The sequence below is a fragment of the Strongylocentrotus purpuratus genome, unplaced genomic scaffold (assembly GCF_000002235.5).
Source record: "Strongylocentrotus purpuratus isolate Spur 01 unplaced genomic scaffold, Spur_5.0 spur5_scaffold_2, whole genome shotgun sequence".
Taxonomy (NCBI): domain Eukaryota; kingdom Metazoa; phylum Echinodermata; class Echinoidea; order Camarodonta; family Strongylocentrotidae; genus Strongylocentrotus; species Strongylocentrotus purpuratus.
The window spans coordinates 18786215-18858303 of record NW_022145605.1 but is presented as its reverse complement, the minus strand read 5'-3'; the positions used below and the strand labels follow the sequence as shown (position 1 = coordinate 18858303).

Below are 72089 nucleotides of genomic sequence, written 5' to 3'. Positions count from 1 at the left end.
CTAGTGACGTTCAAGTCAACCTATGAATTACTCTGAGAGTGCTAACCAAATCAAAAACTTAGAATAGTGTCAGTGTCATTGTATTAAGCGCTATGTAAAAGTTAAATAGTAGATCCAGGAGGCCCGGCGGGAGAAGGTATACCCCTAAATTGCAATGCCTAATAAATCGGGCTTATCGGGCCTACACGTAATGGATAATGAACCCCCCCCCCCCCCCCCCGAAGTTTGGCCCCGGCAGATATTCCAGTCAGCAAAACTAAGTTCTGAACAGTGATGATAACTTTTCCCTATTTTCCCGGACGGATTTCTGACTTGTGCACCCCCCCCCCCCCCCCCCCCGACTCGCGAGAATCTTCCTCGGTAACTACATATAAGGTTGAAGAAAAGAAAAAAAAATTATGGTTGAAAACCGAATGACTAAAAATTAATGCGGATGAGGATAACATTAATAAAAACATTATATCACTACAGAAAACCAAGTTGGGAGATTAGTTTGTATCATAATTTGCTAAAACTATGAACTTCTATCAAAAGTCTGTTGTCGAGTAGATATCATTTCATCCTCACTTGCGATTAATTTTCCGTATATGCTTTTTAAAGTATATTTTATAAAGCATGCCAGTTTGCAATTTTTGAAGGTTCAATAAATCAACCTGAACACAAATGGGCAACCCTGTGACGTATCTTGCGAGGTCCCCACTCCCCTCCTATTTTCCCTGTACTAAAAAAACTTCAAAAATCTCAAATACATATTTTACCTCCCAAGTAAGACAATTTTTAGTCATATATTCACCCTAGATAAAATTATTGCAAATAAAGTTCTTATAAATAAATCTCCAGTATAAAACAAATTTGTTTCTGTCATCAATAACTCTAATAAGTTTATGATTTTTTTTTTTCTGTACAGAGCGAAATGGAGAGGAGCCCGCAAAATACGTCATAGGTTTGCAAATTCATAAATTTCCTACTTTTAATCGGATATTGCTCAAACTTTCAGTTACTTGTTTTTCTCATTTTTCTGCTTTTATTAAACTCAAATTAATATCAGGGTGGACTTCCTCTTTAATCATACTAAAACAATAAATGTGATACCATACACACACACGACTCGTTATAATTTGTTTGAATTTGGCGTGTATATAATTTTGAAATACATTTAGTATTTGGCTCAAGTTTAATTATATTGATGCCATCATTTCGAAATAAGCTGTATTAATGATTTCCGGACGAAGGTTCATTATAGCCTATCAAGCCTATCGCTACTTTACATATTTGTTTTTTGTTATATATCATAATTGTATATTATGTATGCATATAGGAAATAGGATAAAATCAAGCAAAACGGGCGGGTGCAGATGAGCCTTGTCAATGGTATCAACTTAAAACGTTAAGACGATGTTATTATCAGAATATTCAAGGTAAATGTTTGCGTCAACTCTTCAGTCTTTATCATAATGTCATCTCTTCTTTCATTCGAATCATTATCATCATCGTCATCATCATCATCATCATCATCATCAACTGCATTGTCAATATCACCATCATCAAAATTTGTATTTTCAATTACCTATCCGTTTCTGCTTCATAAATATGTTAATCTATTTCTGACATGAGTTTTGTCTGGGGCTTTCGTATTTTTGTATTATCAAGCAATCTGTTTACAATGACAGTCCTTCTTCCGCAAATTTGTTAATAATGTTATATAATGTTTGAGGAAATTTAGTATTTATGGCAGTTTATCATTTCGTTTTTGAAAATAACAAATTATATTTGCTCATTTATGATTCATTGTCAGATAAATACTTTACATTGTTATTGTTATCGAAAAACTGTGTACTTACATGAATGCAGAAGAAAATCAAATCAAATCAAAATTAAATCAAAATTAAATTTGTCTGGGCCTTCGAGCAAGGGGTGGGGCACCGCCTCTGGGTCATCCCATGAATCTCCCATCCCCAAAATACATTATCTGAATTTGCCAAACAGAAATATGTGTGTGTGTGGGGGTGGGTGGGGGTGGTAGATAGTTGAACCATAATGTAGCCCCATTGTCAATGGTATCGATTATTATCCTAGGTTAAAAAAGTTTAAAAGATCATTCCAATATAGGCTAACATGAAAGCGAAAAGATGAGGCGAGGGGATAAGCAGGGGGGGGGGGAGGGGGAGGGGGGGGGGCTAGATATGAGAAGTTGAGCCCAATGTGCTGTAAACTTATTCCCAATGGTGTTTATAATTTTCTTGGGTCTACAAGCAATTGGGGGATCGAGGGAGGGGGATCCTGCCTCTGGGACATCCCCTTATACCGACAGTCCACGAGGCCTACTGCATCATGGTCACCCTAACAAATGGAATTCCTCCCAAGAGATCGAAACCCCACTAGACCGACAGCACCAGGCGCGGATCCAGGGGGGGGGGGGGGAGGGGGTGGTCGAACGGGGCTTGGCCCCCCCACCCAAAAAAAGGGGAAAAAATGTGACCAGAAAATACCCTTTTTTTCTCAGGGGGGGGGGGGGCACTGGGCGAAATATCTGCCGGCGCGATTTTCTCAGGGGGGAGGGGGGCACTGGGCGAAATATCTGCCGGCGCGATTTTCAAATTTCCGGAAGCTAAAAAGAAAAAGAAAAATTAGTGTTCACTACCCCCCCCCCCCGACGCGTTTTCCAAATATCCGGAGGCAAAAAACTGGTGCACACTAGCCCCCCCCCTCCCCCCCCCACCTTGAAATTTTCAAATTTCAGCACACTAAATTTCAAATTGATTTCGAATTTGGGCCTCCCCCCCCCCCTAAGAAATCCTGGATCCGCGCCTGGGCAGCACACGCAACTAACAATGTCACTTCGTGGTTTTCTCGTTACTTTTCAGAAGGCCAACATGACCATTGGACCACGAGACCAGGGGCGTACGCAGGATTTTTTCAAGGGGGGGGGGGGGGAGGGTTTTAAAATCTGGCCCAAAATATTTTGCACCCGGAAATTTGAAAATCGCGCCGGCCGAAAAGTCGCTCAGTGGGGGGGGGGGGGGGGGGGGGGGGGGGGGGGGGGGGGGGGGGGTAAGAGGACACTTTTTTTTCTTTTTTTTGGTATCAAAATTTCAAAATTTGACATTTTGCTCCGTTGGGGGGGGGGGGGATAAGGTCATCTTTTTGAGGTCGGCCATGGGAATTTTTTTTTTTTTTTTTTTTTTTTTTTTTATTAAAAAAAAAAATTCCAAAAGGGGGGGTTTTAGGGAAATTTAGGGGGGGTTTACACACAAAAATTTACCAAAGGGGGGGGGGGTTAACCTCCCCCCCCCCCCCCCCCTGTGTACGCGCCTGCACGAGACCGACCATTATCGTTCTTCATTATTTCCTTCGTTTTGTTGGTGTCGTGGACCTTCGGGAACTTTCTTCTTTTATATAATTTCTTATGTATTCATTTGTCAGTCTCATTGAGTGTCGAAAGATTTACAAATCGGTCTCAAAGCTGTCTTTGTTTGGCCCTCGGCCTCTCGAACCCAATTAGATAACTTTACAGAAGCCCCAAAGCAACATAGTTTGCCCGGCTGGCTGTCGGTCTCGTTTGCTGTCGGTCATATAGATGATGCTTAAAAGGCTTTACCCTCTCTACGTCACTAACTAAAGTATTTCTGGCGGGAAATAAATTCAATGTTATTGTTTTTGTTAATCCTGCTGCTTTTATATGCTTTCACCTTGGACTGATTTACGTCATTCCTATTAATCAAAACTTATTTTGTAAAACATCCTTTTTTTTAATAATGAAACCCTAACATTTCAGAGAAATGAGTCATTTGAATACAAGTAGGCGGTATAAAATCCATAAAAACAGGGATTAGAAGAGATAATAATAACATTAAAAACATATGTAAACATCTAAATATATCCGGAATTTCCTTTCTAATTAAATCTTATCTAGGGTGTAGTGTTTCTGAAGAAGTATAAGGTGCGATTATTCCAGCATTTCAAAATACATGTAAACACCTCCTTTTTTTAAAACAAGGGAATTTTCTTACAATAGGGCCATTTATTTCGCGCAAAAAAGTAGATTGTCCAACATTCCCCCCTTATAAAACAAAGAAACTGATATTAAAGACAGGCGCAGATCTAAAGGGGCCGAGCGGGCCTTGCCCCCCCCCCCCAAAAAAAAAAAAAGAAAAGACGGGCGCCCACTATGCCCCCCCCCTCCACTGAGCGAAATATCGGCCGGCGCGAATTTCCGATTTTTGGAGCCAAAATAGAAACAAAAATGAGTACTCACTACTCCACCCCCCCCCCCCCCCCCCCCCCCCTCACCGAGCGAAATATCGGCCGGCACGTTTTTCAAATTTCAGCACATTAAATTTCAAATTGATTTCAAATTTGGGCCCCACTCCCTAAGAAATCCTGGATCCGCGCCTGATTAAAGATATAGACCGGTCCGGTAGTGGTAAAATTGCAGTTCAAGGGTTTTGGGTGCAAAATATCCATTCAATATTGTTTAAATATTGCCTTCAGAGGTTTAGATGGCAATACTTTAAAGGTAATACAAAGTTTTGGTATGGGGTCCTGAATTTGGTTCAAATTAACACATTGGAAGCATATACGATCCGACAATATTCAGTGATCGTCGTCGCGGTTGAAATCGAGTCTAAAGTTATGAAATTGAAAATAATAACTCTTTATGTCGTATAGCCCCCTCTCAAGGTCAAGATATCAATTAAGCTAAAAAAAAAAAATCTTGACTAAAATCGACCGATAAACTATTCCCATTTGGAAATTACAAATTCTGAGATTTTCATAGTCGCAGTTACCATTAAACGACCGTAGGCGCTATTTGAAATTCATCAAAATTTACCGGGAGCACCGGTAAATGTTTATATTCAATTTTTCTCGAAAACAGAAGGGTTTAAGGGGCTAAATTTTCTAGTGCTTATAATACATCCACAGGGACATTCACATATATTAAAATTGTAAAGAATCACTATCAACCCAGTTTTCGAAATTTCCCAAAACTTTGTATTACCTTTAACCTAAATTCGCAAAAAGCAGAAATATGTCCAAATGTTCAATGTTGAAGTGCATTTGCGATACGTGCCGGATCGATATGATAATTTACCAAATATATTGTGTATCATCACGTATTAGTCAAAACATATTCTTTCACATGATTGGTAATAAGAGCTTCCATTTCATTTTTTGAGAGGGGGGCGTTTCCAAAACTGGTCTATCTTTAAAGTACAATGTACATGGAAACAACGGTTGGATACATACTAAAATACTCGGAGGATTCGCGGACACATGCTCACACATTATAATATAATATATAAATATAATATGTGCTTTACTTTACTTTACTGAAATCACACCAAACGTGCATAATCCCAATAATGGCATAGACTTTGCAAAAGATTTGCTAAATCACTAATAAATTCACCTCAGTTCAGGGACTGGTTGCCACGCCCACGCCAGAATAGATATTCTCAATCTCTGAGGAGGGTTGCTCCTTATCCTGCAATCAGATGCAGAACTGACAGATACAAAAGAAGCCCAATTCCATTCTTGGTCGACCTATTGAATGATATGTAACTATAATCATCAGACATAGCTACACTTTTCGCTTTTCACCCCTTATTATATTTGAATTTATTCCAGTTTGTTACATGATATTAACTTTAATGAATTATATCCAGTTAATTGACAAATCATTGCTGTATCAATCGTAACTGCTAAACTTATTTTCCTCTTCCATTCTCTCCCCCGTTTCTAGCACTCTTTCTCCCCTCTCTCTCTCTCTCTCTGTCTGTCTCTCTCTCTCCCCTCTCTCTTTGTCTCTCTCCTATTCTCTCTCTTTCTTCTCTCCTTTTCATTCCCCTTCTCTCCTATTGTATCCGTCACCCTGTATGTTTCTCTATTGTAACGATTTGGAATAGCTGGCCCCGTTCACAAACCGATCAGCACAGGATACGCTTTGAACCTATTAACATTAAAGTATATCTATTTTTTGCCTTTGTAAATCTTAACTTATTTTCTGTCAAAAGTAAATTTCCAATATATCACTGCATTTTACTGAGCTTTTTAATCTGTTAAAATCACGCAATTATTCACTTTTAAAATCTATTGCAACTATTGTTACAAACAAACACGACCCGTTTAAAATCAATGAATATCGGAGTGGAAATATTATTGCATGTTCACATTTATATATAACTTTATATTTTATATTTTTACTATGAACTTGAACGAATTTTGAATTTATATCTTGTAATGTCTGATTTCACATGTATTTATTGTAATGTAATTTTTTTATCAATTTGTAAAAAGTCACACAATTCAGCCTTCGGGCTGCGAGATGATTTTCAATAAAACAAACCATTCATTTATTTTAGATTTCTAGAAATTGTACACACGACTAATTCTACATGATCACGATTCATTGTATGTCCGCAAAATGTCAGCGGAGGACTTCCTCTCTCTCTCTCTCTTTCTTTCTCTGTCTCTCACTCCTCTCTCTCTCTCTCTCTCTCTCTCTCCCTCTCTCCGTCTATCTATCTATCTCTGTCTCTCTCTGTCTCTGTCTCTGTCTCTGTCTCTCTCTCTCTCTCTCTCCCATAGCTAATTTTCTGTATTTGTTGGACAACAGACCAACTGTTTGCAAACATAACCTGATCGCAAATACTTTCGAACAATCAATCAATCCATCTCCGTTTGAAATGTGCAATCATGAAAGTGATGTCTAATGCAATCCGAACATTATTTCTACAGTATCTCCAATGCAGGTGATGGAAATGTCCTTGGGTTAATTTCTTGAAAACCTTTGCGATTGCATTTCATTGTATCATGGACTTGGTAAGTCCATGATTGTATATGCATTTACTCGTAAAATTATTGTTCTCACAAACAGCTCCCTCTATTGTAAAATACAACACAACCTGAAGCTCAGTATCCGCCATAGAATGTTTCGCACAGTATAAAATGGGCTACGCTAACTATTAAAGAGACAGTAGACGAAAAAGAGAGCCAGATACTGAGATTAAAATAAAGGAGCAATGTGACAATGAGCGTTCTTGATTCTGTAGTGCATTTAGAAAAATAATGGGCATGTTCAAGATCGCCGAAAATGAATAAATATCAGATTTTAATGAGTACACTGCATATGGCAATGCAGAAACTATGAACAATTTTGTTATTTCATTACATTTTTGTTTTCTCCACATTAAAGCAACTAATCAATATCGCTTTCCTTTTTTACAATTTCAAACAACTCTGAAACCTCACATTAGGCGGTGTAAACACAGAGGCCAAAAATCCGGATTTTAGTTATCCTCTTAATTGCTGTCTGTCATCAAATATCCCATTAAAAATCCTCTAACGAAGCAAGAAAATTCTCCCTTGAAAGGATTTTTCAAGGGATTTTTTAAGGGATTTTTCTGTGTGGCACCCGCCTATCGTAGGCTGATCAAAATATCTGCGATGTGGATGACATTCTGGTGTTGTATATGACAGGATGAAATTGACGAGATACCTGTCACGAGAAATTCCCACCTGTCAGATTCGTTTCTTAGGTGAAACTTACTTTTCTGCAATGCTGCCTTTGTAAATTACAGGATGAAATTGACGACATTGCAAATGCGGAATACCGATGGCTGTTGCTAGGGTGAAATTTGTACCGGATATTGATTTTAAGAACACTGCATATTCACTCACACATTTCTGTCTCATTCTCTTTCTCTCCCTTCTCCGTCTCTCTTCCCCCCTAATACGTTTACCAATTCTTCCCCCCTAATACGTTTACCAATTCTTCCCCCTAATACGTTTACCAATTCTTCCAACCGCTACTATACACATCATCATGCAAACTATAAATAAGAGTTTTACAAAGAGAAATTGTATTTTAAGCTTTATTTTGCATTATCATGCTAAAAAATAAATCCATCTGTTATGAAGCATAAATAAATCAATCTTAAATGATGATGATATCCACATTTACACAAAACATTTACAATAAAAATAAAAATGATTTACATAACTGAATATAAAATTTATGGTACACCTGTACATGTGTGTACTACACATGCTGTGCACTGTAAGTGACCATAGGGCAAACAAAAATATACTATACGTAATGACAAATCAATACAAGCAATATATTCATCAAGTGATATATTTCTATGCTATTTCTGCTAACTGAATATTTTTTCCTAACATCTTCCTTCCTGTTTCATTTTCACTCATCATAATAATAATGACAGATGGAGGGGGGGGGGGGGTATGAGAATGGATGTAAGAGTTTAAACAATTTTTTTAAAACCTCAGTGTGTTGCCTAAAGGGTCAGAGTGTGTTTCCATTTCAAAAGTAACTCACAATTTCAACTTTTATTGATTTACACAATCTAGCTAAAATAGTGAGGAAACAATTAATTTATCAATGACCATTATGTTATCTCACATAATGGCTTTTTAATACTCTGTTGATAGGATATGTAATTACAATATATTTAGCTTTTTATTACCAATTAACTATAATAACTTCTTTACTTATTGAACAATTCTCTATAACCTGCTTTTAAAGATAGCTTCATACATAAGGGATTTCCTTTCTTCTAAGTACATAAACCTAGCAAAACCACACACACACAAAATTTGAATGTTGTTTTCGATGAAGCACAACACAGGTATATATATATGATCAGAATTAAAGAGATTGCATGAGTTAAAATAGGACAGATGGATAACAATTATAATCCACAAAGTTATATGCAGGTGAAAGGAGTAATGAGATAGTTCTTTTGCTAACAAATAACATTTCATCCGATACATAAAAAGGCAGTATACAACATTTATATGTGCAATGACTGTTCAAAACTTGAGCAATAAAGATCTACATTCAAATCACCACATGGTCTCTTGCATGACTGTATCTGGAATAACTGAGGAGAAAGCAACAAAACCTGCTTTATTGACAACCTGTATAGAAAGACCACCTGTATACAGAGACCACACTTTCTGTTTCCCTTAAATATTAATATTTGTCATTGAAACAAGTACTAAAGGAACCTGTAAATAAAGACGACCTGCTCATTCAGAAAGCTTTTCTTTCTCCCCTGGAAGTCTCTATATACAGGTTTCACTGTGTATGCAATGTTAACACATACAATAAAGGAAGTTAAAACAATCAATTACAGTTCCTGAATCTCATACTAAAACAACCATACCCGCATTCCAATACTACCAGAAACGTCATACCTCTTTAATAATACTTCATTTCATCAAAGTTATTCAGGTATTTTAAAACTTACCACAAAACTTGGTCTATAACTTAAAAACAACAACAACCACAATTCTGTAATATAAGTTTTTTCTTATCTTTCCCAAACCTAATAGACTTTGTACACCATTCCACAGCACAGGAGGAAAAAGACAAATGAAAAAAGAAGGAAAAAAAACTTGTGTCATGCACACTGCACTATCATACATGCAAGGAAGTGGGCTTAAAAGGTTGTGATACGTTTATACACCAAACAGAATTTTCAAAGTACCTTGAAGGCTACCAGAATTACACAAGAGTTCAGACACACACAGACCAATGTAAATGGATACGTTACAAAGTCGAGAATTAGTAAACGAGTGCTTTGTAAGTCGCAAAGAAGTGTACATGCTTGTACTGGTACACATAAAGTCAGACTATACACCAACTATTTAACTTCTGAAAATACATGTGTAGAAAGCAGTCCAAAGTGTAATGGGAAAATATATGTATGGTGAGTGACAATGACATTAAATTCCTTTAAAATTATTCCTCTAATTATGATAAGAAATATTCTGTGATTATTTATCCTGTGGTACAGTTGGAATTTTGGCTACCAGTATTCTTATTGACCACAAAAATTGCCATTCATAAAATTATTATCTTTTGTCAATTCATTTTCATAATTTCTACGACGTTACCATATTATCTAATCCTATATACTACAATAATTCAAATGCAGGGAAAAGGTAGGAATACTATCATCCAGTACTATTGACTAAATCGCAGTAAAATTCTACGATGTGACATACAGGTATGCATAAATAAGACAATTATTTACAATTTTAAAAAATTCAGATGTAGGTATGCAACTAATTGATATTGGAAACTCTCAAAATTGAATATAAATTATCTGATAAATTGATATTCCCTTACCTTTCATACCTCAAATAAGATATGCAAAAGTGAAAATGGAAATATACATTTATAGGGATATTTTCATAATATAGTCAATTTAATCTATAAAATAGCAATACAAATAATGTGTATTATGATATAATTACCTACTATAACTGTTTCTTATTTATGATAAGATGTATATTCTCCATTTGTAAAAACTTTTGTTTTACCTTCTTAATAAGCACTATCATACTTGATTTGGGTATAGTGTACATTAATTTTCTGGATTTCTAGATCATCAATTTCCAATATTCTCTGTTAGGATATGTCAGCAGTAATATATGCACTTAGCTGGGAAACTTAAACATATATGTAGGTAGCAATGCTATGTCTAGAGTATTTGCAAGGTTAGTAGTACAGAATTACTTTCATCCACCTTGGATAAGGCTCAAGATTAGCCATTGTCCAGGTGCCATCGACAATACAAAGTACTTTCTGGCACCCTAAAAATCTCAAAAACGAAAACAAACACAAACATACATGGTTGTACGTTTTAACCTGTATCAAATGACCACACAAAGTTGAACTGGGCAACCTGGGCATCTCTTTAAGTTTCAAAGTTGAGAAAGAAAATAGAAAGTTAAAGAGAGCCTTGTAGATTCTAATAGTACTTCTATATCTATATGCACATCTATGTGAATCTTTTCTATAAAAAGCAAGCACTTTTTTAATACTTTGAAAGTACATGTAGGGATTTACAGAAAGTATTGAAAAAGAGATATTAAACATCTAGTGATTACCTACTGTACATCTAAACATGAATATTCTTATCACATATCTTGTATTCAACAAACACTTTGACATATTTGGTGCAATGTCGTACAAGCCTTGGGCAATGGCGTACATCAAGAGAAATTTCTACAACAGTTGGTACATTTGACTTGGTCAACAGAAATTACTTGTTATAAATGAACATGAACACTTAACATTGCAATAGTAGCACCATATAATTTTACCGTTGTTTAATATTCACAGCTTATAGAGATACACACATATACAATGAGTTGTATTGCATATTTTAGATCACAAGAAATCACAAAACAACATTCACATCCATGCATTGCACAATCATTATCGGTCTTGTGAACTCTAGGATCAATTTTCAAAAGGCCTACAAGAAAAACATTGTTGGTCTCCTGAGCTCCGAGAACCTCACTGCACTACTTGTAGCTACTTGCGGCCTCTATACAGCCAACGATGCCTATTAAAGCAGTACCCGTCGATCCTCCATGATGCACTTTTTCTTATGTTAATTGAGAGCTGATTTGATGAGATAACAACCTGTCCAGTGACCTTACAGGGGGGTCTAATCCCTCCATGCCAAACTAGTGCAGATGTGCTTTAATCGAAATTGGTATCCCTTTGCTTGAGTCCACATCACGGACAAAAGTAAACATAGGCACCATATCTCTTTTTATACCAGAACATGTCTTCGATGCTCACCAATAAACTTACCATGAAATTAATACATGCCCCCAAATTCTCATCTCAAAAATATTTCAGTAGAAATACATTTTAGAAAAGTAATAATCCATGAAAAATTACCGGTAAAGAAATTATAGAAGAAAAAAAACTAGCAAAAATATATGACAATATTAAAGCTGCAACATGAAAGTACTATGTATATCTTAGAGCTTATTATAGTTGTCTATATACATGTTGTAGTCTGCTTATATTGCTACAATGAATTAAATTCAATAACTGAAAAGTTAATCCGACCTAAATATCTTCTGAGCTGTATTAAATAACTTGTTGATGTATTTACAGATTAAGAATATCCTTATATTGGTTGAATATGATTCTTTACTTCAGACTCTTGTGTCATTAGATACATTTATACATGAATAAAAAGACTATGAAATGATTATACCATTTCTTAAATAGAGCTTGGATATTAAAGAACACACATTATTTCCTATTAACGGATATTGGCAATGTTTCACATAGTAGTGCAATTGAGCTAGATTAAAATCAAGAATCTACAAATAATCTTTATGTAGCATTGCATCAAGGGGGTAAGCTTTCTTATACATATACATCATCATAAATGTTACCATTATCTGTTTGCTACTAAATGTATAGCATATTAAGAGGCAGTTTAGTTCAGTATATGGTACCATGTACACAAATAGAATTTGGTTAATTCACTGAGAAAAGAGAACACTAGCAAGGTTGATCATTAACTACTTGGGGCAGCATCCATGTACTAAATTAAACAAACCATGAACTGCAATGGTCTAATTTTAAATTCATTGACGGACTCTGCAAATAAAAGACAATTTCAGGACTCGTTGAGCGTAAATGAGAAATAGGAAGATGTTTTTAAAAGAAAATAAGACAGAGAGAAGCAGCATGTACGTTCTAGACAAGTACCGAGGTATAGCAGACCTACGAATTGGCAAATGTATTTCCTGGTCTTGTACTAGTGCTGTACAGGTGAATACTAATATACTTCAATCACAACATCTCTGTGATATAGCACAGAATATGACAATATTTTCCTTTTTTTTATGCATTTAGAATCTTACATTCCAACAGAATGTCACACAAACAGAACTTTTCTCAATTACTGTATACTGTCATCACTATTTGACAAATCATCTTTCATCATAAACACATAAAACAAAACGTATTTCAGAAATGTTTTCAGGATTACATTTTCCTACAGCCTGAGGTCATTTGTAAATAAACTTTTGCTTCTGAGGTGAGTCCTGTTCCGTTAAACGATCTACACTCTGATTACAGAAATTGATTGACATTTTCTCACAAGAGCTTTTCTAATAAATAAATAATAGGCTATTTGAATACCCATTTCATTGGCTGCTCAGAAAGAAAACACAATAAAATACCTGCTATACATGAAGTCAGTTCTGCTAGCAACCACCTATTTATAGTGACTATAATGTCTGTTTCGCTAGATAGCTTTCCTCATTGAAACCTGTACTAAAACAAACTTTGACTTAAAGACAACCTGCCTATAAGGACCACCTTCCTCGTAACTCATGTCTTTATGTACAGGTTTCGATGTAAATTGCAATAAATACATTTCTACTCACTGCACATTCTAGTGCAGTGAGCATTGTTATTCATAACCACGATTCCATAATCAGTCTGGTTGTGTTTTTTTTAAAGTCAGTACTAGACAGAGTTTAATTTTCTTGAACAAAATAGATGACAAATGGAAAATCAAATCACAAGCCAAAATCTCTAGCATATGGTCTTCTTCTAAGGATCCTTTTTTCAAAAAACTTTTTTTCAAAAACTGTCATTTGTCACTGATGACAAGTTTTGTGAAATGGGGCCTTGGACAGCCAATGGTCTATTGAAAAGCCTTTTGTACCCACATGAATACTTTCTAGAAGTCCTAACCTTTCTAGAAGTTAACCTAATTTCATAACTCATCTCCAAGAATATCATCATCATCATCGTCTTCCTCCTCATCATGCCCCTCCACTCTGTTGATACTTGGCTCGCCCTTAGTTGGCGTGTGGTGATTTGAGGTCAAGGTCGGCTCGGGCCTCCCTAGAAACGGATTCACCCTCGCAGGCATGGCAGTGGCGGTGGACGGTTGGACGAGGGGCGAGCCCGTGGGCGTGGGCCCATCGTCGTCGGTCGGGGTGGTGGCGGTGGAGTCGCCTAGCTCGGTGAGGAGGGTGTTTCGGCTCATCTGACGGACAAAGTTCTGGAGATCTTCGTGGTGCTCTCTGTCGGCTTCCTTGATCCATTCCTGTGATCAGGTGGGATAGTGAGAGTAACAAGAAAAGGGTTTTAGTGAGAGTGAAAAAAAAAGAGTTTTAGAGTTTTAGAATTCCACACGAACCAAGGTGCAAAGCGTTTGAGTTAGGCGCTCAAGCAAGTCATGAAAAAACGGCACCTCACCCCCCTAATTTTAAACAGGATTCACATCGATCTCAGGACTCAGGGACTATCCTTTTTTTTAGAAAAAAAATCATGATGAAAATAAACCCCCCCCCCCCCTCAAAAAAAAAAAAAAAATCAGGACGAAAATTGAGAAACCAATTTAAATTGGCAAATTATCAGGCTTGTATTACAAACAAAGTAACTATGTATTTTTAAGCAATATACATTCAAATGTGTAGTCGTATTTATTATCTTTGTTGATACCCTTGTCAGGAGAGAGTTTGCTCTTGGTATTCTTTTTAGAAAATTCCTAATGCCTGATACCATAGGTGTCACAAATGCTTCGATGAGGACCTTGTTTGTCATTACTACACACCTTTCTAAATATCCTTTTTTAACAAACTGATTTTGGTATAAGTATCTTTTATTCAACTTAAAGCCTATCTGCACTAGTTTGGCCAGGAGGGATGAGACCACCCTGCTGGTCACTGACAGGTGGTTATCTCATCAAATCATCTCACAATTAACATAAGGAAAAAGGGGACCATGGGGGACCAATGGTCACCGCTTAGGCATTGTTTGCTATATAGAGGGTGCAAGTAATAAGTAGTGCAGTGGGGCTTAAATATGTGATTGATTTGAAAATACCTTGACTTCTTCAGCATACATAGTCTTGCTCAGGTCAGCTTTGGTCCTTTGCCTCGTCCCTCTGTATGCTATTATACCCTAGTCATTCAAAGAAGAGAGAACAAGAATGTACAATCAGTTTATGGATCAAATGATACATGTGCATTAGAGAGTTAGACTGGCACCTAAGAAATGATATAGCTTCCATAAGGCCTTCAAAAAAAAGATGTTGTATTGCCCTTTGGCTTGCGACCGACCCAAAAATCTTGAAATCTATGGTTGGCTTTTTATTGTTATCATTTTTTAGAGAAAAAATATTAAAGCATTCAAAACCGAAAAATATCAGTCAAAAGAGGAAGAAAAAAAAGAAGAATCAGTTTTTTGACCGACTGACCCATGTTTTGGCACCTAAAGGGCAACATCAATACAACATCTTTTTTTTTAAGGCCTAATGATGTCATGTCCAAAGTGAGGTAGACAGTTAATTCAATGACTTTTTATTTCTTCATTCAGTATTTTTATTTTTGCTCTGCATGAGTTGAGTTACATTTTGGTATCAGCATTGAATACTCCTAGCTTCTGTACATATAAAAAAGTACAGTAAAAATATAGAAAAGTGTGATTTTCATGGAGTAATACAAGACTTTAATCAATTAATGTTAGGTAACTTTAAGAGGAATTGACTGTACAGTAAAACTCTGTGTATAAGACGCACCTTTTTGCCACCAAAAAAAATTGAAAGTAGGGGGTGCGTCTTATACACAGGTACAAAAAAAAAATAAAGTTTTGATTTATGCCCCTCCACCCGGCGCTATGCCTGGCAATGTCTCCCAGCTCAGTAATCGGTGTGTTGACTCACCACTCAGAAACTACAACAACACTCAAGTTTGTCAGTCATCTTGGTTTGAAAGTAATCTTTCTAATAGATCTCAATACCGTTATGTAGTTTATAATAATAATTCCTCAAATTTTCTTCTATTACACATAGCGTACCACAAGGTTCTATCCTAGGTACTCTACTGTTTTTAATTTACCGGTACATTAATGATCTTACACATTCTTCTAAAAACGACATTGTTACTAATATTTGTGACAAGTTCACAAGCACATATCGGGGTGTGCCTTATACACAGGTGCGTCTTATACATGGAGATTTACGGTAGCTTTGGGTGATAAATTTAAGCTACATGCATGCATGTATTTAATCAAATGAGAAATATTCATATGATACTAAAATGCCAGGAAATAAAGTAACACAAATAAAAATACAAAGAACATCAAGTAACATTAAATACTGACATATTTTAAAAACAACTCAACATGTGGGCGGCTATATGAGGCATACACAAATGAGGATATAACAGAATTTCCCCAGGTACATGTCGTGACAATGGAATCCAGGTGAAGAAAAGGGTACCACTAACAAAATAAGTTCTTGTACATAAGATAACGTGGTAATCACACATGCTATTGTGTGATGATCACAATGAACTTCTTGCCATTAATCCCTTGATCAAATAACCAACTTCCTTACAAAAGCTCTCTTAGATTTTACCACTGAATCTCCTTGTCTTGCTGTTCTATTGTATTTACACACTTCCTGTCTTTTCTTTGCTTTGAAAAGCCCTTTTAATACAAGAAGTCACATTTTGCTTGGTTAAGCGAAGGAGGATGTATTCATACACAATGGCTAAAATCTTTAAAGGGAAATCCAACCTTATAGTGAATAGTTCCGAAGAGATATCCCTCCACAAACATGATTTTCATGTCTGTGAAATGATAAGGTCACTGTGATGCAATGACAAATAACTCCCCAATCTGCTCCTACCCATGAAATGACAGAATGACATATTTCTATAAGGCCAAATAAAAAAACAAAACATGTTTAGCGACCTGCCTTTTTGAAAAATGGGAAGGAGGAGGCCCTTTTTTTTCTTTTTCAAAATGGCCGCTCAAAATAGCCACTCGGTATAATTTCCCTGACAGTCGGGCAAAGAAAAGAAAATTATAAAAAATTATTTTAAAAAAAAGGAGGCGGCCCTCCCCAAAGGAAGCGGACGGGGATGCTATACACAATTTTTTTTGTTTAATGGCCTAATGTCGATGCTGAGCAGGACTTTTTATGGAGGACGTACATTATAACAAATTTGGATCTTTAACATATCTTAAAAGCAGTGAGGGAAAGTTTCTCTGAAATGAAATTGAGATTCCTATTTCAAACAAACAGAAGAGTTTCCCCAATTCTGTTACAGCCAAATGACAGAATTTACATTACACATTAACATAGGATAGCAACCTCCAATTCAAAGCATTCTAACTTTTTGTCCTGTTTCTTTCAAACTAACATATATCTCTCTATTGCTCTCTACTTCTCGCTGTTTTTACAAAACCAAACAAGTTAGAAATGTTGGACTGCCCTTTTATGCTCTCACTTTCAAACAGTCACAACTTTCTCACAAATGAAGGGGCAATAATTTCTCTCTACAATATCCCCCCCCCCATCTTTCTTCTGTGATGGGTGAACATGATTTTAATACTGCATACTTACCCCTCTATGAAGGGTACCCAGCAGGAGGGAGAGGTTCACGTCTGCCCGAGCTCTGGGGAAGAAATCATCCACTTCGACGGCAGTCAGGCTCATGGACACCTCAACAATTGATTCAGCTGTAAGAGTAAGGGAAGAAAACAATATAAATTTGATTTTTAGCCAGAGGCAGACTAAAATGAAAACCTTCTAATAGACCAGTTTGCTGGTATTGTATGGTACAAATGACTGCAAACTGTAGTCAAACCTGATTTAGCAACCACTTGTGTAGAAAGACCATCTGTCTGTAAAGACCAATTTTTTTCCTTGAAGGTTTCTCATTGAAACCTGTACTAAAGGTACCTGTACATAAAGACCACTTTTCACGTTTTCCTTTGGTGGTCTTCATATATATGTATATATATATATATAGGTTTCACTGTACTGATTTTTTTTTTAAAGAGAAGCTCCCAATTTGTTTTAAAGCTGCCTGCACTAATGGCTTCTCTGTGTGCTCACTGATCAGTCTATTAGGCGATAGAGAAATGGGCATTACACAATTTAATTAAATTTTAAACGGTGGGTGGTTTCATTTAACCTGTTCACCATCTTACCTCTGAATGGGACTATGTGATATGATGGCCAATGATAAAACAGTCTAAAAGGTAAACCCTTACATTCCCCATCATCAGCCTGACTCTCTCCTGTTGGCTCAGGTCTTCTTTGGTGGTATCCCACCAAAATTAGATTCCCTCCATTTAGGAGATCTTATAAGGCATCTTATCCTCTTGGTATTTATACACAATCCAATGATATGATTCGTGCGTAGCGTATACATGGACATCCATAATATTTAACCTTGAACTTTTCTATATACATGTACCTAGGCTGCTCTATCCCTCATTTTCTTTGAAAAAATGTTGCTAGATTCATTTTGATTGATTGAATTGGTTGATTGATTGATCAATTGATTGTAGACTGACTAACTGACTAACTGACTGACTGATTCATTCATTCCCCCAAGTTACAGTGCATTTCAGGACAATAATTATACATTTGATAAATGGATCAACAACCAAACAACAAGGCGCTTTCGCAAAGATGGTAACATGAGTGAAAAAACAATCTGCGCATGCGCGAACCAGAATTTTCTCTGTCTTGTTGATTTTCACGACCGTATGCGGGCATGATAACGTTCATTCGCGACGGAAGAGCTGTATCGCCGTAATTCTCCCGTCGCCTTTGCTTCCGTTGTGTTTGCGAAAGCGCTCTAATCTTGAGGAACCCCCATGAAGACTTACATTCCCCATCATCGACCTGATTCTCATCTGTCTGTTCTGCTTTTCTTTGGTGGTACTGTATCCTAAAGAGGAAGGCTTCTAGGATGAATGCTACCACTATGGTGACAACCACCTGCAAGATGAAACGCATACCAAACATTAACATTGAAATGAGAAGTAAGTGAACCTTTGGCATCCACTGAGATGGAGCTGCAGAAGATCAAAATGACAGCAATATCATATGATAATAAGGCCTAAAAAAAAAATGTTGTATTGCCCTTTAGGTGCCAAAACATGAGTCTGTCGGTCAGAAATCTTTTTTTGTTTTTATACTCTTTTTTTTTCTCCCTCTTTGGGCTAACATTTCTCAGTTTTGATCGCTTTAATACATATTTTTTTTATTCATTACACATTTTTTTTTTTTAACGTTGAAAAAAAAAAGAAAAAAAAGAGAGAACATTTTAAAAGCCGATACTGATGCTCCTGATGTTTTCCATTATTACAACCCTGAGCTGAGCGGCAAAATAAGTAAGGCTCTAGTATATCAGGTACCCATTTACACCTGGGTGGAGAGTGGAAAATATGGATCAATAATGGGGGCTGAATGTTACATATGGGTATTTTTTATATATTCGCGATAGCGAGAATTGAGAATTTATATGAATATCTATTGAGAGAGCAGTTTAACTTACCATGCTAGATAGGTAGAAGAGAAAGAAGTATATTCTGCTCCATTCTGATACAGCTGATGCATATCCTCCCTGAAACAGAAGAAGAAAGAGGCTTTGATACGATTTAGCCGAGAGAGCTAATGACTATTTTTGAAAAAATCAGCCCTTCCCATGCTGAAAAAATTAGTGATTTTTTGGAAAACTGAAAAGCTCAATTGTGGGACATCATAAAGATTTATATACAGTTAGTGGCTAAATTTATCTTGACCACAGAAGCAAGACAAAATATATATATACACATAGAGTAAAATCTGAATTACTACTCACCATTATAATATGCCAGTTGTTGACAACAGTCAATTCAAATAATGTTACTGCAAGAGAAAAAGAAGGTATATCAAAATTGCCTAAAGATAAAGATTAGACGCATCATACTAGTAAATTACATTACTAACAGGTAACCATCCTAGAAGTACATACTGTAAATCATAACAAACTTCATGCATACCATCTGGCTCTTACATATTGTAAATAATGCTAATCTATCATTTATCTATCATCTCAATTCCATTATATATGTGGAGGCCAAATTTCCGTGTTTTTTAACATGGACAATAAAATTTGATTCTGAATCTGAATTATAAGTACACCAAAATTGCAAGTATTCCTCAAAATCACAAAGCGATTGCAAAAATACACATTCTACCAACTACAGGTACCAGGATTTTTATCGCTACAATTAATGCGTGTTAGAAAAGTGCACAATCAGGATTCATAGATAAGCTGTACATACATGTACATCTAGCTGTAAAGTGGTCCCAGCCAGAAATTTCACTAGTACGTTTTCAATAAATTTGCAGTCTAACTTAACCAAAGTACCAAAATAATTCCAGAAATCAAAATTCATTGGAAATTTTCTGCCAGTATGATTGCATTCAATGAAGACTTGGGATTGATCAGTATTTTCACACTGGGTTAAAGTTTTATAATACATGGCTTTGGAAAACAATTGATTGCTTACCATAACTCCTCAGTATATCATCAAAGTTATTTAGGTAGAAATAATCTTTGTATCTTGATGAGTTGCTGTAATAGTCTGCAAAAGTATCATTCCTGTAAATGCAATTGAAAATAAATTTAAGGAAAGCTAGAAAAGTAGGACATGTAATAACATACTAGAATTGCAAAGTAATGAACTTACTTGAATCTGGACCACTTGTCATGAAAGTGTCATGAATGTAAACTTACCTGGTTTTAAATTAACCTAAAGCACTAACCCTACCGTATAGTTGATGATGTAAAAGCTCAGAGGCGTACTTAGCAAAAAAAAATGGGGGGGGGGCAGAAAAAAAAATTGCATCACCACCACTCTTATATGGTACAGGTTTTCAAGTTTATTGATTCAAATCCACAAGGTCCAATTATCATCAACATTACATTAGGACAAAAACTTACATGAAGGCCCCACGAAAGACTGTTCAAAGTGAGGAAGGGGGGGGGGGTCAGGAAGAGCTTAGCAAGCGAAGTAAGTAGAGCGTAAATTGGCTTGGGGTCGAGAGGCAAAACCCCGGCAGGGTCAGCTGAGTATATTTTGATACCTTATTTGTGACACTGGCAGGTCACTAATTGGCTCTGGATCCAGGGGGCTGAGATTCATGAAGCTCAAGGGTTTTAGGCATTAAATTAGGGTCAGATTAGCATCCAGGGGCCTGCGTCAGAGCCTTTGATGGGGTCTATGCTTGTACAATGCCTAAGGGCTTTATTTATGTAGTTCCCCATTTCATTTTCTAAATTTGTTTATGAATTATTTTTGTATATTTCGCTCAATGTCATTTTTAATCGAGAATGATATAAATGCGAATTGAAATGCTCAGGGGTCTTAGGCGTTTGAATACGGTCAGATGAGCATATTTTGATACCTCATTTGTGACACTGGCAGGCAACTATTCTTCCTTTTTATTTCTCTTTAACATACTTTTAAAAAAAAGTGATGGGGGGCTCCCTGCTGTTCCATAGGCCCCTGATATGTAGGCTTTTAAATAAGCATACCTTTTGCCTCACTGTAAATTTGGTAATTTGTCATTTTCCAATAAACGCATAAAGAGTATAATTGACAAAAAATGAGAAAAAATCCCAGAAAATCATATCATTTCAGCAACATTTCTAAATCAATGGTATCGAGTTAGAAATAAATCATATTTGAATTTTATTTTGGGGGTCAATTGCCCCCTAAGCCCCCCCCCCCCCTCCCGATCAGTACACCAGTGTAAAAGTTAATAGCAATTGTTGCTATAGGACGTAAACGAAAGTATGATTAATGACAGCACTGACCTGCAGCAGTTCTCCAGTTGAGATTCAGCAAAGAACTCCATTCCAACGATAGCATAGAAGTAATATATAATGAGCAGACAGACCCCAACACTGACAGGAATAAAATGATATAAATCAAAATTAAATACTTCATGTCCAAGCAATATCACCATTTCGTCCTTGTTTTCACGAAGTGACGGTAGTGAGGAAAATCGTAACGCAAAGTGAATGCAATTTTTTTTCACTACCGTCACTTCGTGAAAACAGCGACGATTTATCAGGTCAATTGAAAGTTAACATGTCAAGTTCAATCAGCAACAGTATTAAAGCAATACTGGACTGATGAAGAGTCTGCCCTAGCATACAGTTTATTGCACAGTGCCATCTCATGGTCAACTTGCCAACAGTGCTTAACCTAATACCTAATTTTCAATATCGCAGACAGAGGACTCTATGCAAGAACCAATAGCAAGAACAATATTTCTAACTTCATTTCATTATTAATTAAATCGTACAAAATGGAGAGATACATTGCTATACGTAATGAGAAAAAAGCTGCCCATGACAGCAGGTGGCAGGGCATGGCCCAATGTCAGATAAGAAAAGAAAGACTTTTGATATGTTAATAAGCTGTATAATGTTCAATGCATTATGTAATCAAATGCTCATTATCACTGGTGTGTGAATCATTTGTCAATAATATCAATGTACCTTGAAGTGACCAAAAATAAAAAAGAACCAATAGCAGCTAGAGAGGAAGCGAGTTAAAGAGAGTCACACGTCAGTTTCCATGTGCACTGAGAAGGCCATAATTCGCTGACACCAGACTTGGTGGAAATACCATTAAGTACAAATCTGCACACAGCAAACCCGTTGGCCAGTCAAGACTCGGTGAGGGAAAAGCAAGCATTACATAAGGTCTACTGGTCATAAAACTCAAGGCTTACCCTGGTGATTGATAACACCATTTATTAGGTAAACACCCGAACAGTGTCGAATTTCCCATGAGAGCTGACTACTGAGTGTCTTTAAATGACCATACTGCTACGGCTGACCTGAGATGGCACTAGAGGAGCGCCTCTAGTATAGTATGGCTTTAAGAGTAAACAATGACAATGGGACGCAAAAGATGCTGGGGGAATGTTTCATGTAGGTGCAGTTTGTTGTTGTTGTTTGTTTTCTTATAATACTGGTTTGCTATTAAATATACAAATTACTGTCTAAAAATGAAAACCAATTAACAAATTCAAAAGCTTTGATATAGGAAGTAACAGCTACAGTAAACCACAAAAAGTCTACTCTCTTAATTTTACAATATGCCAGCTTAATACTAGTTTTAACTCTTAAGCTTTGTTATCAAAGTGTTTTATCTTTACACATGCAGACAAAGATGAATTTAATTACCTTGCCATTCGTGGTGTCAGTTCATATAGTGTCCCAAATACATCACGATATCTCTTATTAATCTTGAATATTCTATGGGGAAAAAAGAAAAAAAGAATAATCACATCAATATAATTTCATATCAGTGAAATTCTTTGATATTCATAAATTATTACACCTTTGAGTCAAATACTTCAGATGGAGTCTGATTTCTGCACAAACAAAGTGTAATACTGCCCTCTTGGGGACAACTTCATAAAGGACCCAGCGAAACAACTGTGCCTTGTCATAATTGGCACATAGAATAAATAACAGTATTTAAAATATATAAATGTTCCATTTCTAATAATACAAAAACAATATTTAGCTTTAAAATAGCGCTTACAAGGGTTAATTTTGCAAATTATGTTTGTTTTTTTACATCACAGGAGACAAAAATCAAACAATATCTACTAGAAAAATTCAATTTAAACTTATTTTTAAAAGTGCAAATCTTATTTTTTTAAAGAGAAGAGTATGGGGAAGGGGAGATGAAGTGTATTTTTCTCCTTCAAAGTATGAGGGGCTCATGCACTGTATGAAGGGTGCATCACTAATTCCAGCTCACCTTAATAACCTAATAGGTCTCAATATAATGATATACTGGAAGTTTTTGTCTGCCGCTTGTGTGACGACACCAATGAAGGCTGTGACTGTGATGATGAAGTCAAACCTACAGAAACACAATAAACATGAAGGTTAACATCAAAGATAAATAGACTGTGTATAAGCAGAATATGGTAAAGAAAATTTGCTTTTCTTATGAAGAGCTCTTTACAAATAGTTATAATTAAACATAAACATTCAAGAATCTACATCACCGACAGGTGGCATAATGGACAGAAGTGAGAAGGAAAAAACTTGGAAAATCATGTCATTTCATCAACATTTGTAAATCATGAATATCGAATTAAAAATAAACCATGTTTGAATTTTATTGGCCCCCATCAGTATGCCAGTGCTGACAAATAAATCCCAAGTTTAAAGCATCGCATACGTAACAAATGTTGGATAGTACTGAAAACTATAGCAGGTAAAAACATGTGGCATACTCTCAATAAATGAATCACACACGACCGCGTTGAAAAATCATTTTATTGGGATCTAGGTGTGAATTGTATAAAAGTATATCAATCTCTATAATTATATGCAACTTTAAAAAAAAATATTGTTGTATCATACAAACATGTAACTTACAGATTCCAGCCCAAAGTGAAGTAACCCCTCGGTCCAAAACCAAGAATCTTTAGAAAGGCCTCCATGCAATAAACTGAAAGAGAGAGAGAGAGAGAGAGAGAGAGAGGGGGGGGGGGGGGAGGCAAAAGGAACAAAATGAAACATGAATTGTAACGCGATGTCAATAATTTCCTCACAATAGATAGTTAGTCAAAGTCATTTCATCTTGATGATTCCTTAAAACACAAGATTGACAAGATCTCTAATCTTTGCTGCTACATCCTTATGTAACATCCATGTTCATCTTCTACAGAAATATTGTTAATGCTATTCTAAAACACTGACAAACTGACCATATAAGGCATGTTATTTGATACAAAACTTAAAAAGAGCTCTTTAAAAAATTAATAAATTTCACATTTTCCCCTTTTTTTCCAGCCCAATATGGCTTTTTGTACTTTCCAATTATAAATAGGACTCCATCAATACTGTCCTCTTATACTATGCTAAACTAAACTACATGTATAGATTTTTTTTCTAAAAATAAATTTGAGGGAATAAAAAAAAGACTCTTTTACTTACATCCAACAAAAAACCAGTCGTACCAAGCAACGTTATATTGTTCTGGAAATGTGTGTTCTGAAAATATAGGGGAAGAGAAATATGGTATATTGTATGAAAAGACAAAAAAGAAAAGAAAGAAAAGAAAGAAAGAAGGAGTGAGAGTGAGGGGGAGAGAGCGTGAGGAAGAGTGAGGAGATAGAGAAATAGAAAGAAGGAAGGAGATAGAGAGATGTGGAGAGGAGATAGAGAGACATAAAGAGGAAGGGAAGAGAGAGAGAGAGAGAGAGAGAGAGAGAGAGAGAGAGAGAGAGAGAGAGAGAGAAGGGAAAACAAGATGTTGAGCATATCAGTTTTCTTCACTAATTCAATTCTACTGCATTCAGCATTCTAACATTATCGCATGATTTATCAAACTGCTGTTTCTTTCTTTTCTTTCAGATGAAGAATATAGACTTACTACATACCATTCTGTGAATACACATGTACATGACTGTCCCAATTTTTTCTAATGAAAAATCATAACAGGTTGGGGTGTGATACACAATAGCAAATAAAATCAGCATTAAAGTGAATGACCATCATTATAAATTTCTCTTCCCAAACTCAAAATGGCACAGACATGGAAATTGATTGTAATGACTCCCTTTAACACCATGAATTTCCCACACTGGAAATGCAGATCGTGTTAAATGAGTTCTAATAGAGACCTTCTCGTCCATGTTCCTAATCTCCCCGCCACACTCGGGGGTTACCAAGAGGAAGTGTGAGGTCAACAGGGGTCGCAGGGATTGTTGGGATAGGATCAGCGCCCGACGACGGATGCTGGATCAAGATTCGGTCCGAAGCGGATTAGCCGACTCCCCACAGCAACGAGCTGATTGGTCGAAGCCTCAGAACAACAGCTAAAACTTAAGCTAAACTCATCTCCTTTCCTACAGTCTTATATGTTCCTTTGACAAAATTTCGCGAGATAGGATTCAAGGGGGGGGGGGGGCAGGACTTGATTTGTATGACTCCATGAAGCATTTAAGCAGCGCTTATTTTGCGGCGTCATCGAACGTGGGTTCAACAACCCCATGCCGTCGACGCTGGTGAGTTTTCCTCTCGCTTCAGAGTTTAATGTTTATTCAGTTACGGACAATTGTCACCTTCCTCCAACAAATCCCACCTTGATTGATCGCAGAGGCAGGTATCACAAAAGGCTGATGAGCGCTGACGGATTGAGTTATTACTCAAATAAGATCTTACTTTTCCACCACCATGCATAGACAGTGAGTGCAGAGAAGATTTCAGGTGTATATGTACATATAAAGAGTTTGCTGCATCATTTGGTAAGGCCATTGACTCTTACTTAGAATTACACTTAAAAACAAGAATCATCATCAACAATATAGGTCAAGGTTAATTATATGGAGTGGTAGCGAATCTCTTACCCTATATATCAAAACTAATAATGAGTCTTAAAATTTCAGAATCATCCAATTATCAACCAAATTGATCAAGTTATCATGTACCAGTACATAACATTCAAAACAACAATATGACCTACATTTGTCAGAAAGGTAAACAAACTTTGGCAACCCAACAGAGCAAAGCATACTACATCTAGCAGTTTGTTTTTAACTTGATTGCACTTTTTTCCCTCTTTTATTTTAGGTGGAGGGGAAGAAAGTGATGGGTAAAAGCTGAAATAAGGTAAGCATAAGAACCCTTTGGTATGAAATTAATTTGATATTCGCTTCTTACGAATGGTAAAATTTATATGTTAACCAATAATTGCTCAGGTAATGGAGTTTTGTTTGGTAAGTCCATTGTACATAAAACCCTTGTATAAGCTACGTAACTTGTTCTCTACCTTTGAACAAAGACCACCCAATCTTGCGATCTTCATCCAAATTAACCGCTTTAACATCCATCTAACATTCAAAACAACAATATGACCTACATTTGTTAGATAGGTAAACAAAATTTGGCAACTCCGAGTCTCCCATGTGCAAAAGCTCAAAGCAAAACTAATTAAGTTTAATCACATACCCAAATACTGAACATGTAGAATGAACACTTGTATATGTACCGTATGTTCAAATATGTCATCAGAGGACACTTTTCTTCACTAGTGCACTATTTCAAGTACCTTGATCTATATTTCAAACGTTCATCTATATTGCAGCTAATTAATTAATTCCCATTATAGCAGCACACGCAATACCACAACCCGATCAAATCTTGGTAGTATTTCAAGCCCACTACCCCCCATTCTTAAATCCGCCATGTCAGATCACAGTCCCACAATTTGTATGGATTAGGATTTACTAATCCCTTAATCCCATACCCTCCATTCAATACCAATGCGGTGGGACTAAGCAGTGTGTCTTCTCCCTGCTCTAGTTTCCGACCTGTCTTGCTTCTTGATTTCTTTAGGCGCGTCTTCATCATCTCGAGATTGCCAAATAGCCCGCTATTTCTGATTTGGAAAATAATCCCGAAGTTACAGATCGCGTCTTCATCAGCTTGAGATTCGACCTCGAAACTTAAAACTCGACCTTGAGAAATTAGCTCAAGATATTTTGCTCAGCGTTCGCGCATAGTGCAAGTCTTCGGTCTGGTGAAGACGCACCGGATAAATAGCTGGATGTTTTGCCAAATAGTGGGATATTCTGCAAACTATCCCAAGATATCTTGGGAAGACAATCCCGACCAAATATCCCGCTAATTGCAACTTCGGGCTGATGAAGACACAAATTAGCTGGAAATTTTGCGATCGGGATAGTTCAAATAGCAAGATAGTTTGCAATCTGGAGCTAGTGAAGACAGGCCTAATGTGACATTTATAGGGGAGGAATACTCAATGATTGATGTATAGTGTGCAGGCTTCGTCGCTGACATAGTGGCTTTGTACAGGGTTTTGTTTATTGATTTGTACACCAATAAACACTGCTTGGCATAGATGCGGAGAAAGAATTAGTTCCTTGAAAACAGAGTCATGTCGTGATCGAGAGCCCGTCTTTCATTCATTTCCAATACACGTATATGGAGAAAGGATAAATCGCAGGAATGGCACACAAAACTTCTTCTTGTATTGACAAATAAAAAGCATGTGCAAATCACTGTGGATCCAACTGTGGATAATTTGTATTTTGGAATTTTTTTTCATGTGTTCCAGTTTTCCCCAAAAAATTGTGCAAAATATTTGGAAAATGCATATGTAACATTTCAAGAAGAATATGAGTCATCCAGTGTGTTGAAATGTGTTTTGCTCTTTTAAATGTTGTTTTTATATCCATTTGGCAAGTGTAAAGACAATTCTAGCCCAGCTTCAAGTCGTAAGGAAAACCATCTCAAGATTTTGTTGATTTGAGTTTGGAACTTAGTAGACCGGAGGATAGTAAGGTCTAGTCTACACAGCTTCAGACTAAATCCATCCCCTTCTGTATCTGTGGGCATGATTAACCCTTTTGGTACTAAAAGCAGTTGGACCAACAGAAACTCCCCATAAATCCTTGAAATTTAAAATAGGTTCATAACTAAGGAAGATATAGTGTGTTTGTAACTTTGGTGGTATGGTAAGATCAAGAGAAGAAAATAGGGGACTGACTTACTTGATGCTATGATGGTCTTGATAATGAAGACAATACCGTTGATTGCGATGACTGTATCTGCATACGGAGAATAAAGAATTGAAAGTAGAAAATGAATACTGTAATGGAAGATAGGGCTGCATTGCTCTTTCATGCAATTCGGTTCTTTTCTAATACATGGATGCAGTTAAAATATGAAAGCTACCCGTACATTGTAATTTGATCCTCCATAAATGTATATGTACCGGACGACAAGCATTTACAAGAATACCACACTCATCAATCATTTACCGTAAATCTCTGTGTATGAGACGCACCTTTTTTCCGCTTTTTTTCGAAAGTCGGGTGTGCGTCTTATACACAGGTATAAGTGACAAGTTCACAAGCACAAATTATCGCCTTCAATTGCACCACGCAGTGAAATAAAGGTCCTTCCCCGCGTGAGTTTTTTAACACGGACCTGACTTGCTGCCTACAGAGTCGGCAAAATGAAAAAAAATAAAAAAATAAAAAAATATTATAAACAAAGATTTACGGTAATAGATATGTGATTATGACACCCAACCTTCAAGTATTACATGTTTGCATCTACTCCATGCTTTGAAAATAAAAACGCAGAAGTCAAGCCTACGATAAGATGTTTAAAAGATGCAAAGTCATCCCAGCTTGTGTATCTCAGAATGCTATCGCTATCACGTTTCAACCATCTGTTGGTTTTGCGCTCATGACATAGTAGGTGCTGATCCATAACTGTCTTGTTCTCATTCTCTTTCCCTCCATAACCTTCTTCTCTCTTTCTATGCCACCCGTCTTTGTGTCCCCTTTCTCTTTCACCTCTTTTTCCCCTCCCTCTTCCTTTCTTTGATATTTTTTGTTCCCATGGTTTCTTTCATATCTGGCGCTCCATTAACGTTCTTCTTTTCTCTTACCCCTCCCTCGTATCTCTCTCTCTCTCTCTCTCTCTCTCTCTCTCACTTTCTGTCATCTTCCCTCTTTCTATGCCACTTTTCTTGTGTCTCCTTTCTCTTTCTCCTCTTTTTCTTCCTCCCATCTCCTTTCTTTGATTTTTTTCGTTTCAGTTGTTTTTTTCACATGTAGCACTCCATTGATGTTCTTGATGTTCTTTATCTCCCTTCCCCTCCCTTCCCCTTCCCCTCCCCCTTTTTTTCTCTCTCTGTCTCTTACCCCCTCCCTCCCTTTCTCTCTCTCTCTTTCTCTCTCTCTCTCACTCTTTCTCCTTCTTTCTGTCATCTTCTCTATTTCTGTGCCACACTCTCTAACCAATGCAATACATATACCAGTACCCGTACACGCATCTTACAAATTATCAAAGTAACACTCGCATACATTCATCTATACATTTGTACAAAAAGCGATTAGAGATGGCACGCGGTATACACACATTGTTCTCGATACTGCAGTGTTAGAATTTGTCATCCCAAGCAAACATTTATCATTTCCTTCTCATGGAAGCATGATCTAGTCCTTGTCATCAGCCACTCCGGTGTAAATCTTGCTCTCATCCAAGCTGTCATCATTTCATCTTCATGTGCAAGAATCTCAGCAGGATGGTATCACACTATCACACCAACCTCCATTTTCAAATGCAATGTTCACGTCTTGTGAAGCATGTCCACAGGTAGCGATCAACCCAATTAATATTAATACTGATATTCAGATTGATAATGACTGTATACTAGATACACTGTAAGTTGACATACTCAACCGTGTATTATGAGCTTCATTATTTTTTGGTACCCTCCCTTTATAGCCACACAGTTCAATCATTCATGAAATTTCTTCCCACAATTTACCTCTCCTGGATATATGCAATGCTGGGATTCCAACCCTTGGTGTCTCAATATAGAAGTTCAGTGCTATATCTTATGTCAAGACATATCAGCATATTCTTCCAAACACCCTATGTGATACTCTCCTAAAATTTGTGTGTAGTTAGTCCGAGTCTGAAAGGTTCAATTTCTTTCTTCTTCACAATTCATCTTCATATACAAGAAAACAGTTAACAACCACAGGGGCGAATCGAGCTGTTACCTCAAAAATTTGAAAAATCACACCCCCTCCCCTTGGGCGCAAGGGGAGGGGGCCCATCTAAAAAAAAGAGGTAAAATTAACATGTTTTTACTCATTTTTTTTCACCAGGGGTGGGGGCCCGGGGGGCCCGGGCCCCCCTGGATCCGCCACTGAACAACCATGTCCACAATTTGTAACATGTTGCTTTATGCAACACCTCAGAAGTCCTTAGTACTCAGGAGACAGTCTGTAAAATATTGCCTCTACCCCATACATGGAAACAAAATATTAAAAAAAATAAAAAAAAGGACACATACAGTGTATACCCAAAGTTAGAAAAATAGTAGGAACACACATGTATAAGACCAACATTGGGTTGAAAAATGACCCTTTTCTACAAATGAAACAAAAATAGAATAAAACAATAGAACAGAATAACAACCAGGGTTTCCTGCGATCTGCACAGCTGTGGTTCAGGGGTTTCTCCCCTGGATCGTTTGAAATTTCAACCTTACCTCAGACCCGAGAGGTGAAAGTTTGTACCCCCTACCCCAGCTTTTGGCCCCAATACCACCACAAGTGGTAGAGTGTGTTTACCCTTCCAAAGTGGGAGATTAACCCCCCTGACACCCTCACTAAGGTCCCGATTCCAACTCTTACCGGGACCACTTCACACCCATAAGATAATAAAGCTATTAAGATGAGGTAGTATGAAATATGAGGGTATAATCTGGCAAATAATTTTATGCTTCTAAAATGTTTAATATTGTGTTGTGTGTGTAATTGGGTTTTTACAGAGGTCTATCAATCAGATATGATTATTTACATCTGGGGACCGACCTTTCAACATGACTCAGTTTGGTAGCCTGATCAGCCAGTTTGTAGGCAAAGACAGAGAGCTGACCAACTCATATCTCCCTAAACATTATCAGCGCATTTCAAGGAATAATCCTACAAGGTACCCATTTACTTCACCGGGGTGGAGCGTGGCAAGTGTAGATTAATGTCTTGCCAAAGGACACTAGTGCCATGGCGGGACTCGAACCGCAGACCTTATGATCCACTCGACCACGACACTGTTACAAAGCAAGCCAGACCTTTACATACTTCTGACAGATTTTACCCGATCACCTTCAGATTCTTCATTTTAGAATATGATGTGAATTGGATCTTGACAAGAGCCAAGACAGAAGTCTGTTAATCCACCATTCCAATCCAGCCACCTTAATAGTTCCCCCCTTGGTCGGCAAAGAACCAAGGGAACAAGAGTGCATCTGACACCACCATATGTTGTTCTTACTGGCCCGGCTCATGCACTCTTCATGGGTGCGTTCTCACTTCCAAGAATGCCAGCAGGGTGATGTACATTGTATGCACAGCCCTCTTGTGGATGTTGATAATTAAAGCCCCACTGCACTTCTTATAGTTACATGCGCCCTCTATATAGCAAACAATGCATAAGTGGTGACTGTTGGTCCCCCATGGTCCCCTTTTTCTTATGTTAGTTGAGAGCTTGATGAGATAACCACCTGTCAGTGACCATGCAGGGAGGTCTAATCCCTTCCGGCCAAACAGGCTTTGAAGGTATTCTGGTTTTCTTTTAGGAAAGGGCACATGGCCGGTACTTTCAGATTGGATAAAAACGTTTGCAGAAACAGTCATCATAACTGGAATATTCATTGCTTGCGGTAGGTAGTTAATCTCAAACAGCATTTATTCTCTCTTGATAATGTCAGAAGTATATATCAACAGCATGAATATTCAGCTTAACTATGGATGAGAAACTAAGCAAACGGTTATTTGCTTCTTTGTTTCTTTGTTAAACAGATCAGCTTATGTCCTTTTTTTGCAGGTACAGTACTTTGGCCATGATTCATCATCTCAATTCAATATAGACAGTCCGTCAAAATAAATGAATAACTACAGGGATTATTCAATCAGTATCCCTTCTAAACTACTAAGAAATACTGAATCTTTATAGCATCCTCAAATTTGACGCCATGAACAGACAATGGTGGTACAGAGTCCTTCCAAAATCTTGAACTGATATGTCATGTACAGTGAGGCACACCAATCAGAGTACTCGCCTCTTACAAACCACGGCCATGAAAACACACTCGCACAATTGTCCGCATCCAATACCTGCACAACTGTCTCTCTCTCCCCCCTACCCAAATAACATTCAAAACACTCATATCTATCACCATCTCAAGTCTCCCATGCCCAACCCCTCTTCCACCATCTCATATCAATTCCCTCTCCCTCTCTTTCTTCCTTCGTACCTTTCAACAAAGTGCACAAAGCAAGAAATAACACGACTAAAATCCCTCCTTTGATCGCCTCTTTGTATAAAGCGCCTACTCCTCCTATACTTCCTTCATCTTCATGCATTCATTGCTAAGTGCTGAGACATGGAAATTAAAAGCAAGATATTACAATATAAATCTCTGAATAAAGGGCGAAAAGAAGAATTGTTTGCCCATCGATTAATTTTGCTGCAGGCATTTTCTTCTTTTAGCGTACTCGGTGGTGCTGCCACCTGCCTGCGTCAGACAGACAGATCTTGCACGCTTACGCATTTGACTTGATGGTTACTTGTTGACAAGTCTTCTCCTGTCATTCATTTCATAACTACAGAGCTTAGACAGAAAAAGTGGATTGTCCTTTTGTTTTGACCCTGTTCAAATATTCCGACTCATGAGTGTTTGAGGATATACATGTATATCTGAATTCCCTATAGGAAGTCATAAGTCTTACTCATTAAGATACGCAAAATAACAGAAACATCCCTCAAAACATCTAACATAGCTGTAAGATAGCGTTTTCTATGTCAAATATGTCTGCATGATTAAAAAAAAAGAAAGATACATATTAATTCTCTTCTTCATCACATCTGACAAGATAATGATGTATGCCATTTCTAGGTCATCTATACATATTTAACTGTACTCTATTGCCCTATCTTGCTGTATTTGTATATGATTGAAGCAATGACCATTCATAAGAAAAAGAAAATAAATTATCAAGAATGAGAGGGAAGGGAGACATGACAGATTAAAACAGAGGAAAGTCAGAAAGATAAGGGTAGGTGAATTTTGGGGGTATATTGAAAAGAGAAATCTAAATGGAAAAAAGAGCAGAAATGATAGAGGATTATTAAGGAAATTGTCAGGACTGGAATACCTCTTCATTGATAGATGAATGATGCATAGCCAACCGTATATATCTATATCTCTGAAATCTTCCTAATACGTTCACTACTGACATACTCCTGAGTCATTATTTGTGAATGAACATGCATCATAGCAAAATAACGGCATATGGCCTTCATGGTGACTTTCAAATGAGAATCAGAAGATAAATGATTGTATACACATACATCTACGACAGGAAGATTCTATATTGATTGATGGAGTAATAGAGAGGAATCTCAGATGAAAAGCTCTTTGAGAAAATAAAAGTGTATTTAGAGTGTGATTGTCATTTGATAATAAGATTGTGATGCATACTGAGAACGGGGGAAAGGGAGAATCAGAGAGAAAAAGAAAAAGGGAGATACACAGTTAAATGAAGAGAGAATGAGAAGGGGAGAGATAGAGGAAATGATAGATAGAAAAAAAGTAATCCAAAGAAAATACCAGAGAGGGACAAGTACAGATACATTTAGTGAAAATATATATAAACAACAAAATAAACAACCAACATATCATAAAAAGAAAAGACTCAAAAGAAGAAATAGCCCCCTACCAAAAAAAAAAAGGTGGGGGGGGGGGGGGAGGGGTTGAAAAGAGTTGTAGAAAAATATTGATGATGACAAGGTAAATCCAAAGCTGATGATTGAGAGAATTTATAAATGACTTTAAAAAAAAATGTTGATTATGTGTTTTTTGAAAAAGTATAATTAATGTTGTGATATAAGTATGATTCATGCGTTTTTCTATGTAATCCATATAATTATGTGTTTCTTATGTATGTATTATTCAATTAATAAAAGATGGGGGAAAAAAGAAAAAAATGACTTACAAACAATTCCTTCAAATATCCTTGATGAGACCATCTTGTGTAGTAGTCTGAAGAGCTTGTCTAGGGGACTGAGTAGTGACTCGAACCACAGCCTCTCCTCTCGCTGGGACTTCCATTTCAACCTCGACACTTCAAAGATGTTATGAAATTCCTGTGAAATGGTTAGAAAATCAGAGAGCACACATAACCATGAGGTGTATTGGATTATTGTAATCCTACATGCACTTCATCCAAAAGTTATCTTGAAATAAAGAAATTATTGTCTTCTACAAACATATATACCAATGTTTTTCTACTGTTTACAAACTCTCTGTCTGGTAGGTTCTAAAAACCATATTGTATGAGTGACTGAAAGAAATACTTCAGTTAATACCATGCATTTTGCCTTAAATTGTCAAACACACTTGGTTGGTGAATTCATGACAGGTAATTCACTAGAAATATTTGAAAGTCATTTGAAAGTATTCCCATATGGTTGTACCTGTAGATCCAGCTTGCCTGATCCACTAGTGTTCAGAGACTTGAAAGTGAGCAGAACATCTCTCTTGCTCTTATTTGGAGCATAGTACTTGAGTAGCCCTTCAAAGTGAGCAAAGGTCGCTTTACCTGGATGCTGGAGTGAAAAAGAAAGAAAGACAAATGGTAAGAAATATATGCAGTTAACCCCAATGACTAATAAATTCTCTAAATTCCATAGGCTTAATACATAATCAACCCAGTTCAGGTAGGCAATTGGTTAAAGAGAGGCAAAGATTACAACATTTGGATTTCTAATGTATTGTTTCTTATAAGAATTTCTGTCACATGACCTCACATGAAGCATCCGTCAGAATGCAACATGTGTACATTTTTTCTGTTACAAACATGCATGTAAATTAAAGGCAAATAGTATGTCATTTTTGCTTTTAAAATAGTTTTTAACACTGTTGATACTCAATTTGTACAGTACTTATCTTGGTGACTCTGTAGAGGCGAGTATAACCTTTACATTTAAACTTTTTAAACCATTCCACCGCTGTGTGTCTTAGGACATATACATGTCATACAATGTCCATTGGACTACACTTAGGCAGCCTTACATCCGTGCATGCATGTTTAGACTGAGGAAGACCTCTAGCCAATGAAGGGATTACTTTTCAGCAAATATTATGGCTGTTCAGACAGGTAAAAAGCCCAAGCAAATGAAGAATCAATTTCCACTTGCTAATGCTCATCTGTTTAGACAGTGATGATCTCCTGCTAATGGGGAAGTAATGGTGCATTATACACTATGTCATGTGCCCTGCAGAAGGGTGCAAGTGGATGCTTCTACAAAGGATGTACTTTTTGAGAAAAAACAACAACATTTTTTTAATTAAAAAAAAACAAACTATTTTAACAAGACATTTTAGTCCATGCTCTAATCTTATAACGAGTTGCAATTGATTTGGATTGATTAAAAGTCCTCCAATGAAGTGCAAACTTGCAATCTTCTAGCCCATAAGTGTAGCGTTTGCTAATGATTTAATGTTATGATCAATTTGAATCAATTTTGCAACACATGAGGCCCATAAAAGTACAAGTTCATCATCTAGATTGTGAATGGTGATGTAATTCATTACTCTAGCAATAAAAAAAAAACAGTTGAGTAAATATGACTTTAAAATTGTGTTCTGGTCCTTCTGCCACACACATAACAACTTGGATCACACCTGTATAGATTCACAGGTATTAAAACCTCAAGTGCAGGGGAGAATGTATCGTGGGATTATGCGCTTAATGGCCTATGTCGAGTGAGATATGTCAGTGGGTTGTATGAGAGACAAATGCTCGATGATTACACTTTCTCATCCACTCTTCCCTCTCCTATCCCTTCTTCCCAATTTCTGTCATCAGAGTTTTGAGAGCCGCTGTCGGCAGCGTATCATTGTGCTGGTGTATCAGTGGATCGATTTGATGAAGGAATGGAGATTAACGCAGGATCTATAGCGCGTCAACTAACTTCCGTCTTTTGGTGATTGTTCCAGAATGTGAAAGTATATGAATTCTGGAAGTACTCGCTTGGACAAATTGTTCAAAAATCGAGATTTGTTTTCTCTCTTTAAACACTAAATATTCATTATTTCCCTCTGAAATTGCCTTTGAATTCCATGCAATTCAATTCCACTACCAAAGATTTGTGTGTGAAAGTGAGGTTGACAATGTGATAAGTGCAATGACCTGGGTTAGAAACCCCATATCTGCTAGCTCCAGCAACCTGTTTTTGCTCCCTTTCTCTAATAATAACTCTAGACCTGGGCCCCGTCTTACACAGAGTTGATATCAATTGCAACTTATTTGCGATTGACATCAATGGCAACTACATGTATGTACATAAGAGATAGGAGACTGCGAACTTGCGATTGATTGAAGGACTTGCAATTGATTTAGACCAATCTTTGTAAGATGGGGCCCTGCTTTAAAATTATATAGCATTGCAGGCTGAAAGAGACAGAACTCCAGAAATGGAAATTTGTGAAAATTAGCAGTTTAAAAGCAAAAACACCAAAAAACGTTTGGAGCATGATAATTTTAAATTAGCCGAATCAGCACTCTTCCACATCACGTAATGATTCCCCGAGAGAGAGTCTTTACCCATCACTCTACCGAGATCTGCCTCAGTCTACACAGGATGAGAGCTAGGATGAGCTAAACTTAGGAAATGAGATAAAGGTAACAAGAGAGGGCCTCGTCTTAATGCAATTACATCTGACGATGTACATAGGAGGACATGTGCTTTACCAAGGCTGGAATGCAGAGAGATTGCCTGCCCCCCTTCGTCAGTACTATTGATTGCTTAATGTCATATTAGCAATCTCATCTTGGTTTAATAATATGGTTAGTAACTTCTTAGAGGTAGGGTTTCGCAATGAACAGTTTAGATTGGTAAGTATTGGGTGTGAATGACAAAAGCAAGATAATTTGTCATTAATGAACTAGATAGCTCTCATCAGAAGGGTGACTCAGTGTTATCTACCCCATATGATATTTATCCATTTACTTTCATCCAAAAATTATAAAAACTTGATAAGACCGTATATCATTACTAATGGTTCTTTCCAGTATCCTGCTATTTTTAAACACATCAAGAGACTGTATCTCACTCTTGGATGAAATAAATGGATAAATTACTGCCCAGTAGCAAAAGGGAAGGGGAAAGAAATTGAAGAGAGAGACCCTACTACAGTGAAACCTGTCTATAAAGACCATAATAGGGAGACAAGAAAAGTTGTCTTTATAGGCAGGTGCTCTTGTACAGGTTCCCTAAGTACATGTATTAATGAGAAATCATTTTCAGGGGGGAAAAAATGTGGTCTCTGCAGACAGGTGGTTATTAGGCCTGAGTCATCACGGGTTTTGCCGAACCCGGGTTTGACTTGAAAATTTCGGGCGGGGACCGGGTACCCGAAATTTTCACTACTGCACTGGCACTAAAAATCGTGTGCATGCAGCGGCGGGAGTTAGACTAAGTTGCTGTTCTAATAATGCGACGGAAAAGACAGTTACTGCTTTCAAAACAATAAAATAATCAATGGAATTAAATTAAGATGCTTTAAAAATAAATGGATATCGTTTCAGTTGACGGTAGGTGTTTTTATAGCTCTAAAATTGAGGCTGCAAGAAAGGAATCACGCTTCGTGGTACCGATCGGGTGCGTTCAGAAACGGAAGTGGAAATAGATCTATGGCCCACTGAAGACAGAGCAAGAAAATGCCACACACAAGACTAAAATGTTGATCAGACTATTGCAATTAAATCGTAATACTAAAGGCATTAATTTAATTGTCAAAATATATCCACAACATAATGGTTTACCCTTGATAGTTTGATGAAGGAAAATAAATTAAAGCTCTTGAAATAACATCGAAGTGCCTTTCGTTCGTTCTAAAAATGCGTGTATAACGGCAAGCAGAAGTTACGAGTCAAGCTTGATATGCACGTTTACATCCCTATACCGTCATCCGACCTGATCGGAACAATAAGCATTAAACCAATTAAAAAACATCACGGAAGACTTTAAGGGACTCCAATTCAACAAAATTACCGTAAAATAATTATTTGCTTTGACAAATAATACTATAGATATTCATAATATCTTACAGAAATAATGATATTTCATGAGCTACGTACTCGATATCGAGTTCAGCTAGCCATCATTTTGAAATGAGACGTAGTTGTCATGCAGTAGACTGTAGAGGGCAGTATGATCACGTGATATTCACGTGACTATTACGTGATTTTTTTTCCCCCTTTAGCTGCGAGCTGCCGCATTCTGCGCTGCATGCATGACAACTACGTCTCATGTCAAAATGATGGCTAGCTGAACTCGATATCGAGTACGTAGCTCATGAAATATCATTATTTCTGTAAGATATTATGAATATCTATAGTATTATTTGTCAAAGCAAATAATTATTTTACGGTAATTTTGTTGAATTGGAGTCCCTTAAAGTCTTACGTGATGTTTTTTAATTGGTTTAATGCTTTTTGTTCCGATCAGGTCGGATGACGGTGTAGGGATTTAAACGTGCATATCAAGCTTGACTCGTAACTTCTGCTTGCCGTTATACACGCATTTTTAGAACGAACGAAAGGCACTTCGATGTTATTTCAAGAGCTCTAATTTATTTTCCTTCATCAAACTATCAAGGATAAACCATTATGTTGTGGATATATTTTGACAATTAAATTAATGCCTTTAGTATTACGATTTAATTGCGATAGTCTGATCAACATTTTAGTCTTGTGTGTGGCATTTTCTTGCTCTGTCTTCAGTGGGTCATAGATCTATTTCCACTTCCGTTTCTGAACGCACTCGATCGGTACCACGAAGCGTGATTCCTTTCTTGCAGCCTCAATTTTAGAGCTATAAAAACACCTACCGTCAACTGAAACAATATCCATTTATTTCTAAAGCATATTTATTTGATTATATTGAAATATAAGTTTGTGAATTCCATATTTTTAGTTCTATATTTCAAAATATCAGTGTGAAATTTAATTTTGAAAAACCCGAAACCCGAAAACCAAAAGCCGGGTTTCAGCTCGACGGTCGGGGCCCGGGCGGGGACCCGTTTCGACTCAGGCCTAGTGGTTATTCTATACAGGTGGTCGCTAAAGCAGGTTTGACTGTATCTTTATACCACTTTCATGTACACTTTTAAGTATTGGGAAACTGGTTTGAAAAGAATATTTACATGTGAAAATTTGATCTCTTTCCAGGATACATCAAAACAAAATCTACTTCTGTTTCTTTCTAAAGTTTGAAATATGATACAAATCAACTGCTGAAGAAATTTTAGACCTACATTTTTGGGTGATTCATACTCACATACATAAAGTCACCGGTCTTACGAATACAATTCCAGGAAAATTAAAAGTATACAAGAAGTGTTTACAAATTTACATATTTATACCAAGTTTCGTAATCTCACAGCTTCAGGAATGAAATCATTGTACAATTCTTAGAAAAGATGAACAAGAGTTTTCCTGTTAAGTGACAAAGACTTTTATCAGAAGAAAAAGGTTTAAGGCATGTAGTAATCATCAGGAAAGCTGAATTCAAAATCATGCATATTGTTTTTGAGTATCGTGAAAACAAAACCTTGAGATACTTAATTTGTCAAACCTGCGTTATAGGGATTCTATATATCAAAGCAGAGGTCAATGACCCATTGTATCCTTATAAATATTCATGAACAAGCCATATATGGTAGCTGCCTCACATTGACAGTTTGTGAGTGGAACAGTTACTACATTCTTGTGCATACAAATGCAGAAGAGGTGCCAGAATATGCATAAGATGCTATGCAACTTTGGCCATGCCACGATAAGCTCCATTTCACATATTACTTTTCAAAATAATTTTAAAAGATGAAATTGAAATACATTCTTACCCGTCTACTGCACAATAATCTGAAAGCTTTGCTGGTAGCTATCCGCATGTGTAGTGTGAGTTTCTTGAATTTCTTCTTCTCAATACCAGTGAAGGTATCATACACTACAGCCAGGAGCTACATGTAGATGAGATTCAAAAGAGAAGATTTGGTTATGACTTTAATTGAATTGTAAATCAATTTAAATTGTCACACATAATATTTTTTAAAGAAAATTGTTTCTTTCCTCTGAACAATTTAAGATAGAAGTTGGAAAAGAGATAAAACCTGGATTATGATAGATTTGATTTCTAATCAATAGGATCATCAAGATGAAGAAGAAGTAGAAGAAGAAGGAAAAAGAAGGAGAAGAAGAAGGAGAAGAAAAGAAGAAGGAGAAGAAAAGAAGAAGGAGAAGAAGGAGAAGAAGGAGAAGAAGGAAAAGAAGAAGGAGAAGGAGAAAAAGAAGGAGAAGAAGAAGGAGGAAGAGAAGGAAGAGAAGGAAATGGAGAACAGGAGGAGGGGAGAAAAAGAAGGGGGAGAAGAAGAAGACAATGAGAAGGAAATGGAGAAAAGGAGGAAGGGAGAGGGGGGAGGAAGAGGAGGAATGGACAAATACCACAAGGACAATTTATCTGAATATGTACTCATTCTCCCAGTGGAGATATTGTACACCACATCAAGGAAACACATCTTGTAACTGACAGAGTCAACAAAAGGTCACCTGACAAGTGACAAAAAAGTTTAACAAGCATTTCTAAAGATGAAGAAACCTAGAACCAAGGAGAGTTAGCCTGCATTCAGAATATCAAAATTCATTGTATAATTGAAGTAATTATACTTTTTTTCGTCTGAAGTCTTTTAAAGAACATCATATAGCCGAACGTCATGTAGTGAAACGCATGTTTGAGCATTGTTTCAAACAAAAACTCCATACAGAACGATTGTCACATTCTAGTTTGAATGTCAAATTGTACGAATATCATACAACTGGGCAGGCTTATTGTGAGTGCATTGGCTAGTCAATTGTTCTGTTCAAAACTAGTCTTCTTTATACAATTTTGTTGTCTAGGTTGTACGTCCCCATTCAATCGCTGTTCACTGATTTTTTCTTTGGAGGACGTTTCTGTATACGAGTTTCTTATAGTCTGAATGGGCTATAAAATGACTCATAATCCCTTTGACAAATGAAAGAATGTGAGTCAGAGTTTTTGTCCCTAAGGGAGTGGTACTTCCTTGAGCACCTGCAGGACAGACAGTGTCACTCCACACACACACTGGTTGTGTTAGTCCTACCGAAGTGCAAGCCCCGCCCATGTCCTCCCTCATTTCATCCAGTACAGGTAGCACAGTTGATTACGATGACCTCCTCCCCCTTCCCCCTCCCCTCCCTCTCATGAAAGTTATAACTGATATGCTGTTACATGTAGGTGGACCTTCTAACTCTCCAAACATGTTGATTTTTTTAGTTCTACCCTAGTACCAAGCCCCCCCCCCCCCCATTTTACCCAGTACAGGTAGCACAGTTGATTACGATGACCTCCACCCCTTCCCCTTCCCCTCCTTCATCCTATCCCCCTTCTCTCTCATGAAAGTTACTGGTTACTGGTATGATGTTACATGAGGTGGACATCTCACTCTCCATACATAGTCCTACCCAAGTGCAAGCCCCACTCATGTCCTCCCCAATTTCACCTGGTACAGGTAGCACAGTTGACTATGATGACCTCCTCATCCTTCCCCCTTCCCCCTCTCTCCCCCCACTTCGTACATTGTCTCCCTATCCCCCTTCCCCCTCCACCTCATGAAAGTTACAACTGGTGTGCTGTTACATGAAGATGGACCATCTCACTCTCCACATATATTGCTACTGTTAGTCCTACACCTGGGACGAGCCCCATCCATGTCTACCCCCATTTCAGTTGATTACGATGACCTCCCCCTTCCCCCTCCCTCCTCCTTCTTTGTTCATCATCTCCCCATCCCTCTTCCCCTCCCGCTCATAAAAGTTACAACTGTTATGCTGTTACATGTAGATGGACCATCTCACTCCCCACAGATATTGTTACCATTAGTCCTACACCAGTGACAAGCCCCACCCACGTCTATCCCCTTATCACCTGGGACAAGTAGGTAAGCACATTTATTTGCATGAATGTGCAATGGTCTTTTAAAATCTCTACTACACGTACCTGTACTGTAGTAACTTTCATATAAACACACTCAATCAATTTTCTTCATTGGGTATGTGTAAAATGTCTCTGGGTCCTTTTGTCTTACATAAATTTGCATATCATGTGCAGTGTTCATTTAAATCTTCACTGCACATCTCCAGTCACCCTCATCACACATCAAGGTGACTTCAATGACACAAATCTACACACATAACCAGCATAGTGTTATTGTAAATTACAGGATGGTATCTACTAGCAAGTCTTTGGCCAGGAAATACCAGCATACAAGTAGATTTCAAAACCTGTCATCGCAGGACGTAAACTACACCATTGGAATGCATTTATTGATTAATAACAGCTTGAGATGAAATGGGGGCACTTATTAACCCGCTTTTCTAATCTTAAAGCTAAAGACCAGTTATGGTATGATAAGAAATTTGGCCAAGTTTTCATAAAGTTAGAAGCACTGTACAAAGAAAGATGTATATGGGACTACACACACGTGCACGACACGTACATTTCATATCTCTCAACAGGCAAGAGATACACTAATTTACCAAATATACATGTATCAATTAGTAGGCGGTTTCCCGTCAAAATTTTTATCATCATGTAATATTCAAAACATATTCTTTCACATGATTGGTAATAAGAGCTTCCATTTTATTTTTTTGAAATTGGGGCGTTTCCAATACTGGTCTTTACCTTTAATATCATAAACATTTGGAATAAATTTTTAGTCAAGGAACTCATAGCAAAGCTATAAATTACAATTACAGTCAAACCTGCTTTAGTGACCACTTGTCTACAAAGACCACATTTTTTGTTTCCCTTGAAAATGGTTTCTCATTACAACATGCGCTAAAGGAAACCTGCCATAAAGGCCACCTGCCTATTAAGACCACCTGCCTATTAAGACCACTTTTCTTGGCTCCCTTGGATGGTCTTTATATACAGGTTTGACTGCTTAATGTTTGACTGCTTAATGTGCTTGAAAACAATATATTTCAACTCTTTTAAAGAGTGGGCCTTAATGTCTCCCTCCCTTTCTCAATTAGTCTGTCTGTCTGTCAGTTTCTTTTTGTCCCTTTCTTTCTCTCTTTCTCTCTCTCCTAAAGTAGTAATGAAGATTTGAAAACCGCTGTCACAAACTCACAGTATTGGTAATATTGTATATGTCCGTATATTTTCATGAAAAATTTGTAAATAAAATGTGCATCGATCAGAGTACAGGTAACTATACTTTGTACTACAGGGCAATGACTTCTCTACAGAACTACTCAATTTTCAAACTGTCTGTGGTGACATGTATGCAAGTCAATGTCACACTCATTCCCCGCCCTTCCCTCCCTGTCTGTCTGTCTGTCTGTCTGTCTGTGCTCTCTATCACTCTTCGCCTTTCATTGTCTAAATAAAAGAAGACAATTAGCTGGAGGATAGAAGAGAAATTACAGGTGAATCTAATTCGATGTTTAATTCATGATATCAAATGTCAAAATGAAGTGCATGACATCTACAATGAAACTCTCTGTGGATACGAGGGGAAATCGGTGCTTCTGCAACCAGATGCGAGAAATATTGTACTTCTGCAGTGCATTTCCTGTTACAATAATACCAATAAAACAATCATCCTTAATTGATTTAGACAGCCCCTTTCCCAATACCCTTGTGTATACAACCCAGCCCCCCTGCCCTGCCCCCCTCCTCCTTTTTCCAGACTACCTGGTAGTCCTTGCTTGCAGACAAGTTTCAATTATTGATTCCTGTTGATTCACAAATTTTTGTTGTTATTGATCACTGAGGTGATAGAGGTGCCATGGTCGAGTAGTTATGTCGCTGGACTGTCGATTACAAGGTCCGCGGTTCAAGACCCGCGGCGGCACTAATGTCCCTTGGCAAGACTTAGATCTACATTTGCCACACTCAACCCAGGTGATGTAAATGGGTACCTGGCAGGAATTAATTCTTTGAAATGCTAGAGCGACGTAATGACAGCACAGCTAAAGCCGGAGTAATAATCTCCAAGTTTGGAAGCCCTTAGTGATTGTAATAAGCGCTATATAAAAACTGACCGTTATTGTTATTATATTACTTTTGAAAAGGCAATAATAATTGTTTGTTACAATTTTTTGTTAATGGGTACAGCCCAAGAGACCGACAGCTAACAAGACCAACAGCCTACGAGGTCAACGTTTCATGAAATCGACAGCCCACTAGATGAACAGCCCAAGAGACCAACAAGGTCACTCGATTGGGCTTTCTTGCCATTTTCAGAAAGGTTCACTAGAACGACGGTCCACAATACTGACAGTCCACAAGACCAACATATATATTTCTTACCCTATTCTCTACTTTGTTTTGTCGGTCTCATTTACCTGTTACAACTTTATTCTTTCTCATATTTTCTTATGCATTTCTCTGTCGGTCTCATGGGCTTTCAGTCTACGGGGATGACCCTGTTTGTAGACTTGTTGACACCAAAGACAAACGGGAACTGGTGCATCTATGTCCAAACTGAATTCACCAAACTGGTCTAGTTCGCAAGCCTACCTCCTAAAGAACCTGGAGTACTGTACGAGAACAGCTCTGCATCCCGTAGGATACAACCAATTTGTCATCGTTCATTGTTGGCAGGGAGCTTGCCCAAGAATAACCGGAGGGTAATGCTGGAATAATTTTGAGGCAGACCTATCCAATTTGTGTACTCCTTCCCTGCATTCTTATCCCAGACAATCGAAACCGACAACATGACTAAAATGACAGTCCACGCCAGATGGACCCTTGCGCATCTTCCTCCCTTCGCATCTTCCTTCCATTTCATAAATTTGTCTTCCACCTAGCTCGTATCAATTAAAGCCAAGGAGTAAAATGGAAAATTCTTTTTCGACATTTAATCATACCCATCATCATGTGACACCACTATAAAGAATTTAAGCTCACATTTGAAGCAGACGACTTTTACGACCATTTTTATATCTAAGACAAATGATAAGGTAACTGCTCAATTGGAACTGACAATATGACTAAAGTGAATGTCCTAGGATGAGCATGGACTATCTGACTCTACTTTTATCAAATCTTCTGTTTTCGCTATCTCCCACCCTATTTTGATTCCATATTTAGGTGCAAGAGGAAAACGATTTGACAGAAAGCATCCCATGATACTTACTGCCATGCGATCTAACTCTTATTGACGTGGGAGGCCCCCAAAATGTCTCGGGCAGGGATATATACAAATGTGTGTAATAATGAACTCTTAATCAACAGGTTAAGTCACTTCAGTACATGTACCCTTTGGAAATTTTGAAACAGACTGTTCTAATTTGATCCTTGAAAAAAAATCACAATATGGCAACTACCCAATTGAGTCTCATCCAATTTGAGTCCGTTGATAGCTGATGGCTTGAATTTTATTGACAAAAAAAGATCTGAGTTACTCAGTTTACGATCAACCTGGGATAAGACTTCAGTTTTAAATAACTACCATGGATATAGAAATTCCTTGAAAGACATCTAAAACCATCCTAAATATAATTACATGTACATGTACCACCAACAGCAGGCAAGACAAAAGTCTGTAGTTCCATAGTCTTCATATTACATCATGCTGTTCTCTGCAAATTTTAACAAAATTTGTTCATAAATCAACCATCATTACAAGAATGTTAATAATAATGATCATAATACTGGATAATTAGAGCGTTTGTACCCACTATGCATGGGGCTCAAGGTGCTCAATATTATCCCGGACCTAGATGTACATTACTAGTATGCTACCGATTTCGTGCCCACAACATTCAAGTAATTCCTTCCTTCCCGTAACCATTTAACCTCAGGGTGGAGAGTGGCAAATGTAGATTAATGTCTTGCCAAAGCACACTTCTGTTGCGCCGAGTGCTCAACCCCATGTCCTTTGCATCTCCACCTATTTTTTGTTAAGCACTCGACTATGACACATCTAGTACTGCAATAGGCCAGTTTCGTAATGTAATAAAATTTAATGAATAAATCTTTGTTAAGTTGCTCATTACAAATTATTTCATTCACCGGTTATGAATAAATGCATTTCAATGGTCAGAATGAAAATTGCATGCATTAGTTGTTGCTAGGTAGAACAAAGATTATGGCTGGCCCTTCCTAACAAAACATATTAAAATACATTAAATTTGATTACATTACAAAAATGGCCTATTGAAAAGAAAATTTCAAACTTACCAGATTGATTAAGAAAAAGAGTTCTAGAACGAGAAAGACAATGAAGAAGATTGCAGACCATGGATTGTGATTATAGGCAGGCATCATTACATCTGGAAAACTGAGGAAAACAATCACAGAAAATGAGAGGGCAAAGAGAATTCAAAGTTACTGAATATTGCACTTTCAGTAAGATAAGAATTTTATTTTTTATTCATCAGTTCTTCTTCTTATGAACCGTTAAAAATGCACGTCTCTCTGAAGTAGCTGATAACTCAAATTAAAATTCTGATGAGTAAAAAAAAAGAATCACAACATTTTATGCAACTTTGTATTAAAGATAAAGGTGAGTTCTGGTAATGCGATTGCATTGTGAAAGAAAAGGTGTGGAATGGATCAGAAAAAGTTGATCATGTAGCATGTAAGTATTGGTGTGCACTGCAAGGTTCTGGAGTCATCAAAATCATAATAAATTTGGCCCAGCCTTGGTAAAGTAACAAGCACTGTACACAGAAAGATGTATATGGGACTACACAAATGGTGTCGGGGCTAGTAATACCTGATTTTCTTAACTTTCTATGCTCATTACTTAGCCAATAAACATTTTCTTCCAAAATTGTTCGGCACATGACATTTATTTGTAATCTTGAACATTCAGTGTAAGTTTCGTTTGATTCTGTTTGAATTCTTTTTCTTTTTTTAACCAGAACTCAAGTTTATCTTTAAGGGTAACTTGCTTGAGGGCATTTACCAAAATGATTTTAATATGGTATGATGCACACCAATGAGTCATTAATTCAAAGATTCATTACTCTCAATAACCAAGAGGATTATTAACAATGAACCCTCTGATTATCATAGATGCACTTTAAAAATAAAAAACTTTTTAAAGAATTTTTTTTTGGAGAATGTAAACAAAATACATATGTCTATATGATATTGACAAAAATTATCTTTCAGCTTTTATATATTTTAATGAAAAGTAAGAAATAAAGTTAATACTCACTTAGCAGTAGTCATGAGTACAAAGAGATTTACGAAGCTATCCTGCAGTGTTTGGAAATAAATGTCATCCTCAACATTGACAAATATGTAGAAACCTAGGAGTAAAGAATGAAAAAATAACATCTCTAATGAAAAGTAATGACAATAAAGATAAAAACCTTTGTGATAGTAATTACCATATGCCCTCACAGTGACCATATGGTAGGAATACTCCCCAGGGAGTGGATATGGTGCACATCAACCACTGCATAAATGCAGATTATTATTTTCAAACAAACAAGCTTATTTGATCTTTAGTAGATGTTGAACTAGTTTCATAATAATATAGTCAAACCTAAATTAGTGACCACCTGTCTACAAAGACCACCTGTCTAGAAAGACCACCTGTCTACAAAGACCACATTTGTTGTTTCCCTTCAAAATGGTTTCTCATTGAATCATGTACTAAAGTAACCTGTCTACAAACACCACCTGTCTACAAAGGCCACTTTTTGTGTTTCCCTTGGGTGGTCGCTGTAGACAGGTTTGACTGTATATATGAATGACTTCTCAAAATGGAATTTTGTCTGTAACTCTGTGATGCTCTTGGCGCTCAAGTATTATTACCCTGGTTCTAGCCAATGAGTGATTTCAAGTTGGGTGTTTAAGGCTGGTGTTAGTGTTTAATAAACACTAACACCAGCCTAAACACCGAAATGGAAATCAGCTGGTGTTAAGGCTTTGACCTCTGAATATCGTCAACTTCCGGTAGCTAGTGTTATCGATTTTGCAAAATTGTCGTCTGCTGAACCGACCTTTGTGGCTGGTGTTAATATTTTACGTACAAATGTCCTATTCACTGACACTAGCCCCTAGGGATTAAGCAATGTTGATTTCCAGTTCGGTGTTAGTGTTGTACCGCACAACAGTCATCGCATGAACGACGCCAATTTATTGTCTGACGATCAAATAAAAATATGTGAAACAGGTAATTCATGTATTCTTTTGTGTAAAATGAGTTATTTTATAAGACCTGAGAAATAGGTCTATATTTATTCTGTACTTTTCATGATATCTTTAGTTTTTATGTACTATTTTTAAATCATCGTCGTGAAATCAAGCATGTGGTGACGTCACAGCTGGTGTTAAGCTATCGATTTTGATATCGGTATCGGGCTCTTAATTTCATCGGCAAATTTTTCGCTCGATTTAAGAGCTCTTGACTGCTCTTAACACTAACACTAACACTAACACCCAACTTGAAATCACTCAATATATAGCACTCAAGCCTTCCAGGTGCTCATTCATGCCAAATGGACGGTCATACTGTAAGTGTCAGTCTGGAATTTGGACCCTCAATCTCACGTACGTAAGTTAATGAATCACCAGATCATGACAACCCCCCCCCCCTCTCCATCCCTTCGCTCCCAAAGCTATGATCACGAAGACAAATACCCATCCCCCCCCCCCCCCACACACCTACACACATAGAGGTACCCCTTATATACATGTACATTTTAAAAATAGCATCAGACAGTTAATGAGAGGTACTTTAATGAACAGAAGCTGCACACACATGTAGATAGAAAGAAAGAAAATCCACGCTTTCGAAATGTGGTGTTGGAGGAGGATGCTGAGGATATCCTGGAATGCTCATAAATCAAATGATTTTGTCAAGAACCACATTGGAACGAAGGTCACCCTTCACCAGAAGATACATAAGAACAATTTGCAGTATTTTGGACAGATTCCTAAGAATTACCCAAATTATCCTCAGACAACCAATAATAAGGGGTGAATCATTTACGAGCAGTTTTCTTTGGGGTAGTTACGCATCGACTTTAAGTTGGACTTAACTATGGCAGGCCATTCATGCCACTGTTTGCTCTCACCATTTACTGGCATTGGTCTCTCAAGGAACATTCAAATCATGGTCTCAAATCTACAGAATTCCTATTTTTGTTATAATTCATTATTGAAGGAAAAAATATCTAAAGATCATAATGTTGAGAGCAACAGTGGCATGAATGGCCTGCCATAGTTAAGTCCAACTTAAAGTTGATCTTAGTCTTTGTGAAACACCCCCCTGGAATCTAGTACAACATACCTAATATTGAGAAGATGAGCATGAAGTAAGCTAGAAGGAACAACATCTCAATGATGGGAGGCAGTGACTGGATGATTTGACGTAGCACTCTGTGGGGCAAGAGAAACAAAGGGTAAAAGAACAAAAGTACATCAAGAAAATGCTTAGACTTTCCTGAAAAGAATTACATGGCACAATTATCCCATTTGATTGATTATTTGTACTCTACTGCATATTACAATCAAAAGACAAGGGGAAAATGGAGAATATTGAGGGAGGAAAACGAATGACTTGTAAAAAATGTAAACTAAATGATCATCTTTCATGCCTAAACTCTTTGCTACCCCACAGCAGTATATCTTGCCATTCATCTAACAATTGGAAATGGTTTTCATTTTCCATAGCAGTTTTCTATGTCAAAGCTGAACAGGCCTTTAGGCAAACACGTGATGCTATTTACCTGCACAGCGTAGACATATAGAGACAAAATGAATTAAATCAAAGAATCAAAACTATTTGTAATCATCAATTCAAATTGACTTGCAATCAAATCTTAAGCACATCTTGGTATATGTTTAATACATGAAAACTAAACTTAAATTTGAGTGGATACAATGAAAACTAAACTTAAAATTGAGTGGATATAATGTAAAATAAACTTAAAATCGAGTGGATACAATGAAAACTGAACTTAAAATTGAGTGGATACAATGTAAAATAAACTTAAAATCGAGTGGATACAATGAAAACTGAACTTAAAATTAAGTGGATGCAATGAAAACTAAAACCAAATTCAGGAAGTATTTCTCACCTCCTCACTCCTCCGCAGTAGTGGCAGTCAATGAGAAAGATTGGTCTCAACGCTCTGGTCACTCTGAAGTGGGACTGCTGTCTTACTATCACTACCAATGCTTCACTATACATCACTATTAGAAATATGGCCTGTCGAAGAAAGACAAAATTAACAATTTACATTTTGACAGTTTTTAGGAAATAAAAGCAGTGAAAGCACACAATAATGAATATCAACATGAAGATATGAAATACAAAATACATTTATCAAGACCAAAATCAAAATTGATTTATCACGACTTATATTTCAATGATAGAAGAAAGATTCACCTTTGTAAAATATGAAACACGCAAAATCTTGAAGAAAAAAAATGAATGAACAAACTCCATGTAGCTCCCTATGAAGCCAAGCTTGTGAAAGTCCAAACTATAGTACTTTGGAATTTGCATAGATTCATGTACAAATACAAGTATAAACAAAGAAGTAATAACTTTGAATTAATTCAACATAAAAGAAATGGTGAAATGAAGAGGTGAAGTGAAGAGGAAGAGGAAGAGTGAAGAGGAAGAGGAAGAGCAAAGAGGGAGAATAAAGAAATAGGAATATAAAAGGACAAAGATTAATGAGATAATAAGATGTCTAAAAGGATTTAAAGTAAATTTATTGAGCATTCAAGATAATTTTGTCATTTATTCTACGCTAGAGATCTGACTACTCTAATAATTAGGTTGTGCACTAAAAAAAAAAAACTACAAACAAAAATAATTTTATTTCATAGTGGCTGAATGTTCAAGTGATTTTCAAATATTCTTCTACAACAGATCTGTGAAGTGAATATTCCCTCTGGAACTGCCAACACAAATTCTTAGAAAGAGTGCGGTTATAATTTGATCGACAGGAAATATGAGATAATGTTACTAATCTCTTTGCAACTCAAGTACTTTCAAGAATACATGTAGATACCTTGCTATTCTGTATACACACAGAACTACAATCTATGTGAATTCACAGAAGAGGATACTTTGTTTTTATTGAGTGGGAAAATAAAATGAAAAGGGAAAATCATGTCCATGAAAAAATTATTGTTCATTTTTTTATCACAATAGAGTGGCTCTGAGGAAATTAAAAGATATTTTTCGACAGTAAAAAGTAACATTTTCCTAAATGAGAAAGCATGGTTACTTAATTCATGGATAGTTCTAACTGAGGAAATTCTGAATGGTTATATTTCAAGTATGAAAATCCCATTTTCTTCATGAAATTAAAACTTACATGTAGATCTTGAATTGTGGAAATTGATGTAATGAATAATGAAATGAAAAGCAACTAAACAAAAGAAACAAATAGAAACCTGTCTCGCACCATACAGATTGATAACAAATTTCAAATTTCTATGCATATTATAACACACAGATAATGAAGTACGAGTGAGTCAACTGCAAATTTGCCTCAAGTTATTGTTTTTATGTCCCTTGGGGCGCATTTATGCTTCACTTTTGAAGGTAGAATGAGCGATTTGGAACGCTCATCGTAAACGCTCATCGTAATCGCAGTTCCACGGTGTACTGTTCATGCTCACTTCTCTGGCTCCTACAGGCAATTCTCCGTGTGTGGCCTTAATTGGTATTCCAGCTGGATTCGCAAACTTTCACTGTGCATGCTACGTAGACCCACTAGAGGTCAGTGCGTTGACCCCATTTAAACGCGTTTACAAATTGTAAACGCATCTTTTTGTGAGTTTACGATCGGCGATCGTGATCGCCGTTTTTCGGTGATTCTATAAAAGTGAGCATGGACGCAACCGTGTTTTAAACTTAATGCGTAACAGATGCCTGATTCTGGCCAGAAAAAGTGAAGCATAAACACGCCCTTAGAGCCACAGACTTGACATTGGATTACAAAATGCATAAGCGAGCCCAATCAATAAACAGGACATCATAATATACAAATCTATGATTGGTCTAGAAGACGGTTATCTTACCTTGAGTAACGTTCTTTTATGTTTGACAAAAGACTTTAATCCCATCCATCTCATTTTAAGACCAAGACCAAGAGCTATGACTGTCAGGCCAAACAGCTCCAGAGATGCATGGATCTAAAGTGGGTGAGTGAAAGAGAGAGAGAGAGAAAGAGAAAGAGAAAGAGAAAGAGAAAGAGAAAGAGAAAGAGAAAGAGAAAGAGAGAGAGAGGGGAGAGAGAGGGGAGAGAGAGGGGGAGAGAGGGGGGAGAGAGAGGGGAGAGAGAGGGAGAGAAAGGGGGAAGAGAGGGGGAGAGAGAGGGGAGAGAGAGGGGAGAGAAAGGGGAGAGAGAGGGTGAGAGAAAGAGAAAGAGAGAGAGAGAGAGAGAGAGAGAGAAAGAAAGAAAGAGAGAGGAAAAAAACTGTCAGTTTTTTAAGAAGTGTATTATAATATATGAAGTAATCAAAAGGCAAACAAAGTCATGACTGCATAATTAAAAGTGAAAGAAATATGCACAAAATACAATCAAAAGTATATGTATGCACTACGGACTGATTTCAAAATGAGGTCGACATGAAATAATTCATATTTTAAATTTCTTTTATTTGTTCTTCTAAGAGATCTGGAGAACATCAATAATTGCGATGAAGAGTGATTTTCACGATGAATGGACATGAATGATTGTACATTGAAGTTACCATGAAATAAATTGTACTCTGACTTTTAAATATCCACCATTTGGTGAAGAAAAATACATGTACATGTAATTTTTCTAAATACAAAATACAAATAACGGCACTGTAAACAACTAAACATTATTCGTGCTGTAACACCTTAAATTTTCAAGCACTAAGTACTGTAAACAAACCTTTGCCTCTCTTTAAATAAACGTTAATGGTTATTCACATTCGGATTTGCAGATGGCACTGACGTAACTATTTAGGAAGTTCAAATTGAAATCTATTTGGCACTGAGTTTATACTGACATTCTCCTAGCTCTACGACTCTTGTCATTAACACCAACCGCTCATTCTTTTTTGAAAGCCACTTTTGGGGTGTTTTTGTTAACAATAAAGCTTGATATGATGTTAATGAAGCCTGGCACCTTAAGGTAGGCAAACTGAAAATAAGGATAGCAGCATAAATACTTGAAAACGATTAATATTTAATTGAGTCATAAAAATTCATCATCAGAGAAAAAAGGGCGAAGGCTTAGAGTTTAATCTTCATTAAAAGTAACACTTACATGTACATCTTGTTAATTAGTAAAACACTTTTAAAATTTCAATCAAATTCATAACTTCATTACCACACGAACACTACCTTGTTTCTTTTTCAAAAGAATAATCATGTAACCGGATCCTATATTTAAAATAAAAGTCAACATAAACAAAAGTGCATCCATGGACCACAGCTATTAGCACCTCTCAATTTCTGCAACTGCTACTCCATGCAATGAAAGACAAATATGGATAACGTATTAAAGCCAAGCATGAGATGCGAGACCGAGGAGGCTGTCGGCATGTTGATCTAGCCGCTAAGCCCCGGGTTCGGTCAGAGACTTTGAGAGAGGACCCTCGCCGCCGCCATCGCTACCGACGCCTCGAAATAAGATAATTAGAAAAAACAATAGTCGGGCGGGCGTACAGGGCTGCTGGATGTGGGGATGGTGGTGCGAGACGGCCAGTGTGGGTATGTGTGAACAGTTGGGCCTGTTGACGGAGTTCGTGTTGTGATAGAGTTGTGATAGAGTGGGCTAAATACTAGTTCTTATTTTGACAAACCTTGATCTCACATGGGACAGAGAAAGAGAAAGAGGAACAAGGGGGGGGGGGGGCTTGGAAGAGAGAGAAAGAGAGAGAGAGAGACACACACACACATAAAGAGAGAGAGAGAGAGAGAGAGAGAGAGAGAGAGAGAGAAGGAAAAGAAGAGGGGGGGGGGGCAGAAGGACAAAAACAGTTGGGGCAGACAATGAGACAGAGACATAAAAGAGACAAAAAATGACCTCACTGTATGATGAAGGCTCTTACAACAATTGCTACAACACCTTTAAAGGGATCCAGTAACTTTGTCTCTGATCCTTAAAAGAATCCTTGATTTAGCTCATGCTGCAATCATAATTATAAAACTTTAGGGCATACAAGAATCCCATGAAATTTACAAGCTGATCACCTAGTTGTCTGATTATCAAGATATTTGTGAATGGAAATTTAAATCAAGTTTTGCTAACGGTTTTCATAACACTACAGTCTATTGGGGAAAATGAGTATGGTAAAACCGGTCATTCATAGATTTTTCCTTTTTTGAGGAACTTCATGATCATTTTGAAGTGCAATATTTTTAGGGCTTCAATATTCCACCATATCACAAACACTGATAACACGTAGGGCCATGTTTCTCAGATTTAACAATGTTAAATGATGCCTTTAATGTTGCATGTATTCCAAAGTTCAAACATTCATGCAACATTACTCCTCAACGTATTACCCTGAAAATAATCTAAAAACCCAATCAAAAGTTCACAACCCAAACACTGAGAATTTGACAAAAGCCTGGAGGAAATGTCCCAGAACAAATTATGTAAAATCACCAATTTCATATGATGTTAATGCATCATATACTTTATTCTGACATGTATACATTAACAAAAGAGAAAACAGAGTTATCCTACTGTATTATCAATGGAATGATACCTACAGTAGATGCACTATTCTTTACAATATTGTCTAATACATGTACAGTAGGTGTCACTACAAACGTTTAATAATAATCAAACTCATAGATGCCAAATATGCATGTACATTTTTTGTCTCCATCTTTATGTATTATAATCGATGAGGAATCCTTTTATGGTACAATATATTTACAGACTGAACATGTCTGTAATTGTACTCGATCATTAATCGTGTCAAAGTACAATTTGTTTAGAGTCCAGTTAGCTCACTGGATTGTGTGATTCCTTGCAATTTGTTTGTTTACTGTTAATCTGTATGAGGTACTCAAAAATTCCTTTACCTTTCACAAATTACAGAGAGTGAGAGAAAGAATGAGAGAAAGAGAAAGAGAGAAAGTAAGAGAGATAGAAAGAGAGAGAGAGAGAGAGAGAGAGAGAGACAAGTGCATGCATTGTATGTAAGAGGCAGGTTTGAGAAAAAGAGTACAAGACAAAAAGCGCACACAAACTCTAAACAGTTTTTGCATTTACAGTACCTTAATGCTTAAATAAATGGCGGTCGACTAGAATGGGCTTTGGAAATTAGGTTTCTATACCAGACACACATGGTTCATATTCAAGACAGTAAATAAAGAGAAAATAAAAAAAGAATATAGGGCGAGGGAAATACGTAGTAGGATCTGTACAACTTTTGTAAACAAGCAAACTCAAGGCCGAAGCCTATCCAGACGAATACACCTGCTAGTAAACTATGGAGTGCCACGTGAAAATGTCTTTTAACGCGACACACTCCTGGGTTAGAGCTAAGTGTTACTACGGCGTGGATTATCGCAGTAGCGCCGTCATTAGAAATGAACATTTGACGACAGCACAGGGGAAAGAGGCTCCAATCGATTGCGGATTTTAGCCAATTGTTCACTGAATTTTAATTTTCCATTAGACTGGGAGGACTTGAAAGAAGTGCTTAGTACCACTTGCCGGGGAGACCTAGTTTCATTGTACTTTGTAGTGAAATGTCCCCATGTGAAAAAAGTGCACTTCTACAGGAACCAATGAGAAAAACCAATAAATAAGTTCATCAGACTACGGGTGACCTGAAAACAACTTGAGCTTTCTTCACACATACAGCATTTGTTTTTAAACAAATTTTTGAAATTTAAATTAAAAAAAACCCGATCACAAATACTTTTTAAAACAAAATGGACCTCAGGCAATTTGAAATCGTCTTGCACATCATCTATTGAAATTGAATGTGTTGATTCATGACGATGATATGTGTATTACATTATCCAAACAGGATACCGGTAATCTACAATAAGTTATCGAAATTGCCCTTAAGTTGTTTACATTCAAGTAAACAAGTGTTCAAATCATAATCAAACTTAAAAGTACGATGATATTTGTTTATACAGTACGTCATCTTTCCTACATGTACATATAGACATATTCATGAAACTAAATACTGAGGCCCTACATGCACTCAAATTAAAATTACAATTTACAATTTACGATTTAAATGTCTTGCATGATATCATATACATGTACTTCATCCTCCTCCCTCCCTATATATTGTTTTAACTTGCATAATACTTGCAGGTTATACTTGTAATTTAAGAAATTTCAACCCATTGAGTACTAAGAAAATAACGTGTATATATAAAACATCCTGAAAAATCAAATGGAATTATGACAATGTTCAATGTAACTGTAAGGCCATTGCTATTATAATAATGCAAAGTTATGACAGGGCTTCATAAACCACACTGCAGGTATTTTATTCATTTTGTTTTTCATTTAGGGCCAAGAGAACCATATTCGGGGTTAAGTGCATAGTTGCCCCTATTTACATATTTACATAAGGGTCCAGACTGATTATTCAACTCTGTACACTGTATGTAGTCAGCATTGCTTATTTATGATGTTAACAAAATATTTGTTTTTCATGACTCTTTCATGTTTTCATGCTTTTTGGATAAACTAGGCCTGGCACTGCACACATGGTTAAACTCAAATGCGGAATGTTATTTGTTTGCATTAGGGTAAAGAGAACAAAAACTGCACCAGAACAATAGAATGATGACCTCTGCTGTTTGAACAGTACAAGTAACATTCATAAAAAATGTAGTATTGGAGATCTACATGTATAATATATGTGCATGTACCAATGCATTGTATAGGAGTCCTTCATACGTGTTTGCTATACTTTATAATTTCATGTCACATACATGTCATGTACACACAACATGACTACATCTTTTGCCAGTGCTACATCATGTAATTCACATGTTTCTTATCATTGACAATACTAATTTTTTTCTCACTATGATGAATGCTTTTTCTTTCTGGCTTCTTTATTCCTTAAATACATTGTTGTGACATCAGTATTGAGGCAATGGCTTTCTAAACATGTAGTGAGTACTTCATAGACTTTCCAAAACTAATGAAATCAGGGACTTTTTATGGAAGAGAGAAAATCTGCAAATACAAACTTGTATAATAGTATACCAAACACTGTCGATGGCAAATTTTTAAATTAGTAGGATTTGATAAATGTATTTCTCAATCATCATTATCATTCCCCCCTCAAAAACAACAAACAAAATATATATATACAGGCACGTACACAACCCCCCCCCCCCTTAATGTTTCTGTCAGTGGGGGATCCCGGGCCCCTTACCCCCCCCCCCCCCCCCCCCCAAAAAAAAAAAAAAAAAAAAAAAAAAAAGGTAAAAAAGCTTCTTCTTTTTTTTTTGCTCAAGGGGTGTGTGTTCAGTACCAACAGAAGTACACACTACCCCCCCCCCCCTGCTTATTCACCAGCTGGCTGATTCACCGCCAAATATATTTTGTGGGGTCACATAAATGATGCAATCCAGTTTGAAAACACTCCCCTTGAAAAAATCCTGCGTACGCCACTGTATATATATATATATATATATACAAAAGAAAGCGCTGTGTACTTTACAAGGTATAATATTTGTTCCACTTTAGATGCAATCCTTATGACATTATGAAAGCTAGCTTGCCTGTATTTCTAAACTTTGCGTGTTCCATTAACAGAGCATTTTATATGATCACTGTGTAGGGAGCTACATGTACTTTTAAAATTAGATCCTAGCTTGCCTTGGAAGTTAAGTATTATCCTAACCTTTACGTAATTATTGCACGACAGCCATTTAGGGAAGTATCCATTTCCTACAAGGTATCTTATCTATGCACCTGGATTAGGACTGGCAGGCGATCGATCATATGGCATTGACATACCTTATACATTGACTGTACAGGCTTAATGCTTACATGATGGTAGCTAGTATCTTGATACTACTTGGCTTTGCTAAGGTCAGGGACTAAAGCTGACAAGATCACACATTACTTTTTCTTTAGATTTTTTTTAACTCCCTTCAGGAAACTGGTTTCATATAAAATCTAATTTATACTATGTCAACGATCCTATAAATTTTTTGTTATATTTAAAACTTTTATTGCTTCATGGTAACAAGGAAATAACAAAAATACATTAAAACTTCTGTATTATAATAGTACATACTGTAAGGCAGAATCATAAATGTGAACAAAAATTGATGAAGGCAAAAGAAAATGAGTACGGCCCTTTTAAACTGGGTATTTGGTCATCATTTTTTGCGATACTTTAACTTGATCAATTATCTTAATATATTTCTAGGAGTTTGGATCCATTGGAAAAAAGCTAATTGGGTTATCCTGTCACGGCATAATATTACTTCCTCTCTATCTGTTATGTATGATGCATGGAGAAATGGACTTATAAATGTACATGTATAGTGGTACTTGACAAATAAATTAAATAAATGAAATGAATGTTTGTGAGTTTATTTATTTCCTTGTTGTTCATCTGCAGATATCAGGTAAAAAAAGCCTGAAAATTGTGCATGATCAGGACAAAGTACACCTGTAGGAGGAAGCTAATGGATCTTACTTTGCAAAATTAAAGTTTCTCTTTCTGATTATTGCGAGCCATTCCATTATAATATACACATCTGCAACTTCATCTTCAGTCAATCTTCAGTCAACTTCATTTTCAGTCAATTTTAAGGAGGCAGACTTAACAAGAAGAAGAAGAAGAAGAACTGAGAGGTTGACTGCTGCTGTCAAGGACACAGCTCTATGTAGAGAACATGTATTGATACAATCTACATGTGCATGTAAGAGTGGCACTATCTTCTACAACAGCTGAAGAATGACACCACTCAAGAAACTAAGTACAGTACTTCAAGTTTCAAATTTCAAGTTTATTTTGTTTCACAATTCACCAGAAAGAATTTACATAATTGACGAAATTAGAGCATAATATGAAATATACTAAAAGTATCACATCATATAATCAATTCTTTGTAAAGACATCAAAATTAATTGTAATGAATAGTAGGTTATACAGGGTGAAATGTGAGGAACCTATTAAAAAGCTCAGCTTGTAGATTATAGGTTCCCCTAAATAAAACTAACATTTGATTGAAGTGGTTGCAATGGTGAAGGAGGTAACAATAATAATAGGTGGGCAAGAAGGCCTTAACATAAGATGATATACAAAGTGAAACAGCAAACAAATTAATTTGTTACCAAATAAATGTCAAGCTAGTCACTTTAAAATATTGAAGTCATTGATCAAGGTCACCCGAGCGAGGCAGTAGACATGAACAATCATGATAATATACAATCATACAGAGGCGACAATATTCATGGAATGTTTAATGTAGAATATCATAAGTACTTTAATTACAATGTGGGTCATATGAATTCCAAAAGGACTGTTTAAGCTTACGCTTGAAAAAATTCAACAACAGGATTCTATTATCTCCTTGTTCAGCGCGTTCCAAAATGTTGGTTCTGAATGGATTATTGTTTTGAGTGCAAAATACAGTGCGGACGTGGAAAAAGTGAAAAAAATCAATTTGTCTGGTTGGATATGAGTGGACGGCATTTTTTTTTATGAACATGAGAGTAAAGACACTTCTATGATGTTCCTACCTCAAACTTGGCCAAGAAACAAACTGAACAAACATTTTTTCATGTATACTTACAATCGGCTGCAGCTGGAGTGCATCGACGGCCGGCTCCTCGACCAGTGCCAGGAGCAGGACCAGCATGGCCGCCGCTAGGTCCATGATGTAGAAGTAGAAGTTGTGGACCATGACGTACGCCGGGAGGGCATCCTGGTTCCGAGGGTGGGTGTCAAACCGATCGTTGTTCTCCCCCTCCTGGAGGTAGATAGCCGCCTCCCTGTAGTTGAGCTCCCAGTCCTGAGAGTTGCCCAGTGCAGGCACGGAGAGGGAGGAGGTCTGCCGGGAGAGGAAGCCAGGGCTGGTGGCAACCGAGTCATTGTTGAGATAGTCTATAAGAATAAGAACAATAACAAGACAAAATGTATGTTCATTTAATATCCAGTATTGAAATTGCATTGGGAATTCTGACATCAGCCCACAAATATGTATTGAATTATGATAATGAAAGAAAATTAATTCCTGTAGAAATAAATTAAGCTAACACAAATGCAGATCTGCCAAAAGATGAATGCCAGTAATGAGCAATAGAAGATACCAGTATAAGAATATTTTGTTTTATATAATCTCATGTTCCAGGTATCTATTTGCTTTGCTTGCTCCCAAAAGTTAGAAACGAGATGGTTTCAGGCTCTCATGCACCAAAATTTATCGTTTTGAGTATATTTTTTGTCCTCATTTGCTTCACTCACTTGAACTTTTTGACAAAACTTATTGAATATCCTCTTAATGTGGTATAAAGGATGCTGTGATTAAGAAATGTTTGAGAAACACTGGTCTTTTGATATTTCAGAACATTTTAAATTGTAGAGTGTTAATAAGTTTGGCTATGTGGTTTTGGAAAACACTTGTTTGTTTGCACATACCTATATATGCATTTTTGAATAGAATGTACTGTATGGGGTGGGGAAATGGAGACCAATGCATGTGTCTAAGTTACACACTGAGCACTACTGTGCAGAGTGAATGGTGGTTTCCTACATGTACATGTATTTCACAATACTGCCAGAAGTTTATCACCATTATATAACTCTGTATATTTTGATGGGACAAAACAATGATTAAATACTATTTTGTTATTTCTTTTCAATAAAATACATCTACCAATCTTTTGGGTTGACTTGGGTTGACATGGGTGTAGACAATTTAAGCTGTAGCTTATTTGTCCCTCTTCACATTTGGTTGTCTATGGCATGGTGAATACTTCCAATTGGTGGTCCGTCCAGGAAATCATCGAATGACGATGGAAACGCCATTAATCACAACAACAACAAAGCCTCTCAAGAGCAGATTTGAACATGTACCATTAGATGCTATTGGACCAGACTTCATCCTCTGGTAATGCATTTTATTTATTTAGGCTTTCTGATGTAAAAGCATTCTGTGTTATCTGCACCCACATTTCTTGAGTTTTATGCTATGAACTTTGGCTCTACCACTGTTGTCCATCTCAAAGAAGCGATTGAATTCAATCCGGCCCCTCTTGATTTCTTGTAGATTTGGATTGGCTCAGCTCTTTAAGGTTTAAGGGTCTAGGCTAGGCTCTAGCCCGGAGTCTAGCCATAGGACGGATCTTTCCATTGCACTACACTAGCACTCATCACTTTTCTCCAGCCCATGTAGACCTTGACCTGCCTAGACCTAGTATAATTAATTTGTTCTTCTTCTTCTTCCATTTTGAGTGCATACCTCTTTACAGTGTATTATCGTACTATACTGGGGTGTGTGCAGGTGGACCACTACACCAGGGTTTCCCCCTACTCTTATACGAATAGTGCAGTGGGTTCTTAACATGCAAAGGTAGTGAATCTTCTCTACACGGGGCCTCCATTTAACGTCCTATCCAAGGGACAGAGTGTTTTCCACTTAACATAGCCTGCGTCTAGACTGATGAACAAGGGCACATTAACACACAACGCAGGACTTAGGAACAGCTTGTGGTTAATGAAAACTTCATGCTTTTGGAAATGTGTTTTGTTACATATTATACTAATTTCAATAAGGTTTCATTTATTACAAGTCAGCTGCAATGCTCAAAGCCACAACTAAGTGCAAGTGCAAGAGCACACACTGCTGCATTATTTGTACAGACACTCACGAACAACGACAGGGTCACGTCCCCGTACAACACAAGCATTCATGATCACAAGCAGACGCCGAACACTCGTATTATCGTCAATTTACAACGCAATAAAACGTAACTCACAACTACTAGACTCTATGTCTACTTTAAATGTATCTTTATCTACAAGCATTATTCCTCACCACTTCTGACTGTTCTAAAGCTCTGACATGATTGCTGATCAGCTAATAATGGACTTTCAAGTTCTACTGAGACACGATTTAGATCGTCCTCCAAATCCGCCATGTTTACATCCAACAGCTGATAATCTCGCTTTTCGAGGCGAGAATTTGCGAGATTTTGCTCCGCCAGTTGACCCTCTTCGACCTTTTCTCAGAAGTCACCAAGCAACGAAACCGTATCACACAAATACCTGCAAGCGGATGGATATTATTTGAGCTTCAAAACTCTTTATATTTGTTGACTTTGTTCATTTTTCATTAGGAACTGTATTAAATAAATATAATTTATAAACACATTCGAAATAAATCAGAATCATACCGAAATATACGCTATTTTATTGTTGCTTATATTTCTTTACGCGCAGGGTGATTCGCAGCATTGAATTTGTGGTGCGGTTACTCCATTTACGTGTGTTGTCTATGGGTGTCGTCTATTTTTGCGAAGGAACGAAACAGGTGCTTGTTTATGGAAACAACAGTGGAGACTTCTGCTGATTTTGTTCATGATAGATCGACTTTATTCTTAAAACTGCAATCCTCATCATCAATTATAATCAGATTAAGTTTCTTCAGGAAAAGAGGGTACACATACGACTTCCAAAATGTCTTTCGCCGACATGGCCGTGATGGAGACGTTCCGTCTACTCGACAAGGTTCGAGCCGAAGGTCCCAAAGAGCGTCCAGAAAGACCCAACATAGACTTTCCACAGGTAAAACCACACAGACCCACCAAGCCAAAGGAATCTAAGAGTCAAAGAACGGATCCTCTTCGTATCCTAGATCCTGGAAGGAAGAAACTGACAACTGTTGAATCGCAAAGAATTTTGGCAGTTTTGGATGAGAGCATCAAGAATGCAGAGGTTGTGAGTTTGCTACCATATGCTTGTGAAAATGTCAATCGCTTCAGCGTGGTTCTGGGTGTTGAAACAGTTGTTGCAATACAGGAACATGAAAAAATTCAGAGTGCTTTCAAAGATGCTGCTCAGAAACTCAGTGATTACAAGAACATGGACAAAGAGTCTCGGAAATCCACCCCAGCAGCAGAGGATGAGCTGCACGACGATGATTATGATGAACTTCAGATGATCGAGAGCAGGAGAACTCCGTTAGAAGATAAAGTTGGATCAATGACACTTATTGATGAGGAAGAAGTACACCTTTCCAAAATGGTCAGTGCTCAAGCGCAACTGCTGAAGTTCTCATGCAGGAATATCCTGCGGTTGCTGAGCCTAAACCCAGCTGCAGTCAATGCCCTCAGGTCGGAGGTCAAAGAGCGTGATCAGGAGGCTGGCTCCATGATCGGATATATGAGGGATCTTAGATCGTTCATTCTGGAGAGACTGCTCACCACACCCTTGGAAGAGAAAGAGAAAACAGATTATTTGAGGGAGATTACCATCAGGGAGCGAAAGAATTCAGAAGTCATCAAGAAACTCTCTGCAGAATTGCAAGAGGCTATTGAGGATAAAGATATGAAGGTACAGTGTAGATCTAGACTATATTCTGCATTTAATTCAAAACAAATCGTTACTAAATGAAGGCATAATTATGTTGGCAGTATTTTTTTCAATTCAAAGATATCTATTTATTATGAAAGAACAATAAAGAAGGAAAAGTCAATGCTAACCTGTAAATATGATATGCTCACATGGATGACCCAATGAGGTCTTGCTCGTTACTGATTATTACTAACATTTTTCAGAGAGATCTCAACTATTATCTACATCTTCAGTTATCATTATTGTGATAAATTCTAAATTGTCATTGCCTTGTAGCTGGAAAAAAGACCCTCGCACTCCTGTGTATTTTTCTCTTTTTAGAAAAGGGAATACCGGTATATCATTTAACTATGTGACAAAATTTAAAAGTACACATCTTTTTTTTGTCTGTTCTAATTCATAGTATGATTTTTTCCATCATCCCAACAGATCTCCAAACAAAATGACGAGATCCGTCGGTTGAAGGGGGACCTCCACCAGCTAGAGAAGTTCTCCGAGGAGCATATCAGGAGAACCAAGTCTGAGGCTGACAAGCAGCAACAGGCCGACTACAAGAACTCGGAGGTCAAACAGACCAAGTTACACACTGACCTTCAGACACTAAGAACGCAGCTGACCAACCAGACCTCTGAGCACAGGGAGAGCGAGTTGGCTTTGAGAAAGGTGGGGACAATGTCCAACTGTTTTGGGGCGACTCCATGCAATGTCTGTACGATGTAACTGTAGGCTACAATGTTTTTTTTTTTTTTATTGATTTGACCAGAGAATGGAAAATCTTTCAAAATTTCCATTTAATAGTCAGAGGTTCACATTCCTGTTTATATTTCTCTTTTAGAAATGGAATTCATGCTTGAATAATTATGTGAAAATTTCCAAGTACCAGTAAAGATTTAAAGTGATACCAGAAAGAATCATTAGTTCAAATGTGGATAAAATAAATGGATAAATGTCATATTACACTGAATCAATCGATTATAATTTCAAATCTGATTACAAGAACCATAATACAGTAAACAATATTTTACACTATTTCTTATCTAGATAGAACTCATGTTCTTGTGGCTTCATGCCACTTCTTTGTCCAATAGATTCAGAAAGTAGGTTGATAAATTGTTTTTGTGTGATAAATTATTAATACTTTGCTGTTATCAAAAGCAGTAGTATTCAGAGAATAACAAACTTACAGCTTTCATTTTGAAATCAGTTTTAACCTATTTTTCCACTTTTGTTTACAGAGAAAATACATGATTGAAACTGAAGTAGAAAACTGGATTCAGAAATATGATCAAGATATGGGGGAAAGACAGGTAAGCTAACATTACCATGATGTTCTCCATTCTTCTTCTGAACCTGCTACAAATTCTTTGCATGATTTTGATATTCTCTTAACAAAATATGTGTACCTTATCTTGGTATGGATGTCAAAGAAATAGACTTGTAATAAGCCATGATGAAATGCATAAATGCATAATGAAACATGTATGATTTCACATATTTCTATGATGTTAAATATTATAATTACCATATGCTGTCGTTTACCGGTAATCAGACAAGGGAATTGTTATGTGGATATGGCATACTGTTTCAATATTTCAACAATCGGCTTTTACAAGCACGTACATTTTGGACTGCAAGAAAGAAATTCAATAGATGAAGGGGCATCTCATTTGACTGATGCATTTATTTACAGGGTCCTCTGGAGTCAATTTAGATATGTAGGATGGTTTTTAAAGAGAGAGAGAGAGATAAATGGGGAGGTTGGGAGAGATTTGATATTCTTCATACAAGTTCTACAAATCCAATAGCATTTCCCTCAGAATCTTGCAACTAGGAATGAAAATCTGGCATAGTAATTGAAATACATGTATAACTTGAGACATGTAAGATAATAGTATATCTTGAATATGTTTGAGTGAGGTATTAATTGAGCTTCATATTTTATATCTCCAGGCCGAGTTTGAAGACCTCGATACAATCTACACTGAGGAGAAAACCCAGCTCAACGAACTGGAGGAAAGATTCAAGACCCTGGAAGAGGAATACACAAGAATCGTCGAGGAGAGGCGTATCGCACAGGAGAAGAAGGAACGTGAAGAGAGAGAACTAGCAATGATGATCAAGGCTTCAACCATGATCCAGTCATTCTGGAGGTCATACAAATGCAGGAAGGCTCTGAAGAACAAGGGAAAGAAGGGAAAGAAAGGCAAGAAAGGAAAGAAGGGGAAGCGATAATTTCATTTGCGATTCCACATTATGGTGTTTCTTCAAATTTTGATGCATCTTTTATGGAACTTCTTCACTAAACTTGGGACTCAGAAAAAAATGGACTCATTCCTATATAAGCATATTGTAAAATTCGACACTGTGTTACAAGTTTAATGTGTGATATTTGACACATGATCATCTGCTTTTGAAATTAGATTAATTCTGGTTGTGTTTATTTAACCTTGCAGCCAGGATTTCAATCTCAGTTGGAGATATTACCAGTTGCGCTTCAACTCTTATTGAAAAAAAAGGAAATGCTCTTTATCCAAACTCATTTATTATTATATTTATGCATTTACACAGCTTATATGTTGGGACTGATGTTTCAATGTACGTTTTTTTCTTCCAAAAATGTATGGTGAATGGGACAGATATGAAAATAGGTTCAGAAGAGAATCAGTTGTAGCATAGATGGTTCACGAAAACAGATATTCCTTTTGTTTAGGATATGATATTTTGCCTTTCATTTATTTTAAATGGTTGCCTTGAAACTGAGTTGCAACTCTGGGATTCTTTCTCAAACACTGTTTTCCAAAGAGATGTCTTTCATTTTCTTCACTTTGAATATGCAACATTGATTTTTGACAAAGAGTTTTTCTTGTTACACAGTTTTCAAAAGTTTCAATTAAATATCTCGTACCAATTTTGCTTCATGTGCAAGTGGTGGGGGTAAAGTTCACTTGGGTCAGAGTATGACCACAGTCAGGGCCCTGATTCATAAAACGTATTATCAATAACAATTTACATTAACTGTTATAAGCTACTAAAATTGTGGCATTTGATTGGCTGAGAGCAAATTTGTCACCAAAATATAGCATATTATTGATAACAAGTTTTATGAAACAGGGCCCTACAGTATACATGTTCATGTAAATAATGAAAGGATTGTCATGAAAATTATGCAGTGAAACATATCCATTGATATACACTTGTACATTTACAAAGAAGTAAGAGCCTTAATAGCGTTGATTTATTGCAGAAGACCAGAAAACACTGCATTCCAACGAGATGTCTTTCATTTTCTTCACTTTTGATATATGCAAGATTGATGTAACAAGAACCTATTTTTAAGTTTCAAATTTCTCATACCAATTTAGCTTCATTTGCAAGAGAAGGGTGTAAAGTTAACTTGGGTCATGAGTATTGGAGGATGCATTAACATGTAAATACTGAAAGGATTGTCATGAAAAGTATGCAGTGAAATACATCTTCTGATAAACATCTACAAAGAAGAAAGAGCTTTGGAATTGGTTTATTAAAAAACACCAGAAAACACTGTTTTCAAAGAGATGTCTTTCATATTCTACACTTTGAATATATGCAAGGTTGTTACAACAAGAGCTTTTCTTTTTAAGTTTCAAATTTCTTATACCAATTTTGCTTCATTTGCAAGGGGTGGAGATTAAGTCCACTTGGTTCAATGTATGACCACAGCCCTGGAATATACTCATGTACAGTACATGTAAATAGTGAAAGAATTGTCATGAAAATATTGCAGTGAAACATATCTTTCGATTTACATATATATACAAAGACCAGAAGCCGAAGGATTAAAAGATTGACAAGGACCAGTGTTTAAATTTACTGCAATATTTCACCTTGATTCTGCAACATTACTTAGTGTCAATTCTATTAAAAATGGTTATTTCAGTGGGGAAACTGCACTTATTATACACATGTGCCTGACTTTTTGAGAAAATATAATAACTTCTGTTTTTATCTCTATCATACTCTTACCTGATTTCAAGTGCTAATTACAATATCTTAAAAACATGATGTACATATGTAAATTTGTAAATTTTTAACAAACTTTATTGTAAAGGAGAATACATTCATAAATATGACAAATATTGGTGTTATAAGTATTTATTTTGTGATTTCTATGCAATCTGAAAAGCAAGTCAGATCAAAAAGAGAAGAAAGTGGCAGAGAGTAAACCAGATGATAAATAAGGTATATAGAGAGGGAAGAAGGCGTGAGAGGGAGAGGAGAGAGAGGCAAAGGGTGAGGAGATAGAGAGGGAGAGAGAGACGAGTGAAAGGGAAGAAAGGAGGGAATGAAAATACAGTATCGCGCCTTTTATAATGGAAGAAACATTTCAAAAGCGAGAGTATATATTTCATGTGTAGAAGGATCATAATTATGAAGAAAGGTAGTAAAACTAAGTATGCGAAGAGGATAAAGAAATTGACGCTTTAAACCGACAACAATTTTAAATCTATATCAAAAAAGATTTTACTTTGAAAAGAATAATCAATAATGACACAAAGATAACTATAACTAAAACTATAACTATTTCTCATATAAGCATTTATTTTGTCACCTTGATAGCTTGATTTGATGTGCACGCGTACATGTACTCCTTAAAGCTTATCTGTACTAGTTTACAGGAGGGATTAGAGCACTCTGCAAGGTCACTGGACAGGTGGTTATCTCATCAACTCAGCTCTCAAATAACATAAGAAAAACAGGGTCACGGGGGACCAATGGTCACCGATTAGGCATTGCTTTCTATATAGAGGGAGCAAGTAGCTACAAGTAGTGCAGTGGGCCTTTAATGCATTATGCAAAACAAACCATTCACCCCTTCCCCTACCACGACCACAAAATGGGAAAAAACAACGAGTACATCAGTTTATCATAATATTAAGTATGTTCCTTTCGTCGACTAACGACAATTTGATCAAAGATTTAAAAAAAAATTAAAAATGTTCCTCTCGTACCTATAATCAAATAATATAACAGTTTTACAATTGCTACAAGAGCCATTGGTGAAAATGCATTCATATTTATTTATCATTCGGATAATAATAATTTTAAAAAAAATTACATATCAGTAAAGACACCGCATGTCCCCATGTTAGATTTCTACTTTGAAGCCTGAGATCATTCATCAGTAATTCTGGACGATGGAGCCTACCACAACATTATTTTAGGAGTTCTGCCTTTCTACACCATTAGGGCTTTTGCTTGCGCTTCACCGTTTACTTCTGTAGTTTGCTGCCCTCTATTGGTTTGCCAGTCACTTTTGCCGCGGCGTCAAAGTTGGCACTCTGGCGACATAATAATAGAGACGGAGTTCATGAACATCACAAAACTATACCTGGACATAGTTTTTAAGGTGCAAGGTTGATATAGCTAGAATGGTAAATTGTTACAGGTAATAATGAACTGATTATACTGAAGTGTTACTATAATGGGTTCGAATTCATGATTAAACAAGAGCATGCAAAGATGCACTGCGTCCTCGTCGATTTAACCTCATGAAAAATGAAAATGCATGGCTTTGATAAAATGCATGATACATCCATTCTACACTACCAAGTTACCCTCGCAGAATTACCCAGCTCATTTTCATCAACACTTTCTCGAAGCGAGTAGATATGATTCTAGATTATCATCAATCAGCAAGACAGCTCTCTGTTATCTTCACGCCATTGTACCTTGAAAGATAGAGAAGCGCCTCAAACGATGTTGCTTCGTCATCAAGCATTTACCAACAAACTTCTTATTTAAGGTCGCGATCTTTCCTTTTCACTTCTAACGGACCCGAATCTTGCACACCGATGTAATTAGGTTACAAATAATTATCAGTATTTCCCAACGTGAGTACTCCGATGTAAAGTAATAACCCCTCTTTGTGATTGATGGGGTCTTACCAAGCCCCCCTCATACGTCATCACGTCCCCATGAACCATTCACAGAATTCTTCTCCGGTTTAAAGTTGGGAAGAGGGCATCGACCCCTGGTGTCATGACCTCATTGACCTTGGTTTAAGGACACGCCAATATATCTAAACTGCCCCTTGTGCGGATCGTTGTTAGTCTCGTTCGAAAACTTGGTATAATTATGACGAATACCAACGTCTTACCCCCTCCTTATACCATTCTTTTAAGTTGATTAAGGAAGGAAGGTGTATTTCAGTTGGCTTCACAATCAAATTGTACTGCTCTGCTGAATTCTTTTTTTATTTTATTTTTTTAAATTATCTTAGCGCTTTTGTATAGCGTTATTGCCAAATCGTCATTTGGCAGGTCTATATGATAATGAAGGCATAAGTTCTAATTTCTTCCAGAAACAGTTCATGAAAAATGTGCACCTGTGGTAATTAGACTACATTTTCTTTTTAAACTCGTGTTTAGTATATTTCTTATTGGTAAGGCAACAAGGGGATCAGTTTTACAGGTACTAGAATGCAGATATTATGACAATCAGTCTGAACTATGTAGGCTGTTCTGGTGGCTTATAAACAATTTCCTGTACAAGTCTGATTATTAACACGTTTTCAAGTGTTAATTGAATTAACATTCCAAACTGGTAAGACTGTCAGTTATACAAATCGAGGAGGGAGGGGGGGGGGGGGGTGGGCTGGAAGTGACAAAGACAGGATGGGGTGTAATGGATGGCAGAGCTGTGCAAAGAATCGGGGTTTTGAGATAAATTTTGAACAGAAAAAAAATCCACAGGCCTTTTTTTTTTCAAAACTTAAATTGTCAACTTAAAATGTTACATCTTACCAGTACTGCATTAAAAAATTAAAAACCCTGTTTGGATAATGTCATCAAAGCTGTTTGGTTTTCAAACACTTCTTCATCTGCACATTACCGTCATATGGTTTCCGCAAATCACCACTTCATACTATTGTAAACTCTGACTATAGTATTAGTTTTACCTCCAATAATTGCATTTTGTTTTAACATCTACATACTTACAAACTATTTTCAACTTAACAACTTTCTAAATAACAATCTTTGAGGGAATGCACTGGCAATAATCTCACATACTATCGACCTTAGATGTGTGAAGTTTTGGTCATAATATCACTATAAAGTTTAAAAGAAAGCTAAATCTATAACAGGCCTAAAGAACTCAATTTGACACCATTGCAAGTGTAGTGTTCAAGCGTTGGTCATCCCATCAGCGAATAGTCAGTCATCACGTTCATACCTCCACCTTGTATCTGCCAATGCACACGGCGATGAATTTCCCATCTGTAATCTTGTCCGGTTTCGACTAAAATCAATTTTCCTATAATGTTTAATGGTTATTAAAGTGATTCGAATGAATATATTGAATATTGCTCCCTTGGTGCTAATAAACCTCCAATCAAAGGAAAGTCTGGCAATTCGTTAAATTGATAGAATATTTCCTGCCCCGACTTGGTCATTAAAGAATAAGAGAAAAAAAGGGTTAAAGAAAAAGGGGTTTATCGAATTAACGCTGACACAGCGTGGCATTTCGTCAGGTGCGATGCCGTAAATAGTAACCGAGTTTGAAGGCCGGAGAGTTGAAGTGTGATTGACAAATATGATTCGAGGAAACAAATCTATGTATACTGCGAATCATAACTGGACGGAGTCATTAATGCAATTTACCATGTCACGTACGAGTGCGGCAGAGTTCATTGCACTTCGGTAGAGTGAAAGGGAGGGGTAGGCTGAGCGTGGAAGAAAGTACAGAGGTAGCTTGTCGTATGCGAGGATAAAGTTGTGGTCGTAGGACCTGGTGCTTTCTCAAAGAGAGTAGATATATTAATTTTGTTGTAAGCTATATACCTTTGTATTTCCTATTCCTCTAACTCAGTTCTTCTCGCTCTGTCCTTCTTCTGCTCTCCTCCTTTTCCTTTTCATTTTAGGATCTTCCTGCTCCTCTGATTCTTCATGTTGTTGTTCTCCCCTACTCCTCTTTTTCCCTTCTTTTTCTCTACTTCTTCTTCTTCTTCTTCTTCTTCTTCTTCTTCTCCTCCTCCTCCTCCTCCTCCTCCTTCATCATCACCACCATCATCACCACAATCATCACCACCATCTTCTTCTCCTCCTCCTCCTCCTCCTTCTCCTTCTCCTCCTCCTTCTCCCCCTCCTTCATCACCATCATCATCATCTTCTTCTTCTCATTCTAATGTTCGCATCCTCTCTCTACCTGTTTTTCATTTCACTTTCTCACTAATCCTTTCTTACTGTTAATAATATATGTTACAG

At 37.0% G+C, this 72089-nt stretch overlaps 2 protein-coding genes across 3 annotated transcripts; one reads left to right on the top strand and one right to left on the bottom strand.

Moving 5' to 3' along the window:
* Nucleotides 1–13502: 13502 nt before the first annotated feature.
* Nucleotides 13503–62466, bottom strand: TPC1 (two-pore calcium channel 1). Of its 2 annotated transcripts, none has more exon segments than NM_001367565.1 (23): nt 13503–13907; nt 14690–14767; nt 17217–17332; nt 18494–18605; nt 19165–19233; nt 19471–19517; nt 20165–20256; nt 21475–21564; nt 22858–22929; nt 23444–23548; nt 24073–24145; nt 24634–24690; nt 28215–28271; nt 34248–34398; nt 34729–34860; nt 40163–40279; nt 46531–46630; nt 47516–47609; nt 49601–49689; nt 50391–50521; nt 52354–52467; nt 60065–60375; nt 62309–62466. In NM_001367565.1, coding segments are annotated over 23 exon segments (2646 nt in total). In that variant the 5' UTR covers nt 62412–62466; the 3' UTR covers nt 13503–13571.
* Nucleotides 62467–62779: 313 nt separating this feature from the next.
* LOC579683 (dynein regulatory complex protein 10) lies at nt 62780–67959 on the top strand. The gene is made up of 4 exons (XM_779785.5): nt 62780–63825; nt 64276–64509; nt 65082–65153; nt 65797–67959. Exons 1-4 carry the CDS (start codon nt 62950–62952, stop codon nt 66076–66078), a joined length of 1464 nt encoding a protein of 487 aa, XP_784878.3. The 5' UTR covers nt 62780–62949; the 3' UTR covers nt 66079–67959.
* Nucleotides 67960–72089: the final 4130 nt, after the last annotated feature.

What these genes read in the sequence shown, in the direction of transcription:
- LOC579683 (XM_779785.5), top strand. Translation starts at nt 62,950, where the DNA reads ATGTCTTTCGCCGACATGGCCGTGATGGAGACGTTCCGTCTACTCGAC. An exon ending in GCGAGTTGGCTTTGAGAAAG is followed by an intron (nt 64,510 to 65,081) that starts GTGGGGACAATG and finishes TTTTGTTTACAG; the next exon opens with AGAAAATACATGATTGAAAC. An exon ending in AAGATATGGGGGAAAGACAG is followed by an intron (nt 65,154 to 65,796) that starts GTAAGCTAACAT and finishes TTATATCTCCAG; the next exon opens with GCCGAGTTTGAAGACCTCGA.